The sequence below is a fragment of the Lactuca virosa genome, chromosome 9, assembly GCF_052849685.1.
Source record: "Lactuca virosa cultivar CGN04683 chromosome 9, Lactuca_virosa_CGN04683_v6, whole genome shotgun sequence".
Taxonomy (NCBI): domain Eukaryota; kingdom Viridiplantae; phylum Streptophyta; class Magnoliopsida; order Asterales; family Asteraceae; genus Lactuca; species Lactuca virosa.
In genome coordinates, this window is record NC_136434.1 from 107648648 (window position 1) to 107720736 (window position 72089).

The window sequence follows — 72089 nt, forward strand, 5'->3', positions numbered from 1 at the left end:
TTACACCAACATGGTTGTTATAACCGTTTAAAGAAAGGTAATAAGGTTTAACTGTTTCCACATTAGGTCCCTATTTTTAATATGTTTATTATTTCGTCTAATTCTTTTACAATTTATATTAGTATCTAGTTAGATGACTTCATCATTTCATCATTTCATCTTTTCATTTATATTAATATCCCTGACAAGTAATGAGGTATCCCCGATAAGTAATTGCCTATCGGGGATACCCAATTGGCGGAACCATTACTTATCGGGGATATCCCATTACTTTTCGGGGATACTCTTTTACTTTGACCTGGCTCCGCCATTGGCTTATAAGCTACCTGAAATTTATATAATGACATAAAAGGGCATTTAAAAAATATGTTTTCTTAATTAATTAAGAGATATATTTGGAAATTTAAAAAAACTTTTAAAAAACTAGTCTAAGTAACTTTTAAAATGGTAGCTTATAACCTATTTTTTGGCTTTCCAAACATGATAACTTAAAAAAGATTGAAAAATAGACTAGCTTAACAGCTAGCTGTGGCACGCCAAACATAATCATAATCATTAAGACTTTGATTATTATTAGTTTTTTTTTTTGTAAAAATGACAAAAATTGTTACGTAACATTTTGATTGAAACTGTGGTTGTGGTGAATAGGCGACTAAAATGAGAAGATGAAATGATGAAGCCATCTAACTAGATACTAATATAAATTGTAAAATAGTTAGATGAAATGATAAACATATTAAAAATAGGGACCTAATGTGGACACAGTTAAACCTTATTACCATTCTTTAAACGGTTATAACAACCATGTTGGTGTAATATGTTCAAAAAAAGACGTTAGAGAACTATTGTGGACAGAATTAAAAATTATTATCTTTTTTAAACGGTTATAACTGGTGTAATATGTACAAAAAAAAACCTTAAGGACCTAATGTGAACAAAGTTAAAACCTTATTACACTCCTAAGTCATTAACCCACCGAAATTAATAGGCTAACTAGCGAAACTAGTGATAGGGACCAATCCTACGAAAAATTAAATCCATAAACAATTCATGGTGTCAAAGTTTTGAAACTTGGACCTAAAATGCATTTTTAAATATACTATAGGAACCATATCTGTAGTATAATGTTAATATAGTTGGGCATAAAGATTCCACAACGACAAATCTACATTGTTATCCATATAATCACATCTGATACCGTATCCAATGAAGTGAGTACTGGCAGCACCGAAAAAGAGATATTTAGACATGTGAGTATTTACTTTTTCATATTAATAAACTTGTTTAATTTAGAAATTCCCATTTAAAAGATATCCTGCCAAAAAAATAAAATTATATTAATCTTATATTTCCATCGACATAAAAGATTTTTTGACCAGCCTTCAGCTAAAATCAGTAATTCAGGGAAATGTGAACGTACCATCGTCTTTCATATTTGTTTTCGTTTTGAATAATTTTATTTCCAAGATATTCAAAAATTAAAACTATTTATTATTTGACAATTGATTTCGGGGACCCTTGATTTAACAAATATCTACGAAATTAACCAGCTTTATCTCTTTATGCTTAATCCCCACCTTCTTCGACTTTGTCGTTGACTAAATATACTATTATTACTATGGTAAAGAAAACCACCTTTATCACTTTATGCTTAATCCCCACCTTCTTCTTCGATTTCTTCTATCCTGTCGCAAAATGATTATCTCTTCCGGCAAGACCTCCGGTAGAATCCTCTCCGCAACGTCCTATGCCCTGAAACCTCAGGCTCCAATAAACTGGCCAACCATGAACTTCATTCCCTATCATCTCTCTTTCCGGTATATATCCTCCTCCTTGGACTTTCTGTAACGACTATCAATCTCTATCATCCGGCAACTCCCCTCTGTCTTTTTAATGTAAATTTTCATTATCAGCGGTAGTTGGAAGCGGAAACCGGCATGAAGAGTAGGGGATGTTCAGACAACCGGACCTCCGTCGAAGATGAAGGCGCTCCGGCGTGCTTGGCTGTCATCTCCGCCGTGGGATGATGCTCTGGACTTGGTGCTCTCTCTCTCTCTCTCTCTCTCTCTCTCTCTCTCTCTCTCTCTCTCTCTCTCTCTCTCTCTCTCTCTCTCTCTCTCTCTCTCTCTCTCTCTCTCTCTCTCTCATACACACACAAACATACTCACGCCCGTACATGTCTTGTGTCTGCCGGAAAATTTATCGGATGAGATTTATGAATCAAAACTCAAAAAGTAAAGTATTCATTCTTTTTCACAAAAAATTTAGGATTAAATTAATTCGAAAACAAATTAGTATGGGTTGTGCTATAAGTATCCCTTAACTGATTTTACCCCTAACATCAATCTACTAAACCTTTTACATTTGATTTGACATCATTTTTTTTCTACTTTTTTTTTTGTTTTTTTTCCTTTTTGTTTTTTTGTTGTTTTTTCTTTTAATAATAATAATAATAATACTATTATTATTATTTCTATTATTATTATTATTATTATAAATTTTGATAACCATATAAAATTCGGACAACATTATAAATTCGGACAACATTATAAAATTTCAACGACTATATAAAACGGAACAAAAGTAAAGTTTGTTTCCAATCCGCATAACGCACCACACAAATGTAATAACGAACCAATTTATGTCGTCCAAATTTATAATGTCGTCCGATATATAAAATGTTGTTCGAAATTTATAATAATAATAATAATAATAATAATAATAATAATAATAATATTAATAGTAATATATAATAAAAAATAATTAAAAACCGATTTTATATAGCCGTTCGAATTTTATAACGTCGTCCGAATTATAAAATTTTGTTCGAAATTTATAATAATAATAATAATAATTAAAAACAACAAAAAAACAAAATAGGAAAAAAAACAAAACAAAAAACAACAAAAGACAAAAAATTAAATGAAGGGTGAAATTAGGGTGGAATTGGAAAAGAAATGAATACTTATAGAAAATCCCATTAGTACAATCAAACAAAATCATAACCACGCCTTGCTTTCAACGTAGTGGTCAGTGTCATGCAATTATTCGAAAAAAGAACCAAAGATCCGTTTTTTCTACTTATAGCAATTAAAGTAATTTACTAATTTTGTAGTTGTGTTAGAATATGTATGGTGTAGCGCAGCAGGTAATTATGGTCGAATAAAATAACAATAAAGAATAATAATAACTATTTAAATAATCTAGAATTGTCTAGAAGTAGAAAGCTTTGCACGTTATAGTGTGCTTTTCGAACCAGCGATGCAGCAGTATGCGGTGAGAAATTGTCCACGTGGGTTGCTACTGCCGAGGAAACATGTACACCATCATAAGCCCTTTATTGTTTATAGGGAAAATAATTTAACAGGTCAACAAATATTTTATTTTCTTTGAGAATAATAATATATGGTAGGAAGAATGTTCAAGTGACGTAATAATTGGTTTGGAGTAAATTACTTTTTTTTTTCATTTGTTCTTGTTGTCTACTTTTAATATTTTTGGTTTTTTAATTGTCATTTGTGTAACAACCAAGTCCATGCACTTAAAAATCCTAACAGAAAAGTTGTTAAATTAAAAAAAAAATGATTATACTCTTCTAACATATTAATGAAAAAAGTGTTATACATGCCAAGTTGGATTAATGAACTACCAAACACATTCCTCCTTTAAAAGCTTTTACATGACCTCCATGACCCCAAACCCCCTATCCTCTCTGCATAGGTCTCCAGTCTATCTCAAAATAAATAAATAAATAATTAAATAAAGACGTCTTCAAGTAAATCCTACTTCAATGGAGGATCATGATGGAAGGACAAGAGCAGTATTAGATATGGATGTGGTGATGTATGTCCCATTTATGTTTCATAAACACTAGACAACCATGAAAAAGATTTTGAAGTTTTCCTAATTACCATGCAAAAAATAAAGTAGCTTATCTTAAAATCTTTAGTAGAGATATAATGTACCTTATTTTGTAGGATCCTCAAACTTATTTTGGTTTTTTCAAATAGGTTGATGATGGAGAAGATGGGAAGACTTCAAATGGTTTTGCACTGTATTACGTAGAATATGGGAAAACTTCAAAGCAGCTCATGGTACACCTAGAGCAGACTCAAATGATGATAATGTTGTAGATAGTTGTAGTGTTGCTACTAGTTATATTAGTGATGGTCATTATAGCAGTTATAAAGTTATAAGTTAGTTAATAAGTTGTAATTTGCACTGTATTTTGGATGGTGAAAAAGGGCGTGGGGAAAAAATTCATGGATATTACACAAGAAACAAGTGTAAGGCGATAGTTTGAAGATTTGATTACAGAAGGTCTGGCACGGGCCGTACGACACATGTCAAGGGTCATATCCTATTGATGTGCACTGTTTTTGGCAATTTACTTTGGGTAGAATATCAAAGAAGGTGTACTACTTTACACACGACACATGTTATATCTTTCAAGGTATACTTCACACGAGATATGTCGCATATGTAATTTCCTTTTAACAGTTTTTCTTGATTCATTATTATGGAACACTAAGGCAAATTTCAGAGAAAACATGACATCAGATGACTTTGGGACAATTTTTCTTAATGGGTTTGATGGGTTTTGATACATAAAATTAGAGATTTTTTTCATATAAATCGGCAACAGAAGCTTTAAAATTTCACTAGTAATTTTCGAGTATTTTACAAAAGAAAACCACCAACGATCCTTTTAAAGTGGTTATAATGATATTAAAACCAAAACATATGGTGTTTTAGAATGACAACATTTGGAGACTTTGAACCGACTTGGTTTTGGGGTGTTGATGAAGATGACAAGAACAAAGAGCTTGAACTTCTCTACAAGTAATCCACTACCAAGAGTAAGGTACAAAGAAATGTTAGTTTCCTTTTTGTATTCTTTCTTCTTTAAGCCTGTAAGTACTTAACAAAATAAGTACTAAAGGAAGACACAAAAGAAGCTCCAAGGACCAACAAGTAGCTTCAAAAGAAAGTGTGGTGAGACTATGAAAAAAGCTACGACTTTTGTGTCCAAAAAGAACAGAAAAGTAAGTAGTTCTCGCATGCATAAGGCTCTTATTTATACTCCCATACAAACTGAGGCCAAACCAATATAATACTCTAAAGTTTTATAAAGCAAAAAGGCACAGGGGGACAAGACAACGTAAACTAGACAAGTAATCTCCCATACCATGGGATTTTCGACCATGAGCCCTAAAGAAGACAAAAAAATGTCCTCTAGTTCCTTTAACCAAAAGCATCACCTAAGTAGTTAAGCCATGGTTAGCGAAATTGTCCAAAAAAAATTGTACATGACTTATTAATCATACCATATGATATAATAACTAGTTTGTTCTTTCTTTTAGCATTAGTTTCACTAAATAATATTTTTTCTTTAATTAAATACAAGAGTTGAATTTATTTATTAATAATTAAATACTTAATAAATATTTTATAAGTATCAACTCGATTAGGGTGTGACCCTATAGGATCATATGTTATTAGCAATATCACTCAATAATAAATCTTGAGCATATAGATCGAACAATATCCCACTTGCACATGATTCATTACGGGCTGAGTTAGACAGTAGCTATCGTCTAGCAACGAGCTACTACCCCTAACAACACACGAAGGGGGTGCCATTAATCAACTTCCAATTCCAGGAGCTCTAAAGCTACAGTTAAAGTATAAGGTCAATGTATGAATATTCTCTTTGTTTCAGACATCATGTTGGATATGAGACATGGAACATAATCATTCTCATTTGACATCCAACTTTAAGTAAGGAGTCTTAGATGTTTAGCTCTCAACACATAAGAAGAGAAAACTGATGGGTTTTGAGCATTCTAACACTCCTAAGTGTACATGCAACCCTAAATACCTTGGATCTATGTTTTCTCTATTATACATGCAAATATGATTATCCAAGGTATTATCCTAACTAGCATACCAAAACATTGATACTAGGATACTAAAATAGATAGAATACATACCTTGTTGTTGTTGCTTGACTCCATGAAGCTTGAGAGCCTAGTGCCCCAAGTGTGACACCTCAAATGGTTCACACAACATCATGAACTCTTGGAATAACCATGAGAAGAAGACATACATGTTCAAATCGGCTAGCCCTCAAAATATGTATCACTAGTGCCAATTTCTTGAACTAAAGGGATTCTTATATAGTGTGGCTATTAGGGTTACACCATGTAACTCATGACTCTACCCATTCCTTATGCTCCATGGGTTTTAACCTCCATGGAGTATCCATGGATCACCACATGGGTTAAACCCAACATAAAGGAATCTTGGATCATAAGCCCACATATATAAGAATGAATGATTTACACAATCAATCCCCATATATTTAATTAGTCTCTTTTTTATCACTAAATTAAGTCCAAATTAATTCTTGATCAATACTAATTAAATAACATGATTTCATATTAATATATTAGAACTTATAATATATTAATATGTCACAAAATGTCTTCCTCATAAACGGTCTATCCAAATGTTCCGATGCCATGCAACCCAAATGGACCATGCCAAGTCGGGTCAAGTACATACCAATTATAGTTATGGACTTAGACACTAATCCAACAGTCTCCCACTTGGATAAGTCTAAAACTATTATTGCGTATGACTTCAGGAACCAACTGGCAATCGTAGCTCTCAAAAGCCGCTGTCGAACTCTGACCTTGTAGATGAACTCTGACCTTTGTCAATGACTTGTCCATTAGATAAGGGGTCATATATTCCTCCATTCTAGATATCATATGGACTGAGACATGGATTATAATCATTCTCTCTGTCCATTTGTTGTTTCCCGATTTCCGATTTATGACGACTGACTAATTGAACAAATCAAATCAGTCCTGGCTCGGCCGAGCACTTCCATTTGTCATCATCAAATCATCGAGGGGCCCACAGATATCGCTTTTATCCCGAAGGTAAAAGGAATGGATAAACTTCGACTCATATGGCTTGTTCTACTACTTGTTGAATCATACACAAAGGGACGTTTTATAACACCGAGTTACCGAATGCGTTTTCGTGCAATCAATGTACAACCAACTCATAGTAACAACTCATATCTCTAGGTTTGAAGAATATAAGATATTATCGTCTCATGATCACTCGTGATAAAATCCATGAAGTGATTCCAATGAGCACGGGTTGAATCCAATACTCAGAACTTATGAGCACTCATGAGTGTTGTAGCCCTTGTCCAACATCTTAGACCTCTACAAGCCAACCCATGACAGTCTTGATTCATATCTACTTCCAACATATGACCGACTGTGGATAGTTTGAATAACTTAGTCAATCAGGAAGAACGACCTAGTTATTCTGGAAGTCAAAACATGCAAAATGAAACACAATAATAATAGAATCTAATATGGTATCAAAACCTATGAACATAAATAAAACACCTTTTATTTATCACCATATGATTACACATTATTCATTGTATACTGTTTCAGCTATCAACTTTATTCTTGAATTTAAAACAATAGTTGTCCCATGCTCCAAGCATGTACACTATGTTTTCTAAACACTAGTCATGCCATACACCAAGTATGCATACTATGTTTGTCTATGATCTTCACTTTGTGAATTAGATCAATTGAACATAACTCCAATGATCCTCTTTCACAGTCCCAAATCCTTACTGCAAATGCAAGAATTCCAAATTCATGCCATTTACTGAAATCTGTTAGATTCTAAACTTATATGCATTGATCCTCCTGTAATGATTATGCACAGAGTCAGAAAGACTTGACAACAACCATTACAAAGCATTCCAAGGAGATCTACTCCTTGGAAACATCCTTCTTGCATTAAGTTTCCTAATCTTACACAGATTGAATAATTTCCAACTTTGAAACATTTCCATATTCCATTTTGACTATCACTTCTGAACAAGAGTTGCCTCCTTACAGATTATGTCAATATGGTCCTTCCAGAATTAACACCATACTTCCAACTGTCCTTGAGCAACCAATCTTTGGTAAACCTTAGATTGTCCTCGACAATTGCTTAATCCTTTTAGTCATATCCAGTTCTAGACCTTTTCCCTTCTTAATGCCCCAGGCATTTGGAAAATTTTAGAAAGGATAAATATAGCACATGTAATCGATCCTATATCCGAAGTATATGGGACACGAGTCATGATGTCTCACATAAAGACTAAACTAGTCTTTTGCTATAACATTTCCATTTCTATTTGCCAAGTTCTCATAATTCAGATTATGAAAAGGGATGCCGTAATCATAATCGAATTTTAGAACGCAAATAATGGACCCATATATATAATTTCCTTATGTTGAGTCATTCCAACATGAAATTCATATATATATCCTTGACTAAATACGACTTAAAACCTCAATCTAAGCTTTTAGAATTGAAATGAAGTATAATTTCCTCTCCCTTAATTATAGCAAAACAACTTTTTCAACCCCTGCAGCCTCACGAATTGAAACTTTTGTTTTCTATAATTAACATTGCTAACTTGCAATCTTTATCATAATTATCATGCTCCCACTAACATGATGATTATTAGCATAACACTCATGCTCCCACTAGCTTTGACATGTAATCAGAAATCAGCTGGACTTCTAGAAATCAATACTTTATTGAATTTCTTACTAAAGTTCAGATTTCTGATACTAGATTGCTTTGATAAAACTTTATCAATATCATACACCTTATCTTAGATAGCTCACAGGTGTGTCTAAACAATTTTAAGAACTATGAAAAGGGATGCCGTAATCATAGTCTCGATTGTTTAGACCTTTACCACTTCTCACAAGTCCATGTTAGTGTGCTGGTTAACCACACACGCTCCACTAACGACTTTGAGAATGCAAATATCACAATTGCTATCTAGCTAAAATCTAATTAGTAAAAGTGTTTCCTCACCATCATTTTCATGAATCAGAGAGAAACCTTATGACACTTAGATTTTATGGTGTATGAGTTCCTATCCATATGAATTTTGTCAAAACCATAATCACAAGACAAGGTTACTGACAAATCCACACTCATATGGACTGAACTTATGCAATCTTAACTTCTTGCCACCTGGCAGTACAGGGCCTGCCATTGCTTCCAAGTTGTTATGCAACCAATTGAGAACTTTCAGAACTCCTATGCAAAGCCAACTTTAACTGGAATGGGCACAGAATATGTCAACACGATAGGTTATAAACCTCAAGTCGTGTGCTAGTGAAGAACCTCAGGTTTTATTCTTGATTAGTTCTTGAGACTTTCAAGACCTTTAAGACTCCCACTGTCCTCTTGACATATAAGACTTTCTTGTCAGATATTCAAGAGATAGTGTGGATTCTAATCAAGACAAACACTTCACACAATTGGCCTTAGTTGGTCTTTATTTTATCCAAAACATCACAACTTACCAATTTCAAATGTACAAGAGTAGAAAACTTTTACTCTTACATTTGACAAGTTTTTTAAACCTTCTTTAAGACATGTCACTCAAGTTACAATCTTAGAGTATAACTCTAAGAATTGTTTTTGGAACGAAGTATAAATCATCTTCTTGATTTAACCACTTCAACAATTCATAGCTCCTCTTCTTAGCTACCAGAATGCACTTAGAGGATGAATTGTGATAAGGTCTCTTAATCATTAAGATGATTATATAACATGATACTAAAGTACTCTCCCATCTTTTCAGATTTGAGAAACTTTTATCTTTCTGCCTAAGTTGATTCTTCTTATTCGCTCTGCCATACATTGAAACCTTTTCCAATGTCTCAGAATTACACTTAAGCTTGTAAGTATAACCATATTTACTGAATTTTAGTAAATAATGACGAATAGTCTTAACGATTATTTGTGGCGGGCTTGATCAGTGCACAAGAAGGTGTACTCGATCCTTTACTTGACTCACACATCCATGTGAACAAGTAGGTAGTCTTAATTTTTCCAATGCTTGAAAGTTCTTATTCATCATGCTATACAACTTGCATGATTCCAAGTTTCTATCCAACTGAAACTTAGGTGATGAGAATCTTTCCTTATTTGGTAAATTTAGACACTACCACAAATGAAAGAATCAAATTCATATTTCCACTCTTGCTCTTAATGGAATCTTATAAGCAACAAAAGTTTTCACAAATGCCATTGTAAGGATATTTTAAAATAAATAAAATCAAAAAAAAAAAAAATTCTTTTATTTTAAAACTTTGCGGAAAAACTATCCTTACAATGCAAAAGCACATGAAAACTTTGTTGTTATTTATTCCTAAGCAATATATCATAACTCTTAAGAAGTAGCTCAAGAATCCGATCTTCAAACTATGCGATAGAAATCCATCTATGCCATCAGATTCAACATATTCTTTCTTTAAGTTTCTTCACTTTTTCTTTGATTCTTAAAACATCAACATGTGACCCAGTCACATCATGTATCAAGAATCTCAGAATAGAAACTTAGCAGAGTTAGATAGTGGACTTTACCCGAAGTAGAGTCAAACTTATTGACTTTAATATCCTTAGGTAAATTTGGCAGCTTCGCAACCAATGCCCCTTTCTTTGGCAATAGACCCTTGATAATGGGACTATCTCAGACTTAGCCGTTCTCTTTACCATTTGGTCAACCGAGTTGACTATGGCCGATCCCTTTCCATTGGGAAGAGAGAGCTTTACTGGATATCCAATGTCATCATTGTCAATGTCCATAAAGTTTTAGGAAGTTGATCTTAGCAAATAGATAAGATCATTAAGGGTCTTGTCATAGTCTGTTTCATAGGTGTTCCAAAAGAACTCACTATGTGACTTAGAAAGTAGTTGAGCCACCAACTTTCTCAAGACTTTGACACCCAACTCTCCCGGCTTGTCAATATGTGACTACATCTCCAAGATGTGATCACACATAAACCTTTGCTTGCCAATAGGGCTTGAGTGACCTTAAACTTTTTAGGAACTTGTGGGTTAGGGAGAATAATTGGAGGAGGTGAAAGAAGTATGATTTCCATGGGACATCATCTTCATTTAGGAAAGCTTGTTTCAAGAGATTTGGGAAGATCATCTTTTGGGAGATATTCAAGAGAGTTGATTTAAAGTCCTTAATATAACACCCAATATGAAATATTAAGGCTAGGACCCAACAACCTATTTATAACTGGAAGAGGGATGCCGTAATCCAAGTTATAAAATAGTTGAAGGTAGGTAAATGACGATTTACCAATTTCCACCATGAAAAACGAAATATAATTAAGTTTTAATTGGATTTGAAACTCCTAGATCTTTTGAGATACATTGAACTTTCAATGGCATGTTTGAATCTCGATTGTGCCCTCTCAAGTTTGTGACTGGGATGCCGAGGATCACAAACAAGGTGTGAATAACCATGCAAATAGACTTGGTACCCTTAACTTTATCACCTAATCGATGTGCCGGTTAACCACACACGCTCCACCGATCTATAATAGAGTCAAGTTACCCTTTGCCACTCTTACTAGTTATTAGTGTGCCGGTTAACCACACACGCTCCACTAATGACTTGGTAAGGTACAAAGTGTAATTTCATGGGTTAGCACCTTTTCACATTTTCCTAAGTAACTAAGATTGGGAATGTACAAGTGTTTAGTTACTTAGTATTTATCATTAATACTTTTAATGAAGGGAGAATTATAGTCCTTTCCTACCCGTTCGGCTAACGACCCTCCACCAGTCAAGGAAGCGGTGGGTGAGAGTGGACACCCATTAAACTGCCATTTTATAGGCAGTAACCTTATACCCCCCTTATAGACCGGCTTCGTGAATGAGGCCTACTAACGGTAAGATTGACTTTATATTATACATATCTATATAATTAAAATTATAATAATAGTATAAGGGTTTGAATTTTAACTTTTAAAATTCTAAGGGCTAACTTGGAATTAAAGTATTCATAAGAGAAAACTTTTCAAATTCCAAAACTTGAGGGCAAGTTTTGAAACTATTCAAAACTAATTAATTCCATAACTTATGTGTTTAAAGTAGTTTTAATTAAAAAAAACTCTTCAAGTTCCATAACTTGAGGACAAGTTATGGAAGACTTTAAACTAATAAAAGAATGTAACTTTTCTTTATTTTGTAATTTATGGAATTAATTAAGGTTACACATTTTATTACTTAATGAAGTGACTCTTGAACCTCCATAACTTGAGGACAAGACTCTTCATTTTTGTAACCATTACCAACTTTTATGAGTTTTATGAAACTTAAATGTGACTTTTCATATAACTTGAGGACAAGTTACAAAAACACATTTTAGAATCAACTCTTAGATTAAAATGGATTGAAAACACATAATCAATTAACTTTTCTATTAATCTAAGCAACTCATAAGAACAAGATAATTTAATCAAACTTTTTCATGTAATTAGCCTAATCACTAAACTAATACAAAACATGAATCTATTGACAATTATCTTTGAAATTGGATTAGTATGAACATTACCACATCAAAAACAGGATTATAGGTTCAAAAACAGCTTATGGTAATGTTCCTAGTCCATTTCTAGCCAAAAAACTCGAAGATATGCTGTCAGGGGCTCCTACTCGTCGAGTGTATCAACCTACTCGCCGAGTAGGATGATTTTCTTCATGGACTCGGCGAGTTCATCAGTGGACTCGGCGAGTCCAGTGCCCAGAATGCCCGAAATTCGACTTTTTCAGCATTTTTCAGCAATTTGCATCAAGTATAATTGAAAACAAGCCTAGGCTCTGACACCACTGATGGGTTTTGAGCATTCTAACACTCCTAAGTGTACATGCAACCCTAAATACCTTGGATCTATGTTTTCTCTATTATACATGCAAATATGATTATCCAAGGTATTATCCTAACTAGCATACCAAAACATTGATACTAGGATACTAAAATAGTTAGAATACATACCTTGTTGTTGTTGCTTGACTCCACGAAGCTTGAGAGCCTAGTGCCCCAAGTGTGACACCTCAAATGGTTCACACAACATCATGAACTCTTGGAATAACCATGAGAAGAAGACATACATGTTCAAATCGGCTAGCCCTCAAAATATGTATCACTAGTGCCAATTTCTTGAACTAAAGGGGTTCTTATATAGTGTGGCTATTAGGGTTACACCATGTAACTCATGACTCTACCCATTCCTTATGCTCCATGGGTTTTAACCTCCATGGAGTATCCATGGATCACCACATGGGTTAAACCCAACATAAAGCAATCTTGGATCATAAGCCCACATATATAAGAATGAATGATTTACACAATCAATCCCCATATATTTAATTATTCTCTTTTTGATCACTAAATTAAGTCCAAATTAATTCTTGATCAATACTAATTAAATAACATGATTTCATATTAATATATTAGAACTTATAATATATTAATATGTCACAAAATGTCTTTTCCTCATAAACGGTCTATCCAAATGTTCCGATGCCATGCAACCCAAATGGACCATGCCGAGTCGGGTCAAGTACATACCAATTATAGTTATGGACTTAGACACTAATCCAACAAAAACCCCATCTTGACTACATACACACTCTCATATAGTTCATGTTATACCCAACGAAGGCTTCTATGACTGCATGGTTATGAACAACGTTGAACCATGTCAAAGTACAATAATTCCCGCACTTGAGTTCTCCAATATGTATCTCAGGTCGAAATACATAAAGATATTTACCAGTGTTCAAGACTCACTTATGACAACAATCCATGAAGTGATTCTTGACGCATGTCATATCTAATAGTTGTTCTCCAACAAGTAAATATAAATTTGGATGTAACACTTTGCTATATCACCACTTAAAATTAAACAATCTGATTCATAATAGTCTTAATTTATAGCTGCTCCCACAATAGTGACTGATTATGGACAATTTTGAATAATGACATTATTTATGGATTAAATAACATGCTAACATAGAACACAATGTTATTTAACTCATAAGAGATATCTTATATAGTTCAGAATATCCAAATATTAGTAAAGTACATATTTAAATCCAATCACTAGCTAGTTGAAGATCGATTCCGTTTGCATGGCCATCAAACTTGTTTTGAGAAAGAGGCGTCGTGAATGGATTTGCTAGATTATTATCCGTATGAACCTTTTCAATGCGTATATTTCCTAATTTCAATTCTTGACGATTGAAATTGAATTTCCTTTGAATGTATCTAGTCTTATTGGCAACCATCGGGTCTCTTGCGAAAACGATAGCACCAATGTTGTCATAAATCATCTCATTGGAATTTTTGATACTTGGAACAACATTCACATTGCAGATGAATTTCATCATTCAATCAACTTCTTGAGCTACCTCAAACGCATCTATATACTCAGATTATGTTGTAGAAAGTGCGACCATTTCTTGCTTTGAACTTTTATAGGCAATGGCTCCTCTATTAAGTGTGAACACGTATCCCGACTGTGATCATGAGCTATCCTGATTAGTGTTGAAGCTAGCATCAGTGTAACGTCTTACATCAAGCTCTTCCTCAACTCCTCCAAAAACTAAAAACATATATTTAGTCTTTCTTAAGTATTTAAGTATGTTCTTTACAACTATCTAATGTTTTTTTGCCAGGATTAGCTTGATATCAACTAGTTAAACTAATAAAATAAGCTACATCCGACCTTGTACATGTCATATCATACATAATTGAACCCACTGCTGAAGCATATGGTATACAATTCATTCTTTTGATTTCATCGTCACTACTAGTGTGTTCTGCCTTAGAAAGAATGGTGCTAGGAAGTATTGGTACAAATTCATCATTATGAGTTATCCGTTGAAAAGTGTTTTAAGACTTTATCAATGTATGTACTCTGACTTAAACCAATGAGTCTTTGGGATCTATCTATATAGACCCTAATACTGAGTATGTATGTAGAATCCCGTAGATCTTTCATTCGAAAGGACTTACTAAGGTAAGCCTTAGTCTCTTTTAATGTTGGGATATCTTTCTCAATCAGTAATATGTCATCTACATATAGAATTAGAAAAAAAAATTTTTGGCTCCACTTGCATTGATATATACACATGGTTATTCTGGACGTTTTGAGAAACCAAACTTTTTGATATTCTCATCCAAATGATAATACCAAAAACTAGATGATTGTTTCAATCCATAAATGGACTTCTTCAGTTTGCACACCATCTTTAGGTTATCTGGGTTGACAAAACCTTTAGGTTGTTTCATATAGACATCTTCCTCAAGATATACATTAAGGAAAGCGGTTTTGACATCCATTTGCTATATCTCATAGTCATAATTTGCAACTTTGGTCATGATAATCCTAATAGATTCAATCTTAGCAACTAGTGAGAAAGTATCTTCCTAGTTAACACCTTGAATTTGAGTATACCCTTTCGCGACATGTCGTGTCTTGAATTTTTGTAGATTTTCGTCCTTGTTGATGTTCTTCTTGAAGATCCATTTGCTTCCAACAACCCTTCTATTAGGAGGTAAGTCAACCGAGTTCCATACCCGATTCTCATTCATGGACTGAATTTTAGCTCTCATGGCTTCAAGCCATTTTTCAGATTCTAGATCTGCAGCTGTTCCCTTGAAATTGATGGGTTCACATTTATCTATTAAGAATACCCCTCTTCAGAAATGACAAATCCAAATCTTTCAGGTTCTTGACGAGGTCTACTTGAGCGTGGTACAGTTGGTGTGTTTTTGTCATCTAAATGATAATTTCAGGTTAAAAAATGTTTTGTTGATTATTACTGTCAACTAAAGGTTTTGCTTCTTGAATTTCATCGAGATCAATGGGGCTCCCACTTGCTTTATACAAGATAAAGTCATTTTGAAGAAACACTACTTTTCAGGCTATGAGCACTCGGTTCTCTTCTTTCTGAAAGAATTAATATCATATGGATTCTGTTGGGTATCCCAAAAATATATAATTTTGAGATCTACGGTTAAGATTGTTAGAATTTTCTCTTTTAACATATGCTTTACGACCCCAAATATTTAAGTAAGGTATTGATGGGACGTTTCCATGCCATAACTCGTAGGGAGTCTTACTAACTGTTTTAGTTGGGATCATGTTTACAATTCGAGCTACGGTATCGAGGGCATAACCCAAAAACGAAGTAGGAAGGGAAGTATGACTCATCATCGATCGTACCATATCAAGTAGAGTACGATTTTTCCTTTCCAAGACGTCATAATGTTGTGGTGTTCCTGATGAGTTGTGATACTATGCCATAATTATTAATATGTTCATCAAACTCATAGCTTAGATATTCACCACCGTGATCTGATCGTATGGTTTTAATATTTTTCCCTAGCTGATTTTTTTCTTCATTTTGCAATACCTTGAAGACGTATAATGCTTCATGTTTGTGTTTCATGAGATACACATATCCAAATTTACTGAATTCATCAGTAAATGTAATAGTATCTTTCATTGATTCCAGTCATTGTTCTAAAATGTCCACATACATCAATATTTATGATTCATAATAGATCATAAGTTCTTTCACCAACACTGGTAAAAGGAGATTTGGTCATCTTTCCACATAAACATGATGCGCATACAACAAAAGACTTTGTTCCTCTTGATTCTAAGATTCCATCCTTTTGAAGCTTAGCAATTCGAGTTTTGTTTACATTCCCAAGGTGACAATGCAATATATAAGTTTTATTTAAGCCCGACTTTGTTTTCTTATTTGTTAAGTTGTACATTGACTTTTCATTTTGGTATGAACCATTTAAATCGATTTAATATATTCATTATTGGGAAAAGTATCAAAATAGAACACATTATCTTTAAATGCATATATGTTTCCAGAATAAAAGTCACACTTATAACGAAAACCTTGTTCATACAAACAGAAAGTAGAGATAATGTTCCTAGTTATACTAGGTACATCACAAAAATTGTTCAAAATAAGATGAAGAACATTTGGAAGTAAAAGATGATATTATCTGTGACAACCCGAATCTTTTTTTCGTTAATGTTAACCCGATTCCATTAATAAAAATTGAATTTTATTTAATTCCGTCAAATTCTTATGATTTGGAAAATCATTTAAGTTATATAATTGAATTTTCTTTTATGAGTCCGAACCATAATCACGTGAAAACCCGAGTTTCCTTCGAAAATCAGCGAAAATCCGGTCTGACTGGTGTTCACGGCCGTGAACCCGATCACGGCCGTAAACCGATCACGGCCGTAAACCTGTTCACGGCTGGACCCTACCACCGACCATACCCCCCCAAGCCTATATATACGAGACTCCCACCCTCATTTGAACTTTTCTGACCGTAAACACACTCCCCCTCTCTAAAAACCCCCACGGGAAAATACAAGAAAACTCAAGATTTCTCGTCATCTATCACTCTACCCGCCTTAGAACTCGTTGGGGATCATCAAAACATCAGTTTTTCGTCAAAAAAAGTGTTGCTGTTCTTGAGTTTACGGCCGTACACCCTTCAAATCTTCAAGCCTTCAAGGCCGCAAACCGTTTACGGCCGTACACCCTTCAAAAGTTCATATTTCCTTCAAGAACACCGTTCACGACCGTAAACCCTTCAAGGGGCTGTTCACGGCCGAGAACAGTTTATGGCCGTAATCCCCTTCACGGCCGCAAACCCTTCCTAAGTGGTGAACTTGGTTGAAAACCCGCTTTTCCGATTCAATCGAGTCCCGATAACATTCCTAAACCAAAAGAAAGTGTTTTTCCAACAATATAAATAATGGTTTCGCTAATAAAATACATATATGTATTTAATTGTTATTAGGATCCCGTTAAGTGCCGCGTACATCAACCCGAGGGTGCTCATTTCCAGTTTCGTTGTCCGACATTTCACGCGACCAACGGTGAGTTCATACCCTTATGCTTTTATGCTTTTAATGTTTTCAGGGGGAGAGTACAAGCCAAACACAAATGATTTTGTGAACTTATACAAAAGGATTTCAAAACATTTAAAACTGATGCAATGGAGATAGTCATACGGTTTCCATATTTCATAAAATATTTAGATATTTTATCCCTTTTGTATTATGCTGAGCATAAGGGATGTTTCCGACTTACTGCCAATTGCATAGTTTTCAGATCAATCCATGAACCAAATACATAATATTCATGCAAACTATAATAGGTATAGTTTGGGGTTTCAAAATACAACATCACAAATTCAGAATTTATACATTGTTAAACATATAAACTATGACAGACTTAGTTTATGATATTCTCGGGTAACAAGGATACTTTATTGTATAATTATTTAAGTATAATTATTACTCTATAAAGTATACACGAAGGTTTAAATACAATAGATCAATACAGAACTACACGTAAACTAGATTATACAGAATTGTGAGACTCTACTTCAAAATTGTACCCTTTGGTGTACTGAACTAAATCCTATCATAGTATAACCAGAGTCTCCTGGAGGGAGAGCATGAGATTTGTGAATAGATCTATTCAGGAGTGACAATCCCACACCTGAACTGCTAGCTACAGTTAGGCAGGCATGCGTGGGTTGACAAATGTCATATATCCCACACTTGAAGAACGTCGTAAAGGTCACTAGGTCATATCAAGCATGGTTATACGACTCACAATTGTATAAACTAACCTTTTGTTTATGGGATTTCGTTCTTCATTAGTTTTATTTTAACTAATAGAACTACTATACATTATACTGGAGGATTCCAGGGAATAAAATACATGGTTTCATTTTAATTAATGAATATACTATACATACTGGTGGTAACCAGGGTTTTCCAACATAACATACTATACATACTAGTGATAGCCAGGGTTATTCATACAAAAAGGGGTTTTACATTCAAAAACAGTCTTATACAATTCATCTGGTGGTAAACAGGCAATCAAACTAGTACTTTATGGAACATTGTAACAAACTCATATGTTAGAAAATATTGAATTTTCTTGGAAACATGTAAACATTTTTCACTGATTCGTTAACAGGATTTCATTACAAAAACATGCTTATGAACTCACCAGCCTAATGCTGATACTCTTTTCAAAAATCGCTAGTATTCTCAGGAAATCAGTAGACAGGTACTTCCGCAACTTTTGAGAAGACGGAGCGTATAAACAGCCATGTCTTTATATTTTTGTTACTTTTGATGTATATGAATTCGAATCAAACAGATGTAACTACTTTTTATATATTCAATGTAATGTTTGTGTTTTCTATGATTACTATGATGCAGTTGTTGTGATACTACCATAAATGAAAGAACTGCAATTCCTTGTTTATGTTAGTCAACCTTTATTGTAGATCTCTATTATCGTTGTTGGATTTAGATATATCTTGCACGAAAATATCCAATCCATGATCAGTATAGGAGGCTTATCATCATTTTCCCTTGTATCTTTTAGAAAAAGATGCCTCCCAGGAAGAGACCCAACAGAAAGAGCAACAACCCTCCGACAGATCCTCAACCACCACCTCCTCAGTTCGATCCTGCCATATACCATGCAGCAGTTACAGCCGTTGTGGCTGCCGCGATGGCGCAAATAAATCCTGGTGGCTCTAGCAGACCAGGAAGTGGTACCCATCCCCAAAATCTTGAGAGTGGTCAGGGACACCAGAAGGAGTGTTCCTACAAAGATTTCATGAGCGCGAAGCCCAAGTCCTTCGACGGCAATGGAGGAGTCATTGCACTAACCCGTTGGTTCGAAAAGATCGAATCGATTTTCGAGATTTGTGCTTGTTTTGAGGCCAGCAAGGTGAAGTTTGCTGCCTGCACCTTCACCGATAGAGCATTGACTTGGTGGAATAGCCGGGTCAAATTCCTAACTCTGCCCGTAGAAAATGCCATGGGTTGGGAGAGTGTCACGCCCCCCAAACCTGAATGGCGGAAACATTCGGGGGCGGAGGGCGTCATGTACAGTATCATAAAAATTGAATAGTAAAGAAAGTATACACCACCATAGCATATATTTGAAAAGTTTACATGATTGTATCTATTACATGTTCAAAAGTCAAATACAATATGATGTTCCAAACGATGTTACAAACGCCAGAGTATTAGTCCCCAAAAGCAGTTGCTAACCTGGTTTAGCGATTCCCTGAGAATACAAGTTATTTCAAAGAAAAAGTGTCAACATTTAAGTTGGTGAGCTCATAAGTAGTTATTTGAGTAAATGCATGCCATTCGAAAGTTTGCGTTTGTTTTCCAGAAAATTCGATATTTTCTTATAAAATGAGTTATGAATTGATGTTGTATAAAAATGAATATATTGAACCAGGAAAAACCTATATTTTCCTAAAAGTGAGAAGCAGTATCAAATGCCCAAGACTGTAATTTTGTAAGTAAATATGTCATACTTAAAATAATGATGCATAGTTTTATTAGTAAAAAAAACTATAAGAAGTTTGTAATTTCACGTAAAAATAACTGTAATATTACTTTTCCCGCAAAAACATAATACCATAATAATTGTCTATCCTGTGAGTTTTCATAACCGTACTATGATGGATTTGCCTACGACAACGTTCTTTAGGCGTCGAAGCGTTATGATATTTGTCACCCCGCGGACTGTAGCTAACAGTCAGGGCGCGGGATCATCAGTCCCGTATAGATCTATACACACTTATCACGTTCTCACAATAGAGACTTTGGTTATAAAACAGGGCTTTCTAGTGGTACCTTGACAGGTATAGTCAAGACGAATGACTCACATATTCTAAATTAAGTCACGTATTTTGAAATATATATGAATGATTTCTGAAATGATTACCCTTTCTACAGTGTTGACAAAGGCATAATAATGAGTTGTATTTTCTTGTATAAACATGATGTTATAGGTGAAATGGTTACCCTTGGTATGATGAAGTATGCAAATATATAAATACAACATATTTCTATTTATAAAATATATTGTATCCCATGAGGGTAAAGTTGTGATGTGTGATGTTTTGCATGTTAACGACTTCATATGATACTTATAACAATAGTATGAAAAGTATAGAAAAAGATTGATGTTTTCACACGAGTTTAACCGTGTGTTTACTTGTATTCTCCCCCTAAAAGTGTTTAAAAAGCATTTACAAAACATTTAAAAGTGTTGTGATAGGGGCATGAACTCACTTGGTAGAAGTGACGGCTTGATGAAAATGATGCTTTACACGGACAGCACTTCGACGGGAAAGAAGTCAATTTCTTAGAAATCTCGGGGCTTCGAACTTCCTTCAGAGCTTGGATATGAAACCGGGGCGTCGGGGTAGCTTCGAGAGGTTAAACATAGAGCAATTGTAGGAGAGAGGATAGAAATGAGCAGCCAAACTCGGAACCCTCGACTTTTATTTATAGGCTGTAAATTCAGGGTTCACGTCGTGAACCTCATGTTCACGTCGTGGCCTTGGTCTTATCCCTTCCGTAGACTCGACGTTTGATAGCCCGACCCTGACACACATCAGTCACCAGCTCACGTCGTGAGCTTCAGTCTCACGCCGTGAGTTTCTGATAGTGTGGGGTTTCATGCCCCGAACTTCAGAAATTCATATCTCTCGCATACGAGCTTCGATTTCAATGTTCTTTTTTTCCACGCGTAGGTGAGATTATGCTCTACAACTTTCGTTTAGACTCTGTCGGCTAATTTTGAATTTATTTTTATTATTGTATTTTTAACTGGCCGGGACTGGAAAAGTCCGTTAAAAATCCATAACTCCTTCATCTGACGTCTGATTTCGTCTGTCTTTTTACCATTGCATTTCTATTGTTGAGGTCTTCGATTTTCGTTTAGGTTGCGTTGACTAAAAGTCGCTCCATCTCTATTTCGAGTTTTTAGCTGTCTACTGCTATATCCGAAACTTAGAAAAATCATAACTTCCTCCTATGAAGTCAGATTTGGACGTTCTTTTTATGTACGTTTACGGTTTAATGATATCTACGACTTTCATTTAGATACCTAAGGCTGAAAAGTATTTTATTAAAATTTCGTGTTTTACGCTTAACAGTGTTTTACCGGTTTTGTTGCGGATTTTCGATTGGTCATAACTTCTTCGTTATAACTCGGATTTTAGTGTTCTTTATATTTTTGAAAACCTTGATACGATATCTACCACTTAGTACATTCACATTGAGATTTTTGAACATTTCATTTTTGACGTTATTCCTATTATATGAAGATAGGTTACCATACTTGACTTTGGATCATTACATTGATTCGAAATATCGGGTTGTTACATCATCCCCCCGTTAGAGGGAATTTCGTCTCGAAATTATTTGCAAGGTAAGTGTCTATGGACTAGGGAAGAGATGCGGGTACTTTTGTTGCATCTGATCTTCTCGCTCCCAAGTGAATTCAGGTCGTAGCGTGGGTGTTCCAGCGGACCTCCATTGTTATGTCTGTTGTTTTGATCGGTATAGGTCATGTGGATTTGGGTTTATTTGCATATGTTCATCTAAATGTTAGCATGTTCACTCGTGTTATAGGGCAACTTTGTCTTGAAGTTCATGGTTGAATTCATACCTGGTTCATCTATCACCGCCTCGTGTATACAAGTTGTATATATACTTTGTAGTGATAGGTCAACCGTATTCATCCCTAGCGTCTGTGCTTGAACTTGACTCGTTGAACGCGTGCTATTCCTAAATGGTCTGTCAGTAATACTTCGGGAAGGTTTCAAAAGATATTGCACTCTTCACATAAATACTTCGCGATTTTGAAACTAGAGACGATTTGGGAGTTGTGTCGGGTTTGTCGTTATAGATCGATAGAATTTCGTTAGTCGACAGTTAAAGCAAAGGTTCTTTCCGTAGCACATGAAGCTGGTATACTGAGGACCAAGCCAATCCATTTCTAATAGCTACTTGGGAACTGCTTATCGTAATGGGCGTTAAATCGATTGTTTAGAGTGATGGCATCTTCTATGTATGTGTCTTTAGTGCCTTCTGTTTTATTCTTGTTATTACTGTTGCAAATATTTATACCACCTTTATAGCTAGTATAGGTAGTAGGACTACTTTGGTAATTACTGGTGGAATCCCGCAATATGATCCCAACAAAGTCCCTCTATCCTCGTTTAGTGTAAACACATCGTATATAGTTAAGATTGAGAAAATAGTCGACTGAGCAACTCTGCCCTAAATCCAAAATCAAACAATAAACATGAAATAAGGCAGAATTACTCACTCTAAGTCTGCAAAATCTTAACGATGTATGACCCTAATGTTATACTAAGCCATCCTAACTCACCCGTATGGATCCTAAGTTTTTATATGACTGATGTGTTAATTTATGATTTTGATTTAATTGTCTAAAAATTTTATGAAAATTTGATGCTTAATTATTGTTATTTGGGAAACGTACCAAAATTCAACTAGGTTCCCTGTTGTTTCTTTATGACTTGTCGTTAAACTCCTCTCGTTCCTCCATAATTGCTCTATGTCAGGCAATCCCTCTTAAAGTGCCCTTTTTCACCGCATAAATAGCATACTGGATCTACTCCAACATTGGGGATCGGAGTCCTACAGTGATCGTTGGTGTGCCCTTTCTTCTTGCACCTATCACAATACATCTCCCGACAGGCTCCGTAATGATGGTAGTTGCACCTTTTGCATTGTGGGAGGTTTCCTAAATATGGTGTTGTCGATGTTAAGGGAGTAGGGCCAGTGGGGGTAGGGATTGCTACCTCTTGTTTCCTTTTGATAGGCCTTTGAGTCGAACTGCTCCCCTTTTCGTTCCAGAACTTTCGTTTCATGTTTTTAGGTTTGTGGCTTGGAGTATTCTTGTAGGTAGACACTCGTTGGTTTCCTTGGTTGTTTCTAAGATTTGAATTGTTGGCACCATTTCCATTTTTACTAGAGCTACTTGCATTGTGATGTGCCATGATGACTGTCATGGCGGCTGTGACCGCAACTTGAAAAGTAGCTGAGTCTATATGCAGGAGTGGTGTTTCGTTGGTTGGTCGGTTATTTCCATGTGAAGACATGATTCTGTTACATGATGTGAAACGAGTCGGTTAGCTAACTACGGTAGTTGTTAGTTGAATTCTATAAGTACAAATTTCTCATCCTGCTATTCGGTTTCTAATGCTTCGACCTACATTCTTATGATGTATTTATGAATGAGGGTTGAAATAGGTATTGTTTTTAAGTTAAGTTTTAGCAAATTAGGGTATGGATGTTGAAATCTTTAGTCGATCTAGTTTCATAGGTTTTGGAATAGGGTATCCCTCTTACTATTTTTAGTTATGAAGAAGGATGTCATATACCTATCTCATAGCGTGAGTAATATAATTACCAACTCACTAGGTAATATTAATTATTAATTATTCGTTTGACGCATTAGGTCCTCTACCACTTCGCATGCTTCACAAGTGGTTTCCTCTGTTCTCTGTCCTATTTTTGGTGGAAATGGTTTGTTATCTCCTGGTATCTATATAGGGTGTCCTTGATTTTTTTTCTCAGGCGTGTTGAATCTCTGTCATTGTTTTGATTGCCCTAGTTGAAGTTGTAGAGATTTGATATCCTATGGTAACTGTCTCTTTCTCTAAAGGGTCTATGTGATAGGAAAGTTGGGCTTATCGAAGGATTTGGTCTGTTTGGTTAGCAAGACGGCATTTTCCCACTATAGGGTTAAAGATGAAACGGTGGCAAGACTTCAACAAAGTTTCCAAGTTCAATACCATTGAACTTCCATAGTTTAGGTCAACAAGGATAGTGTAGTGAGTTGCAAAAACAATTTATGACATGAACTATTTACATAGCCAAAGCATGGATTGATAGTGATGATCTTTAAAGGAAACAAGAAGTCTGTCATAATAGTTGGTATAGAAGTTACATAGAATTCAGAAAACTTGACCTTGGAGTAGGTCTACAATACACCACACAGGGAAAACTTGACAACATAGAGATCTAGTGAAACAGTAATTGCTAGACGGGGAAATTTACATGTAAAGAGTACTAGTTGGAGTACATACGAAGGTTATTCCATAAACCAAAAGAAGGAGCGAGTAGAGTATCCTCTACTTGCAACGGGAACTATTATGTTGAGCCTTTGGTTCTGCCAACTGACGCTCCATCTCGAGCATATGCATTTCGTACCTTGCCTGGCATGCTCTAAGTTTGCTGACTTCCGTTTGAGTTGCAGTTAGCTCTCTCTGCCAAGCCTCATTTTGATTAACGATTCTTCTATGGGCTAATCCTAACTGTCGGATGCAAACTGTATTGACCCCGGTGTTCGCATCATTCTTCTTGGACGTTGGATAGTTGCCCTTCCTTGCTCATCATTGCGAGCAAATCGGCGAACCATTATAGGAAGGACTCTGTCTACTGAGCTTCCCTCGCTCAGATTGTAGAAGCTTCGGTCTCCATTGAACGGAGTGGGTTGACCCTGTTCACGACTCCACCTATTCAGGTTCATTGCCCACAGAGGTGTCGAGCCTTGAAATCCCGGTCGAGGATTAGGATTTTGGATTGGAGTCACTAAGGGTAGGTTATTGTCTTCGGGATCTGAGTCGGAGTCCTCTTGCATTTCTTCCTTGAATTCTTCTTCTTACTCGATTGGTTCCTCTTCTTCTTCGTCCATAATTTCTTCTGGATCCTTTTCTGGATCATCTTCCACCCAGCCTCCGTTACCTTGGTTCGGGTAGTAGGGGTCCCCTGGTAAGTGAAATCCGGCCATTGAGTCTGTACGAGAACAGGGATATGAGAATTGTCTAAATACTAAAGAATATAAATTTGATCATCAAGGTTAAACTATTGCATTTACAAAATATTCCTATAGTATTCTAAATGTTATGTTTGATTCAAAAGATTAATGTTTGGTAAGTTTTAGACTTGTCGTCTACTGCAACTATTCCCTGACGTATGTTAGTCGGCTCTCGGATAAATATAGTTGATCACGCCATATTTATCCTTGTCCCGATTACATATTCCAAGGCATACTTGTAGTGTACAACTCATCTATAATACTTCTATATTGTTTTCCTTATGATACTGTTATTATTATGAAATGTATGCATGTATAATTTTTAATAAAATTTATATTTTTAAAAGTATGTCTGTTAATCAGAGTGTTTTTGCCCAGTTGTGTTTATAGTTGTATATCGAAAATAAACGGTTTTGATATACATAGTTCACTATAAACAATGCTCTGATACCAATCTTTCACACCCCCAAACCTGAATGGCGGAAACATTTGGGGCGGAGGACGTCATGTACAGTATCATAACAATTGAATAGTAAAGAAAGTACACACCACCATAGCATATATTTGAAAAGTTTACATGATTGTATCTATTACATGTTTCAAAAGTTAAATACAATATGATGTTCCAAACGATGTTACTAACGCCAGAGCATTAGTCCCCAAAAGCAGTTGCTAACCTGGTTTAGCGATTCCCTGAGAATACAAGTTATTTAAAGAAAAAGTGTCAACATTTAAGTTGGTGAGCTCATAAGTAGTTATTTGAGTAAATGCATGCCATTCGAAAGTTTGCGTTTGTTTTCCAGAAAATCCGATATTTTCTTATAAAATGTGTTATGAATTGATGTTGTATAAAAATGAATGTATTGAACCAGGAAAAACCTATATTTTCCTAAAAGTGAGAAGCAGTATCAAATGCCCAAGACTGTAATTTTGTAATTAAATATGTCATACTTCAAATAATGATGCATAGTTTTATTAGTAAAAAAACTATAAGAAGTTTGTAATTTCACGTAAAAATAACTGTAATATTACTTTTCCCGCAAAAACATAATACCATAATAATTGTCTATCCTGTGAGTTTTCATAACCGTACTATGATGGATTTGCCTGCGGCGACGTTCTTCAGGCGTCGAAGCGTTATAATATTTGTCACCCCACGGACTGTAGCTAACAGTCAGGGCGCGGGATCATCAGTCCCGTATAGATCTATACACACTTATCACGTTCTCACAACAGAGACTCTGGTTATAAAACAGGGCTTTCTAGTGGTACCTTGACATGTATAGTGAAGACGAATGACTCACATATTCTAAATTAAGTCACGTATTTTGAAATATATATGAATGATTTCTGAAATGATTACCCTTTCTACAGTGTTGACAAAGTCATAATAATGAGTTGTATTTTCTTGTATAAACATGATGTTATAGTTGAAATGGTTACCGTTGGTATGATGTAGTATGCAGATATATAAATAAAACATATTTCTATTTATAAAATATATTGTATCCCATGAGGGTAAAGTTGTGATGTGTGATGTTTTGCATGTTAACGACTTCATATGATAGTTATAACAATAGTATGAAAAGTATAGAAAAAGATTGATGCTTTCACATGAGTTTAACCGTGTGTTTACTTGTATTCTCCCCCTAAAAGTGTTTAAAAAGAATTTACAAAACATTTAAAAGTGTTGTGATAGGGGCATGAACTCACTTGGTAGAAGTGACGGGTTGATGAAAATGATGCTTTACACGGAGATCACTTCGACGGGAAAGAAGTCGATTTCTTGGAAATATCGGGGCTTCAAACTTCCTTCAGAGCTTGGATATGAAACCGAGGCGTCGGGGTAGCTTCGAGAGGTTAAACACATAGCAATTGTAAGAGAGAGGATAGAAATGAGCAGCCAAACTCGGAACCCTCGACTTCTATTTATAGGCTGTAAATTCAGGGTTCACGTCATGAACCTCATGTTCACGTCGTGGCCTTGGTCTTATCCCTTCCGTAGACTCGACGTTTGATAGCCCGACCCTGACACACATCAGTCACCAGCTCACGTCGTGATTTTCTGACAGTGTGGGGTTTCGTGCCCCGAACTTCAGAAATTCATATCTCTCGCATACGAGCTTCGATTTCAATGTTCTTTTTATCCACGCGTAGGTGAGATTATGCTCTACAACTTTCGTTTAGACTCTGTTGGCTAATTTTGAATTTATTTTTATTATTGTATTTTTAACTGGCCGGGACTGGAAAAGTCCGTTAAAAATCCATAACTCCTTCATCTGACGTCTGATTTCGTCTGTCTTTTTACCATTGCATTTCTATTGTTGAGGTCTTCGATTTTCGTTTAGGTTGCGTTGACTAAAAGTCGCTCCATCTCTATTTCGAGTTTTTAGCTGTCTACTGCTATATCCGAAACTTAGAAAAATCATAACTTCCTCCTATGAAGTCAGATTTGGACGTTCTTTTTATGTACGTTTACGGTTTAATGATATCTACGACTTTCATTTAGATACCTAAGGCTGAAAAGTATTTTATTAAAATTTCGTGTTTTACGCTTAACAGTGTTTTACCGGTTTTTGTTGCGGATTTTCGATTGGTCATAACTTCTTCGTTATAACTCGGATTTTAGTGTTCTTTATATTTTTGAAAACCTTGATACGATATCTACCACTTAGTACATTCACATTGAGATTTTTGAACATTTCATTTTGACGTTATTCCTATTATATTAAGATAGGTTACCATACTTGACTTTGGATCGTTACATTGATTCGAAATATCGGGTTGTTACATCATCCCCCTGTTAGAGGGAATTTCGTCCTGAAATTATTTACAAGGTAAGTGTCTATGGACTAGGGAAGAGATGCAAGCACTTTTGTTGCATCTGATCGTCTCGCTCCCAAGTGAATTCAGGTCCTAGCGTGGGTGTTCCAGTGGACCTCCATTGTCCTGTCTGTTGTTTTGATCGGTATAGGTCGTGTGGATTTGGGTTTATTTGCCTATCTTCATCTAAATGTTAGCATGTTCACTCGTGGATCGGGGATGGTCACCTCGGAAAGCAAGAAAATAGAGAGGTACATTTGGGGATTGACGCCCCCAACTCAAGGAAATGTTTTGGCTGCTAAACCTCTCACATTCGACTGTGCCAAGTGTTTGGCACAAAATCTTATAGATCATGGGGTTTATCTTGATTAAGTGGCAGCCGTTCCCGAACCACCAAAGGCAAGTGGTGGGAAGAAAAAGTTTTGGAACAAGCGAAAGGGCCAGTCTTCGCATAAGCATTCCAAGAAACAACAAGTAGTAGCGGTTCATGCTGCTACCACTCCTTCCGCTATTCCTGCAGCTCAAGCACCTGCCAGTAGGTATGCTGGTACTCTTCCAAGGTGCGACAAGTGCAACTTTCATCATCATGGACCCTGCCGTGATTTGCAATGCAACAACTGCGGCAAGAAGGGGCATACAACTCGATTTTGCAAGACACTAGCCCAACCAACCGATCAGGCTCCTGGAGCGGGCGTTGGTCAAGCTTGTTATGGATGTGGGGAGATTGGGCACTTCAAGAGGAATTTCCCCAAGGCAACAACAGCTAGCAACACAGGGAGAGTGCTAGCGATGGGCCAGGAGGAGGCAGTTGCTGATCCCACCGTTGTTACGGGTACGTTCCTCCTCGACAACTCTAATGCATACATTCTTTTCGATTCTGGTGCGGAGAGAAGTTTTGTTAGTCATGCATTCAAGCATCTTCTCAAGCATAAATCGCAATCTTTAATTGAAACATTTACCGTCGAGATGGGTAACGGAAAGAAAGAGAGCACTAACGACGTATTCATAGGCTGTACCCTTACCTTAAACGATCATTCCTTTCCAATCGACCTTATCCCAGTTTCCATAAAAAGCTTCGATGTCATCATCGGCATGGATTGGTTGACCCCTATCGTGTTGATATCCTTTGCTATGAAAAAACCATTCATCTCAATCTGGCCTCGGGCGAAGCTCTCATAATCTACGGTGATAAACTCAGCTCAAACCTTCGTATCATTTCATGCATCAAAGCCCATAAATATCTGCGAAAGGAGTGCCATGCATTCCTAGCCCATGTAGTTTATGAGAAGTAGGAAGTTAAAGACCTCGAGAGCATCCCCGAAGTCTGCAACTTTCCTGATGTCTTCCCCGAAGATCTTCCCGGAATCCCTCCTGAGCGCCAAGTCGAGTTTCGTATCGACTTAATTCCCAGAGTTACTCCTATAGCTAAATCCCCGTACCGTCTACCGCCGACAGAAATGCAAGAGTTATCCAGCCAGCTCAATGAGCTACTCAGCAAGGGATTCATCAGGGTACGACCAGTTGCGAGTCGATGAGATTGATGTTCCCAAAACAGCATTCCGAACTCGCTATGGTCACTACGAGTTTGTAGTAATGCCCTTTGGTCTAACTAACGCACCCGCGGTGTTTATGGATCTGATGAATCGGGTGTGCCGCCCTTTCCTAGACAAGTTCGTGATAGTATTCATTGATGATATACTTGTCTACTCTCGGAGTGAGGAAGATCACAGACAGCACTTGAGGCTGGTTCTAGAAACTTTAAGGGCGGAGAAACTATATGCAAAATTCTGTAAGTGTGAATTCTAGATCAGAAAGGTAACTTTCCTCGGTCACGTGGTTAGCGAGGAAGGCATACGCGTGGACCCTTCTAAAATCAAGGCGATTGAGAATTGGCCAGCACCGAGGACGCCCACAGAAATTCATCAATTCTTGGGTCTCGTTGGCTACTATCGCAGATATATCCAGAATTTCTCCAGGATAGCTAAGCCTCTAACCACCCTGACTCAGAAAGGTGTAACCTTCAGTTGGGGAGAAAGTCAAGACACTGTGTTCCAAACATTGAAGAATGTCTTATGCAACGCACCTATCTTGTCTCTGCCTGAAGGGATGGAGGACTTCGTTGTCTACTGTGATGCATCCAATCAGGGCCTAGATTGTGTGCTCATGCAGCGAGGAAAGGTTATTGCCTATGCCTCGAGACAGCTTAAAGCACATGAAGTCAACTATACAACTCACGATTTAGAGTTGGGAGCAGTGGTCTTTGCGTTAAAGATTTGGAGACACTATCTCTACGGAAGCAAGTGTACCGTCTTCACCGACCATAAGAGCCTACAACACATTTTCGATCAGAAGGAGTTGAACATGAGGCAACGGCGATGGGTAGAGATACTCAGTGATTATGAGTGCGAGATTAGCTATCATCCCGGCAAGGCCAATGTGGTAGCGGATGCCCTCAGTCGGAAAGAGTATTCAGGTCGTAGAGTGAAGGCACTGACAATGACCATCCATTCCCATCTGTCCGCTCAAATCAGAGAGGCTCGGCTGGAAGCCTTAAAACCAGAAAACATGTCGGATGAAGCTTTGAGGGGAATGGAAAAGAACCTAGAGATCAAGGGAGACGGAGTTTACTACTTCATGAACCGGATCTGGACCCCAAAGTTCGGCGGTTACAGAGAGGTTGTTATGAGTGAAGCTCACATTACCAGATACTCCGTTCACCCAGGTTCGGATAAGATGTATTTGGATCTTAAAAAGCTATATTGGTGGCCGAACATGAAAGCATAGATCGCTACCTTCGTGGGCAAGTGCCTGACTTGCGCCAAGGTGAATGTAGAATATCAAAAGCCCTCAGGTCTACTTCAGCAACCAGAAATACCTGAGTGGAAGTGGGAAAGGATTACGATGGATTTCATCACTAAATTGCCCAAGTCTCCGAGTGGGCACAATACCATTTGGGTAATTATCGACCGATTGACCAAATCCTGCCACTTCCTGCCAATCAAAGAAACATTCAAGATGGAGAGACTAACACGAATCTACATCCAAGAGATAGTTCGTCTGCATGGTGTGCCTGTGTCCATTATATCTGATCGGGATAGCAGATTCACCTCGAGATTTTGGTAGTCACTACAGAAGGCTCTTGGAACTAAGTTGGATATGAGCACAACTTACCATCCACAGACAGATGGGCAGAGTGAGAGGACCATTCAGACATTGGAAGACATGTTTGTCCGGTTTTAGTATACTACAACATCCTATGGTGCACATACAACCCTAAATACCTTGGATCTATGTTTTCTCTATTATACATGCAAATGGTTTCCAAGGCATTAAACCTATAACTAGCATGCATTTGACATAAACCATATAATATACTAGTTAGGGAAACATACCTTTTATGTGGCTTGAAGTCTTGATGTATTTGGCCTTAAGAGCTTAGCACCAATAGTATGAAATGCCTCAAATGGAATCACAACACACCTAGGACAAAGGTGGCTCTTGAGAGAGAATTCCATGCACCAAAACACCTCCATATTTCTCTAAGAAAAGAAGTGGTGATTTTGGCTATGGAGTAACCTATTTATATGTAGGATTCCAAGGGTCATGGGTATAACCCATAATCCATACCCATGGGTTTTATGATCCATGGTTCATGTGGCCCAACTCTTTATGTATCCATACATAAACTTGGTCCAACATGGATCATAAGCCCAACACATATAAATATAACTAATTATCATAATTAGTCCCCATAGATTTAATTAGTCTCTTTTGATCACTAAATTAATTCCAAATTAATTCTTGATCGATACTAATTAAAACATATGATTTCATATTAATATATTATAACTTATAATATATTAATAAACCATAAATAACCTTCTCTCAAAAGTCCATCCTAACAAATTGTCCTCATGATATGCAACCCAAATGGACCATGCTACTCTCGGGTCAAGTACATACCAATAATAGTTATGGGCCTAGACATCTAATCCAACAATGTTGAGAGCATGTGTTATAGACGTTGGCAAGTCGTGGGACACCCATTTGGCCTTGGTTGAGTTCTCCTACAACAACAGCTATCATACCAGTATCAAGGCTGCGCCGTTTGAAGCCCTTTGTGGCCGTAAGTGTAGATCTCCTCTGTGCTGGGCTGAGGTGGGTGACACGCAGCTAGCTAAGGGTCAAGTCCCCGACAAACCCTCTCACAGGCCTAGAAATCATCCGTGGGACCACAAAAAAGATCGTACAAATCCGGGAACGACTGAAGGCTTCAAGAGATAGACAAGAGAGCTATGCCGATAAGAGATGAAAACCTTTGGAGTTCCAGGTTGGTGACCGTGTCCTTTTAAAGGTTTCACTCTGGAAAGGCATGATACGCTTTGGAAAGCGTGGAAAGCTGAATCCGAGATACATAGGACCATTCGAGATCCTCGCTAGGATCGGTCCCGTAGCGTACAAACTTTGTTTACCCAAAGAGCTTAGCAATATCCATCCAGTCTTCCACGTCTCGAATCTTAAAAAGTGTTTATCCGATGAAACGTTAGTAATCCCTCTTGATGAGATCGAGATCAATGAGAACCTTAATTTCGCGGAAGAACCAGTCGAAATCATGGATCGGGAAGTCAAAAGAACGAAACAAAGTCGCATACCGATAATGAAGGTCCGCTGGAATGCCAAGCGGGGAACTGAATTCACTTGGGAGCACGAAGATTAAATGAAACAGAAATATCCGCATCTTTTTCCGAGTCCATGATTTGTATTCTATGTTTGAATTTCGGGACGAAATTCCCTCTATCGGGGGGATGATGTGACAACCCAAATCTTTTTCCGTTAATGTTAGCCCGATTCCGTTAATAAAAATTGAATTTTATTTAATTCCGTCAAATTCTTATGATTTGGAAAATCATTTAAGTTATATAATTGAATTTTCTTTTATGAGTCCGAACCATAATCACGCAAAAACCCGAGTTTCCTTCGAAAATCATCGAAAATCTGGCCTGACTGGTGTTCACGGCCGTGAACCCGATCACGGCCGTGAACCCGATCACGGCCGTAAACCGATCACGGCCGTAAACCCGTTCACAGCTGGACCCTACTACCGACCATACCCCCCCAAGCATATATATATGAGACTCCCACCCTCATTTGAACTTTTATAACCGCAAACACACTCCCCCTCTCTAAAAACCCCCACGGGAAAATACAAGAAAACTCAAGATTTCTCTTCATCTATCACTCTACCTGCCTTAGAACTCGTTGGGGAGCATCAAAACATCAGTTTTTCGTCAAAACAAGTGTTGCTGTTATAGAGTTTACGGCCGTACACCCTTCAAATCTTCAAGCCTTCAAGGCCGCAAACCGTTTATCGCCGTACACCCTTCAAAAGTTCATATTTCCTTCAAGAACACCATTCACGGCCGTAAACCCTTCAAGGGGCTGTTCACGGCCGAGAACAGTTCACGGCCGTAATCCCCTTCACGGCCGCAAACCCTTCCTAAGTGGTGAACTTGGCTGAAAACCCACTTTTCCGATTCAATCGAGTCCCGGTAACATTCCTAAACCAAAAGAAAGTGTTTTCCCAACACTATAAATAATGGTTTCGCTAATAAAATACATATATGTATTTAATTGTTATTAGGATCCCGTTAAGTGCCGCGTACATCAACCCGAGGGTCCTCATTTCTAGTTTCGTTGTCCGACATTTCACGCGACCAACGGTAAGTTCATACCCCTATGCTTTTATGGTTTTAATGTTTTCAGGGGGAGAGTACAAGCCAAACACAAATGACTTTGTGAACTTATACAAAAGGATTTAAAAACACTTAAAACTGATGCAATGGAGATAGTCATACGGTTTCCATATTTCATAAAATATTTAGATATTTTATTCCTTTTGTATTATGCTGAGCATAAGGGATGTTTTCGACTTACTGCCAATTGCATAGTTTTCAGATCAATCCATGAACCAAATACATAATATTCATGCAAACTATAATAGGTATAGTTTGGGGTTTCAAAATACAACATCACAAATTCAGAGTTTATACATTGTTAAACATATAAACTATGACAGACTTAGTTTATGATATTCTCGGGTAACAAGGATACTTTATTGTATAATTATTTAAGTATAATTATTACTCTATAAAGTATACACGCAGGTTTAAATACAATAGATCAATACAGAACTGCACATAAACTAGATTATACATAATTGTGAGACTCTACTTCAAAATTGTACCCTTTGGTGTACTGAACTAAATCTTATCATAGTATAACCAGAGTCTCTTGGAGGGAGAGAATGAGATTTGTGAATAGATCTATTCAGGACTGACAATCCCACACCTGAACTGCTAGCTACAGTTAGATAGGCATGCATGGGGTGACAAATGTCATAGATCCGACACTTGAAGAACGCCGTAAAGGTCACTAGTTTATATCAAGCATGGTTATACGAATCACAATTGTATAAACTAACCTTTTGTTTATGGGATTTCGTTCTTCATTAGTTTTATTTTAACTAATAGAACTACTATACATTATACTGGAGGATTCCAGGGAATAAAATACATGGTTTCATTTGAATTAATGAATCTACTATACATACTGGTGGTAACCAGGGTTTTCCAAAAGAGCATACTATACATACTGGTGATAGCCAGGGTTATTCATACAAAAAGGGGTTTTACATTCAAAAATAGTCTTATACAATTCATCTGGTGGTAAATAGGCAATCAAACTAGTACTTTATGGAACATTATAACAAACTCATATGTTAGAAAATATTGGATTTTCTTGGAAACATGTAAACATTTTTCACTGATTCATTAACAAGATTTCATTACAAAAACATGCTTATAAACTCACCAGCTTAATGCTGATACTCTTTTCAAAAACCGCTTGTATTCTTAGGAAATCAGTACACAGGTACTTCCACAACTTTTGAGAAGACGGGGCGTATAGAGAGCCATGTCTTTATATTTTTGTTACTTTTGATGTATATGAATTTGAATCAAACAGATGTAACTACTTTTTATATATTCAATGTAATGGTTGTGTTTACTATGATTACTATGATGCAATTGTTGTGATACTACACATGACGTCATCCACCCCCGAATGTTTCCACCGTTTCGGTTTGGGGGTGTGACATTATCCTATGGCTTTAACAACTACTCGAGTGTTATTGCCCACATGGAGTTCCAAATCGCCATCTCTGAGTTCTCTAACATACTTTAGTCCCTGAAAATCATTGCAGATGTTAGTACCACTTCCAATATCGAATACTCAAGAATTAGTATGGAATGCATATAATTCAATTACATATATACTTGAGGTGGCAACCTGGTTGGCCTTGTTTTTCTGAATTCTCTCTAAGTATTTGGGACAGTTGCATTTCTAGTGTCCCTTTTCATTGCAGTGAAAGCAATCAGAGTCAACAACAAGTTTGGGCTTAGGAGTTGGGTTGATGGTAGGAGGCTTACCTTGACCCTTTCCCTAGCCCTTGCCTTTTTTTAGAAGCGTTTCCTTTCCCTTACTGATAGCATTACCAGTTTTCTTCTTGGAGATTTTACCCTCATGGATCATCAACACTTGATTTCTAGATTTCTTGATGCTTGCCTTGACATTATTAAGCATTGAATGAAGCTTATTAATGTTCATATCCTAGTAATTCATAGTGAAGTTCAACACAAATTGGTTGAATGACTTTGGTAATGAGGCTAGGATCACATCGGTCGCTTGCTCATCCTCAAAAGGGAATCCGAGGCGGGCAAGCTTCTTAGTATAAGCTTTCATTTTGAGTACATGTGCACTCATAGAAGATCCCTTAGTCATTTTGCAACTAATGAAAGCATTCAAGATCTCAAACCTCCCTTTCTTTGCCTGAACTTGAAACATGATTCTCAGTTGTTCACTCATGTCAAATGCTTCATGGAACTCAAGTTTTTTGAAGCTCAAGAGTCATTGTTGCAAGCATGATGCAAGCTACTGTGGTCGAATGATTTACATGTTTCGTTGGAGCATTTTCAATGAATTGGGGGGATTTTGAGGAAGCTCTTCTGGAATAGGTTCATCAAGGACATAGTCCTTTTTCTCAAGTTTGAGTACAATCCTAAGTTGTCTAAATCAATTAAGAAAGTTGGGTCCGCTTAGTTTTTCTTTTTCGAGGATGGATCGGATGGTGAGTGATGAGATGGTTACAGTTTGGGTAGTCATCTACAAATTAAAAAGATTCATTTTAATATCATTGATATTGTTTCTTTTAAAATTAATTCTCCTTTAAATTAATATTGAAAAGTTAAGATCCAGATCACCCAAAATAATTTGAGGCGGTGACCCATAACACAAATGATTTTATTGATTGGTAGGTTGCGATAACCAATTACAACTCTTATGTAAATCTTAGTGTTAATGGGATCCAAAAAAACATTTCTTTGTTTTTAATGGCATGTTCATCGCATTGATGCCTCGAGACTCTTATGCTTAGGTGACATTTATCACATAAGAAGTTGATCAAATCATCCATTTAAAAAACTTGTGAATTATATTTCATAAATGGTTTGGTGACCTTTATCTCATAAATAAATATAAAACACATTGGCCATTTTGACAATCCAAATAGATAAAGTGACCCAAAATCCACAAGAATTTCGCAAAAATGCTCAAGTGATTTATAAGTGGATTGCATAGATTTGAAGTTTTGAAATAAGGGCTTTTATAAATGTTTTATTATTCAAGCATTTTAGAAACATTTTGTATCATGAATATTTTTTGCATAAAATATTCCATGGTACATATTATAGTGTTCCAAAATTATAAAGTTGAATTTATTTCATATTCAATTTTAGCAGTTAAAATTAATATTTAATTTTAATTCGACGTTTTAATGATAGGAACCGGTTTATAACTTTTTAATAAAATTTTCTTTTATTGAAGAGTTTTGGAGTTTATATTAAGTTTAAAAAACATTTTAAACCTTTTTAAATATCAAAACGTTTGGCTACTTAAAAGTTTTAAAAATTAAAACACTTTTAACAAAAAACTCAATTTTTGACATCTTATGTTGGAAACGTTTATTTAAAATTCTAAACCCCATGTTGATGTTATTTTTGTAAAAATGTTTATTAGAATTAAAAACATATTATCATCCATTCAACACTTTATAGCAACCAAAAATAAACATATCAAACATGCATTATAAGTGTATAAACAAAGCCATTTTCTAGTAATAATTATTATGAGCAATCACAACAATTATTAAGTCATTTCCTAAAGGACTTAATAGGACACTTCAAGGTCTTCAAAAGTTTCATGTCTTGATAAGGTCTTCATGCTCCATCCTGTTACATTTTTTTTAAAAATATACAAACTAGTCTAAAACTAATTTATTACATATGAAAATGAACAAATGAAATAATACCTATTTATCTATTACATTATCGTATGAATAAATAAATAACAACTACAAATGTCCTAATGGCTTGTTTATAGACAAAAACAAAATCAAACATATTAAGAAGAAACTCTTTGTTTTTTCTAAGGAAACTTTTATATAACAAAAATATATGAAAAAATGAGTAAATAAACACTTTTAAACTACAAGTTACCAAAGAAAAAACATATGAACATTTCTTTAGCCAAAAATAAATTCATGTTTGTTTTCCAAACACGAAACATTATAAAACATAAAAAAAATCATTCTCACATATAAAATATAGCTTTGATACGGCTGGTGGGTTTTGATACATAAAATTAGAGAGTTTTTCATAAAAACTGGCAATAGAAGCTTTAAATACTCACTAGTAATTTTCGAGTATTTTAAAAAACAAAACCACCAATGATCCTTTTAAAGAGGTTAGAATGATATTAAAACCAACCATATGGTGTTTTAGAATGACGACCTTTGGTGCCTTTGAACCTACTTGGTTTTTGGGTGTTGATGAAGATGGAAAGAACAAAGAGCTTAAACTTCTCTACAAGTAATCCACCATCAAGAGCAAGGTACAAAAAAATTCTAGTTTCCAAATTGTATAATTTGTTCTTTAATCCTATAAGCACTTAACAAAATAAGTACTAAAGGGAGACATAAAGGAAGCTCAAAGCACTAACAACTAGCTTTAAAAGAGAGGGTGTTAAGACTAGGAAAAATGTTATAACTTTTGTGTCCAAGAAGAAGAGAAAAAGAAGTAGTTCTTGCATGCATAAGGCTCTCATTTATACTCTCATGCAAGGTGAGGTCAAACAACCATAATACTCTAAAGTATTATAAAGCAAAAAGGCATGTGGAGATAAGAAAAAGGAAGCTAGACAAGCAATCTCCCATATCTATGGGATTTTCGCCATGAGGCCTAAAGAAGACTAAAAAATGTCTTCTAGTTCATTGAACTAAAAGCATCACCTAACTAGTTAAGACATGGTTAGTCAATGTATCCAAAAAATTGTACATGACTTAGTAATCATACGATATGATATAATAAATAGTTTGTTCTTTATTTTATTATTATTTTCACAAAATGATAATTTTTCTCTAATTAAATTCAAGAGTTGAATTTATCTATTAATAATCAAATACTTAATAAATATTCAATAAGTATCAACTTGATTACTTATATAAAGCCTAGCTGATCATCACTCAAACACACATTCTCACTGCCACTTTCACTTTGATTCTCTCAACACTTTAGCACTTTTACATTGACTCTAAGATAAGCTATCACTTGTAATTTTGTTCTGATTTAATATAAGTTCTAAGGCATGTGATTTCATCACCTCCCGAGATTTTATGATAGAGATCCAAAAGGACTAAGTGTTGGGTTTTATTTCAGAATTAGTTTCATAAACTAGTAAAATGGAAAACGGAAGACTTCAACTTTTCGAAAATAACATAACAAATTACACCCACCAAGGATCATATTGAAAGTAATGGAAAGATAAAAGCACAACCAAAGAAGGAAATGAATAAATAACAACCTTTGTAGTTCTTTGGGTCCTATTAGGAGGCTTGGAAGTTGATGGAGAATGTGAAAACCTTTGGGACATCAACAAGAACTCAACTTGATTTAAGATGCTAGTCTTGTAAAACTCTTAAAACTATTAAGATTTAAGTTCATAACCAAAATATGAACTTAAGGAGAGAAAACTGCAAGTGTTCTTTCAAGTGTAAAAGCTAAAAAAAAAAAAGAATGAGTATGCCAAGCGTACTTATGGTTTTGGCATGTAAAAAGGTCAAAATTGAAAGCCTTTCATGCATGCTCTTAAAGCTAAAACAATACACATGATTCCTTAACCAATTAAGCATTCATGTTATAAAAGGAACTTGTCCCCCATGCCTTTAAGAACTAGCCATGCTTTTGATTAAACAAATCAAAAGGCCATGCTTCTTTAATTCTTTCTTATAAAGATATAAAAGAAGATAAGTTTATAAATTTTGTAAACTTCTTTTCTAAAATATAAACTTTGGCTTTTGGCTAAAAGACAAAAGTCTTTCCAGTCCAAAATAATGTACATGACTTAATAAATCATATCATATGATATATTATGTTACTTGCTAATGAAACATTAATATTTCCAAGAAATAAATAATTTTCAATTAATTATAAGAGTTTATTGAATATTTATTAAAATCAATTTCTAATAAATAATCAGTTCTATCAAGTTGTTGTTAGTGTGACCCATTAGTATTGTAACACCCCGACTCCTAAGTATAAGTTTTAAAACCTTATATATATGATTTAGGACCTACTCGACGAGTTGGTTGCCCCAACTCGTCGTGTAGAGGCGGATTAGCCCGCGTGGATTATAGGACCTACTCGGCGAGTCGGAGGACCCTGACTCGACGAGTAGGAGCTGGAAAATGAAACCCTATTTTCCGGGGTTTTGCACCCTATTAAAAGGATAATTAGTCTCCCTTACCGTCCCCCTTGAGTACTATTAATTCTAATCTCAAACACCCTCCATTTGCATGTGTGAAGAAGCTTGGAAAGTGGTTTTCGTGAAGAAGGCTTGAAGTCTACGACACTTTGAGCAAAGAAAAGCTTGTGGATCTGACTCTACTTCATCTTGGCATTATTTTGAACGCAACAAGTCGTTACCTTGAATTCCCTCTAGCTAGATCTCTCCATGCTTAAGTTTAGGGCCATTTTGGCATATATGTGAACCATTTCGGGTATTGGTCATAATCTGAAGTTGTAACTTCAGATATGGACTTCTCTAAGTCCCTATAGCCATAAAGTTATCTGATTTAGCAAGCTTGGGCCTTTCTCTTTGGGTTAAACCTTTCCCTTAGCTTGGTTTTGGCATTTAGGACCACACATGTACGTAAAGTTTGCAACTTTACGTGGAAACCATGTCCAAGGAGGTTAGATCTGCAATATAAAGCTTTGGGGTGGCTTAAAAATGCCTGGATAAGAAATGGACTGCATGAACTCGACGAGTCGTATAGCCGACTCGGCGATTCGGATGAAGATTGTCCGTATTTGATTCTGCATGACCTCGGCGAGTCAGTAAGAGGACTCGACGAGTCAATTAGGGTTTTCCCCGACATCTGGACACACATGGATCGACGAGTTGGTTGGAAACTCGGCGAATCAATTACGGTTTTGGTGATTTATAAGTTCTTAAGGAACTCAACGAGTTGCTAGCTGCACTCGACGAGTCGGGTCAACATGGACTGTTGACTTTCACCGTTGACTTTAACTTTGACCAAGGGTTGACCAGTTGGACTTTTGAGGGTATTTTGGTAAATTGGGATTCTGATGGACTTGGTCCTATGGTGGTTATAGGTGGTTGAGTTCGTGACAGTGAATCGGGAGTTTGATCTTATCACTATAGTTCGACATTAGTGAGTTCTTCTCACTATATCAACAGGGTCTAAGGCACCAATGCCGGCCCTTTTCGGATGTGTATCTGGGTTATTGCATGATATTCTTATTGACTTACATACTGGTTGTTAGGATGGTGATATGCTTAGTGACCTGGTTAGGTCGGTTTCCTGGTATATAGGATGATGCTATGTTAGTGACCGGCGAGGCGGTCCAGTCAGGCCGAAGGCCCGGCGAGCGGTCCAGATAGGCTGTAGGCCCTGCAAGGCGGTCCGGACGTGCCACAGGCTCGGGAGCGATCCAGATAGGCTGAAGGCCCTGCGAGGCGGTTCAATCAGGCCGAAGGCTCATTATGCATGCTGTTTGTTTATATGATATGATTATGATTGTATGACATTGGTATTTTGGGGGAACTCACTAAGCTTCGGGCTTACAGTTGTTGATTTTGTGTCAGGTACTTATGATGATCGCGTGAAGGCGAAGGTGTGATCGTACACCTCCTTATGTTTTCATGATTTGATTCTGGGATACTATGACATTATACTATTTTGAAAACAAGTTTTGTAATAATCATTGGTTTCGAAATATTTTAAAAAGTTTAAATTTGGCACGTTTTTTATGGATGTTACAAGTTGGTATTAGAGCCTTGGTTTGAGTGAATTGGAGGAAACAATCATGTGTATCCAATCTCAAACTGAGCACAAGAATTTTAAAATGATTTTCAAACAGTTTTCAAAATAATAAAGGAGGATGCAAGTGTTCGATCAAACGGAGCCAGTAAGTAGACCCCAAAATACCTTACGGATTATTTGATTTATGAGATATGTTAGAAGAACATGCTAGTACTAGGCTCGGGATCTTCAGGAATTGCATGATAGAATAGCCTGATTATATGATGCCTGATAGCCTAGGGTTTTTCCTTATATGAAATTGACATCATTATTGTAGTTGCTTAGTATATGGATTACAGCTGTACATAATTAAGATCTTATAGCATGAGAATGTTTGGTTGGGCCTTATTTCCTGTTCTTTTTTGATGAAGGCCTTAGTGTAGGATCAGGTATTCGAAAGTATATAGGGTCCAACATTATGTATGGCTAGCATACACTAGTGCTGCAGGGTTGGTGGAAGTTTCATGGACGGGTTGTTTGGGACTAGTCCGCTAGTTATGAGATACTTAGCCTTCCTCTAGGGGTGAGGATTGAGCGCATGCCATGCTTACGTATAGTGTTAAGGCGTTGTGATGATACTTTAGACAAATATGGGTAGGTGTCGATGGTAGTATGGGCCCGGGTCAGGATCAGGAGGCGGCGGACAGGAGGCACCAGCAGTGCCCGAGACTATCGGCCATATGGGGCTAGACGAGATGGACACCAGGATCCAGGAGATCCTGCATGATGAGGTTGCTATGATGTTCCGGGTTTAGTTACCGGAGATGTTTGGGTCTATCAAGACCGCCATGGTGGAGTATTTTGATGAGCGTTATGCAGCCCTCACTAAGGCGGCTGCCGCAGCAGCTACATCAGTTGTAATGGCGGCAGAGGAGGAGCCATTCGGGCTTTTCAGTATTGGGACTTTGACAACACGAAGCCCCCTACTTTTGATGGGACTCAGGACCCCATCAATCCATGAGGTGGCTATCTGACGTGGAGGGGTGTTTCTTCACGTGTTCATGTCCTACTGACCAGAAGGTCAGATGTGCCCTGAACCTGCTGAGGTCTAGGGCAAAGGACTGGTGGAGATTGATGACTGGATCGTATTCTGATGATCAGAGAGCTGCAGTTACTTGGGAGCAATTCAGGGATATGTTCAGCGCTCACTACATTCCATGGGTTAAGCGGGAACAGTTAGCTCAGGAGTTCTTGGAGTTGAGACAGGATGGGGAGACGGTGATAGAGATCACTCGTATGTTCATGGAGAGGGCGATGTTCTGCCCGGAGTTTGCTTCTGAGCAGACTCAGATGACACGTTATCTGAGCATGCTCAAGACTGACATCCGACAGTTTGTGGTGACCCAACATTGTGATACGCTTCTGGATTTGCAGGAGGCCGCTAGGCGGAGTGAGCTAGAGATTGAGCTGCAGTTGAAGGAGCAGCGGCAGGCCCCGACACAGTCACAGACGGTGCCAAAGCGGTCTAAGACCGCTGATTCCAGGTCAGGGGGATAGCAGGGCAACACTTGTGGCAAGTGCGGGAAGGGTCACTCGGGGGTTTGCAGATTTAGCAGCGCGTGCCGCAATTGCCGCAGGGAGGGGCATTATGCGAATGATTGTCGCCAGACAGCCCCGATTCAGGATATGAGGATCTGCTGCCACTGCCATCAGGTTGGTCACGTGAAGACCAACTGTCCACAGCTCGCTGCCAGGCCGGCGCAGGCTCCAGCGCCGACTACACTGCAGATTACTGATGGGAGTCGGGGTCGAGCAGCGCCCCCGAGGGCTCAGGGACGCGTCTTCCAGCTTACAGTAGAGGAGGCCAGGGCAGCACCAGACATGGTTGCTCGTATGTTTCTATCCCTTATCTTACTAATTATATCTTTTTTATTCTTATATGTTTGTACCTGTGATTAGGTACGTTTTTAGTGAACTCCTTACCTGCTTTGGTAATATTTGACTCGGGGGGGGGGGGGGAGTCGGTCATTTGTCTCTCAGACATTTAGTAGGGAGTTCAATGTGACAGTAGGAGAGCTAGAGTGTCCGTTTCGAGTCTCTATCGCCAACAAACATGGGGTTTTCGCTTCTTCAGTCTATCGGGGTTGCGTGTTAGAGATCTTCGGGCTATCTTTCTTGATAGATTTGATTCTGATTCCCATGGGGGATGTGTGTGTGATTGTGGGTATGGACTGACTTAGTCTCTTCGGTGACATGATCGACTGAGAGGGTCAGCGAGTGGTAGTTCGAACCCCAAGTGTGGGAGAACTGATTGTCTACGGCGAGGGCGCCAGATTGGGATCAGGGTTTTGTTCAGCAGCCAGGGCTCGGTAGTACGTTCAGCACAAGTGTGCAGGTTATCTAGCGTATGTGGTGGATACGCGGGTCAGGGATCAGATTTCAGTTTCAGAGGTTCCAGTAGTTAGGGAGTTTGCTGATGTGTTTCCGGAGGAGTTACCCGGAGTGCCTCCAGAGAGGCAGGTCGAGTTTAGGATCGACGTAGTGCCAGGTGCGGCCCCTATCGTGAAAGCGTTGTACCGGTTGGCACAACCAGATATGCAGGAGCTGTCATCACAGCTGCAGGAACTGCTGGGCAAGCAGTTCATTCATCTGAGCAGTTCTCCGTGGGGAGCGCCGATTCTCTTCGTCAGGAAGAAGGATGGTTCACACCGAATGTGCGTTGACTACCGGGAGTTGAACATGTTGACGGTGAAAAACCATTATCCACTCCCGAGGATAGATGATCTTTTTGATCAGTTGAAGGGAGCATCTTGGTTCTCCAAGATAGACTTGAGGTCCGGGTACCATAAGGTCAGGGTTAGAGAGGAGGACGTGGAGAAGACCGCATTCCGAACTCGTTATGGACATTACAAGTTCGTGGTGATGCCGTTTGGGATCACCAACATGCTGGCAGTATTTATCGATATGATGAATCGGATCTGCAGACCGATGCTCGATTGCTCGGTCATCGTGTTCATAGACGATATCTTGGTGTACTCCAAGACCCGAGAGCAGCATGAGGAGCATCTACGGGAGCTATTGGTAGCTTTGAGACGAAAACGACTTTATGCCAAGTTCTCGAAGTGCGAGTTTTGGTTACGAGAGGTTTAGTTCCTTGGACACCTCGTTAACCAGGAGGGGATTTTGGTCGATCCGGCCAAAATCAAGGCAGTTATGCAGTGGGAGGTTCTGAAATCCCCTCGGATATCTGGAGATTCTTGGGATTGGCAGGGTACTACCGGAGATTCATACATGATTTCTACAAGATTGCAGTACCCCTCAATCATCTGACGAGGAAGGGGTGGATTTCCGGTGGGGCCCCGAGTAGCAGAGGGCGTTTGAGACCCTCAGACAGCGAGGATGCGAGGCCCCAGTGTTGACTCTCCCGGAGGGAGTTGAGGATTTTGTGGTGTTTGGTGATGCATCTAGCATGGGACTGGGAGCGGTCCTCATGCAGAGAGGACGGGTGATAGCCGACGCATCGCGACAGCTGAAGCCGCACGAGACGAGATACCCTACTCATGATCTGGAGTTGGGAACGGTGGTATTCGCTCTTAAGATTTTGAGACATTACCTTTATGGGGTCCGTTGTACCATTTACACGGACCACAAGAGTCTGAGGCACATCATGGATCATCCGAACCTGAACATGAGATAGCGCAGGTGGCTGGATGTAGTCAAGGACTACGACTGTGAGATCCTTTACCATCCTGGAAAAGCGAACGTGGTTGCGGACGCTCTGAGCCGCAAGTCAGCTGGATCTTCTACCCCAGTGACATGTATGAGGATATCCATGGATTCTCCACTTGTGAGCTTGATCAGGGAAGCTCAGGTAGAGGGTATGCGTCAGGAGAACTAGATGCTTGAGAGTATTAGGGATGAGAATACCATGTTTGTGCAGGATAGCCGGGGACTATTGACCAATTGCGGTCGGTATGGGTTCCGATGTCTGGTGGGGTCAAACAGATTATACTGGAGTAGTCTTATAAGTCTCGCTTATCTATTTACCCGGGGGCCACCAAGATGTACCGGGATTTGCGATTGAGTTACTGGTGGCCGTGCATGAAGCGAGAGATCGCTTGGTACGTTGAGAGGTGCTTGACCTGCAGGATGGTCAAAGACAAACACCAGAGGCCGCGTGGAAAGCTGCAGCCTCTAGAGATTCCCATGTGGAAATGGGAGCAGATCACGATGGACTTCATCACCAAATTACCGAGAACGACAAAGGGGTTCGACGCTATATGGGTCATCGTGGATCGATTGACCAAGAGTGCTCATTTTCTGCCCATTCAGGAGAGCTCATCGGCCGAGAAGCTGGCCGATGTGTATATACGCGAGATTTTTGCTTGCCATGGGGTTTCGATCTCTATCGTTTCAGACCGTGATGTTCGGTTTACCTCCCGTTTCTAGCAGAAGTTCCACGAGGAGCTGGGCACGCGACTGCACTTTAGTACAGCCTATCATCCGCAGATAGACGACAAGAGTGGGCGGACCATACAGACTCTCGAGGATATGTTGAGAGCCTGTGTTATTGACTTTGGTGGGAGATGGGGCTCCTACCTACCCCTTGCAGAGTTCTCCTATAACAACAGCTTTCACTCCAGCAGTGGTGCTCCACCTTATGAGTTGTTGTATGGACGGAGATGTCGTACCCCAGTCTGTTGGGGCGAGGTTGGTCACAGGGTCATGGGTCGGACCGAGGTAGTCCTACAGACTACCAAGATGATTCAGCAGATCAGACAGCGGTTGCTGACCACACAGAGTTGGCAGAAGAGTTACGCCGACCGGCGCCGATCTGAGTTGGAGTTTCAGGTCAGTGACATGGTACTCCTGAAGGTCTCACCCTGGAATGGTGTGATTCGCTTCAGGAAGAGGGGGAAGTTGGGTCCCCGATACATCGGGCCATTGAGGATCACTGTCAGGGTTGGAAAGGTGGCGTATAGACTAGATCTCCTAGAGGAGCTCAATCAGATTCACAACACTTTTCACATTTCGCAGTTGCAAAAGTGTATTCTGGATGAGGAGGCGGTAGTTTCGTTAAATGATATTTAGGTTGATGAGCGCTGGAATTACGTGGAGAGGCCGGTGGCCGTTCTTGAGAGGAAGGTAAAGGTTCTAGGGAACAAGGAAGTACCTCTGGTAAAGGTAGAGAATTGTAACACCCCGACCCCCATGTATAAGTTTTAAAACCTTATATACATGATTATGGACCTACTCAACGAGTTGGTTGCCCCAACTAATCGAGTAGAGGCGGGTTAGCCTGCGTGGATTATAGGACCTACTCGGCGAGTTGGAGGACCCTGACTCGACGAGTAGGAGCTGGAAAATGAAACCCTAATTTCTGGGGTTTTGCACACTATTTAAAGGATCATTAGCATCCCTCAGCCTCCCTTACCGTCCCCCTTGGGTCCAGAAAACCCTAATCTCAAATACCCTCCATTTGTGTGTGTGAATAAGCTTGGAAAGTGGTTTTGGTGAAGAAGGCTTGAAGTCTAAGGCACTTGGAGCAAAGAAAAGCTTGTGGATCTGACTCTACTTCATCTTGGCATCATTTTGAAGGTAGCAAGTCGTTACCTTGACTTCCCTCTAGCTAGATCTCTCCATGATTAAGTTTAGGGCCATTTTGGCATATATGTGAACCATTTCGGGTATTGGTCATGATCTAAAGTTGTAAGTTTAGATCTGGACTTCTCTAAGTCCCTATAGCCATAAAGTTATCTGATTTAGCAAGCTTGGGCCTTTCTCTTTGGGTTAAACATTTCCCTTAGCTTGGTTTTGGCATTTAGGACCATGCATGTATGTAAAGTTTGCAACTTTACGTGGAAACCATGCCCTAGGAGGTTAGATATGCAATATGGAGGTTTGGGTGGCTTAAAAAAGTATGGATAAGAAATGGACTGCATAAACTCGACAAGTCGCATAGCCGACTCGACGAGTCGAATGAAGATTGCCTGTATTTGATAATTGATTCTGCATGAACTCGGCGAGTCAATAAGAGGACTCGACGAGTCAGTTAGGGTTTTCCCCGACAGCTGGACACGCATGGACTCGACGAGTTGGTTGGAAACTCGGCTAGTCAATTAGGGTTTTGGTGATTTCTGAGTTCTTAAGGAACTCGACGAGTTGCTATCTGCACTCGACGAGTCGGGTCAACATGGACTGTTGATTTTGACCGTTGACTTTGACTTTGACCAAGGGTTGGCCAGTTAGACTTTTGAGGGTATTTTGGTAATTTAGGATTCTGATGGACTTAGTCCTATGGTGGTTATAGGTGGTTGAGTTCGTGAGAGTGATTCGGGAGTTTGATCTTATCACTACAGTTCGGCATTGTGAGGTGAGTTCTTCTCACTATATCAACAGGGTCTAAGGCACCAATGCCGACCCTTTTTTGGATGTGTATCCGAGTTATTTCATGATATGCTTATTGATTTACATCCGGGTAGTTAGGATGGTGATATGCTTAGTGACCTGGTTAGGTCTGTATCCTGGTATATAGGATGATGCTATGTTAGTGACCGGTTAGGACTGTATCCTGGTTATAGGATGTTGCTATGATTAGTGACCTGTTAGATCGGTTTGACTATTATATATGCTAGCGTATGATATTTATATGCACATGATTGTTTGATTAGGGGTTGGGTTGAGGAGGTCCTGCTTTGTGCTGAAGGCCAACATACCCAGGGCGGTTCGGATAGACTGAAGGCCCTGCGAGGCGGTCCAGTCAGGCCGAAGGCCTGGCGAGCGGTCTGGATAGGCTGTAGGCCCTGCGAGGCGGTCCAGACGTGCCGAAGGCGCGGGAACGGTACAGATAGGCTGAAGGGCCTGCGAGGCGGTCCAATGAGGCTGAAGGCTCATTATGCATGCTGTTTGTTTATATGATATGACTATGATTGTATGGCGTTGGTAATTTGGGGGAAGTCACTAAGCTTCGGGCTTATAGTTGTTGATTTTGTTTCAGGTACTTCTGATGACCGCGGGAAGGCGAAGGCGTGATCGTACACCTCCTTATGTTTTCATGATTTGATTCTGGGATACTCTGACATTATACTATTTTGAAAACAAGTTTTGTAATAATCATTGGTTTTGAAATATTTAAAAAGTTTAAATTTGGCACGATTTTTATGGATGTTATAAGTATTATATGTTAATTAGAAATATCATTTTAATATGATTCTTGAGCATACAAGATATTTCATTAAGGATTTTACTCTTACTTTGTTGTGTTCTTTAATTTACTTATATTTGTTTGATAAATAAGAACTTGTTCACTTATTCACTGGATTGTGAATCTATTTTCATTCTCGAAATTGGAAAGATATTTTTGATGGGTTTTGAGCATTCTAGCACTCCTTAAGTGTACATGCAACCCTAGAAACCTTGGATCTATGTTTTACTAAGATACATGCAAATTTGATTTTTCCAAGGTTCTTAACCTAACTAGCATGGCATGGGGATCTTGAAACATAAAAGCTAGTAGAAGAACTTACCTTTCTTGTTGCTTGGATTCCTTAAGAACTTCGTGAGCCTAGCACCCCAAATGTGATGCCTCAAGTGTTTCACACAACACCACAACTCTTGGAATAACTTTGAGAGAAGTACACAAACACTCAAAATCTGCTAGCCCTCTTGTTCTTCACTTAGTGCCGATTATGGTAGCTCATGGAGTCTTTATATAGTGTGTCATAAGTAGGGTTACACCATGTAAACCCTAGTTGACATTGCTTTTCATTTACTCCATGATCCATGGGTTTTAGCCTCCATGGAGCACCCTATGGATTTAGCCCAATCCAATAAACCATGGATCATTACCCCACTATATAAGAATGGATGATTTACACAATCAACCTCATATATTTAATTAGTCTCAATTTTGATCACAAAATTAATTCCAAATTAATTCTTGATCAATACTAATTAAATAATATGATTTTATATTAATATATAATAACTTATAATATATTAACAAATCATAAGTGTCCTTCTTCTCATTTTGTCTATCCAATTGTCATGATGCCATGCAACCCAAATGGACCATGCCAATAGAGTCAAGTACATACCAGAAATAGTTATGAACTTAGACACCTAATCCAACAGTCTCCCACTTGGATAAGTCTAGTAACTATAACTGCAAGTATGACTTCAGGGACCGATCAGCAATTGTAGCTCTTTCAAAGTCTCGCGGAACTAAGATGACCTGCCATTTAAGATGATTGTTCATATAATCCTCTGCTCTCAAGATATCTGCCGAACAAATACATGGAACAATGTCGTACTTATTGTCCAACAGTTTGTTTCCCGATTTCCGATTTGTTTGTCATAGAACTTAATCGAACACATCAATTTAGTTCTGACCGGGCCCGATACATAGGTCAAAACAAAATCATCGAGGGGCCCAGATATCGCTTCTAATCCTGCAAGGACTAAAAGGAACAGATAAACTTCGACTCATATGCTTGTTCTACTACTTGTTGAATCATACACAAAGGCACGTTTTATAACATCGAGTTACCAACGCGTTTTCGTACAATCAATGTATGACCAACTCATAGTCAACAACTCGCATCTCTAGGTTTGAAGACTTATATGATATTACCGTCTCACGATCACTCGAGATAAATTCCATGAAGTGATACAAGTGAGCGTGGGTTGAATCCAATACTTGAATCGCTATTCCAGGAGTACTCATGAACATTGCATCCCCTTTGTCCCAGACAAACTGCAGACCCTTCATGACAGTCTTGCCTCATTACCTACTTCCAAAGTATGATTGACTATGAATGATTTGAATAATATGATATACCATAACATAATTATTCTGGAAGTCAAAACATGAAAAAATTGAAATGATAATAAACAATTGACAGAAGATAGTAACACTTTACATATAAATAAACAATAACTTTTATTTATCATCAAATGTCAATTACACTTTACAAATTTCAAAAGCTATCTAATTTCTAAAACTAATATCATCCTTTAGCCCGATGCGCCTCGCATTCTGAAGATGCTTAACCCTACTCAGTCCCTTCGTGAGGGGATCTGCTGGGTTCTCATCCGATGATACCCTCTTTGCCACGAGGAGTCCTTCTTCTATTCGATGTCTAATGAAATGGTATTTTCTGTCGATGTGTCTGGATCTCCCGTGATCCCTTGGTTTCTTGGCTAAGGCAACTGCACTTTCACTATCACAGAAAATCTCCATAGGCTCATTTATAGCTGCTACTACTCCAAGGTCTTCAATGAAGTTCTTCAACCATATTGCCTCCTTTTCTGCCTCGCTTGCTACTATGTACTCTGATTCGTAAGTTGAATCAGCCACTGTCTCCTGCTTGGAACTTTTCCAAGTAATTTCTCCTCTGTTTAAGGTAAAGACCCAGCCTGACTGAGAGTGGAAATTATCCCTATCAGTCTGGAAGCTTGCATCACTATACCTACTACTCTCAAGTCATCACTCCCACCGAGGGTAAGGACCCAGTCCTTAGTCCTCCGCATGTACTTAAGAATGTTCTTTACCGTAGTCCAGTGAGCCTTGCCAGGGTTCCCCTGATATCTGCTGACCATGCTCAAAGCAAAGGCCACATCAGGACGAGTACAAGTCATAACATACATGATCGAGCCTACCGCAGAAGCATACGGTACTCGACTCATCCCAGCTATCTCAGCTTCTGTACTCGGGCTCTGACTCTTACTCAGTCTGGCGTTACTCTGGATTAGTAACTCTCCTTTCTTGGAATCCTGCATGCTGAACCTATTCATCACCTTATCCAAGTAGGTACTCTGACTAAGTCTAATTAGTCTCTTACTCCTGTCTCTCAAAATCCTTATCCCTAGGATATAGGCAGCTTCTCCAAGGTCCTTCATAGCGAAACACTTCCCAAGCCAGGAATTTACTTCCTGCAGAGTTGGGATGTCATTTCCTATGAGTAGTATGTCATCCACATACAGTACCAAAAAGCTAACTATACTCCCACTAGCCTTGACATATACACAGGACTCATCTTCGCTCCTCGAAAAGCCAAACTCTTTGACTTTCTCATCGAAACAAAGATTCCATATGCGAGGTGCTTGTTTCAATCCATAGATGGATTTCTCAAGCTTACACACTCTATTAGGGTACTTTGTACTGACAAAACCCTATGGTTGACTCTTGTAAACATCCTCAGCCAACTTTCCATTAAGGAAAGAGGTTTTGACATCCATTTGCCATATTTCATAGTCATGAAATGCAGCAATGACTAGCATAACCCTAATAGACTTGATCTTTGCTACTGGTGAAAAGGTCTCATCATAATCAACTCCCAGAGTTTGAGAAAAGCCCTTTGCAACCAATCGCGCCTTATAAGTGTGTACATTACCATCCATGTCGGTCTTCTTCTTGAAGATCCATTTGCACCCGACTGTCTTACGACCTGGTACATTGTCAACCAAGTTCCAAACTTTATTGCCATACATGGACTGTATCTCGCTGTCCATAGCCTCTTTCCATTTAGCAGACTCGGGGCCTGCCATGGCTTCCGTGTAGCTGTTAGGTTCATCCAGACTTACCAATGTACTATCACTGATAAGTGTATCACCTTCCATAGTAATATGGAAACCATAGTAATGCTCAGGTGCATTCCTAACTCTCGTGGAACGCCTCAGAGCTACATACTCGTCAGTTGGATCAATAGGAGTTTTGTCCTTAGGTTGATTGCTAGGGTTTGAGGTTCCTTTACCACTTGACTCTTGAATTTCTTCAAGGTCAACTTGCCTCCCACTGTCTCCTTGGCTTATGAACTCTCTCTCGCGAAAGACTCCTCTCCTTGCCACAAAGACCACATTATCATTGGGTGTGTAGAAGAGGTAACCAAAGGATTTATGTGGGTAGCCGATGAAAATACACCGCTCACTCCGAGGTTCGAGCATATCGTGAGTCCCACGCCTCACGAAAGCCTCGCAACCCCAAATCTTGATGTGGTCCAAATTCAGAACTTTCCTAGTCCACATCTCGTGAGGTGTTTTGGCAACCTTTTTGGTAGGGACTAGATTAAGGATATGGGTGGCAGTCTCTAAGGCATACCCCCAGAATGAGATTGGTAGCGAATCTCGACTCATCATGGAACGAACGATGTCCAACAAGGTTCGATTACGCCTCTCAGCCACACCATTAAGTTGTGGTGTTCTGGGAGGTGTCAATTGTTAGACAATCCCACATTCCTTAAGATAGTCAAGGAACTCTGTACTAAGATACTTACCACCTCGATCGGATCAAAGCATCTTAATGTTCCTGCCCATCTGATTCTCCACTTCCTTTTTAAACTCTTTGAACTTTTCAAAGGTTTCTGACTTATGCTTGATTAAGTATACATAACCATATCTATTGTAATCATCAGTAAAATTCACATAGAAGCGGTTAGCATCCCTTGTGGTGGTTCTGAAGGGTCCACACACATCTGTGTATACAAGATCCAACAAACCTTCACCCCTAGCACAAGTACCAGTGAAGGGTGACTTTGTCATTTTTCCAAGTAAACAAGATTCACAACTATCATCTGACTTTAGGTCAAATGACTCCAAGACTCTATCCTTTTGGAGTTGGCCTATGTATTTCTTTCTAACATGTCCAAGACGACAATGCCATAATGATGCTTTATCTAAGCTAGTGGAAGAATAAATACACAACACATTATTTCCTAGGTTATCTAGAACCGACACAATTTCATATACACCATCACAAGGTAATGCTTTAAAATAAAGAACATTACTATAAAAAGCATTAATACCACCAAATTCATTATCAAATGAAACAGTAAATCCTTGTTTGTACAAACCGTGAAAGGAAATAATATTTCTCGCCATTTCAGACGAGTAACAACATTTATTCAAATATAACAATAACACACTACTTAGCAACAAAGACTAAACTTCAATCTTGGTGACAGGTGTAACTTTCCTATTCCCCATGATCAAGTTTATCTTCCCATGCTCCACATTCTCACTTCTTCTTAGTCCCTGCAAATAAGAACATATGAATACCACAACCTGTATCAAGGACCCAAGAATTAGAATATGGTGAGTTATTAGACAATATAGTGTAAATACCTGCATGGTTGGGTTTCACTTTCCCATCCTTAACATCTTGCAAGTGCTTTGGGGAGTTTTGCTTCCAGTGTGCCTTTTCATGGCAATAGAAGCATTCAGCCTCTTTAGGGTTGGCAGAAGGAGTGACAGAACCACTTTTGGTTCTACTTGAAGAGGAGCCATCAAGAGACTTTCCCTTGGTACCCTTCGAAGGGCTCTTCCTCTTCTTCCCTTTACCTTGCCTGATAGCCAGAACAAGGGCGGTAGTAGGAGTAGAAGTAGTAACAACTGATTTACCTCTAAGACCACTTTCAGCGGTCTTCAGAAGTCCTTGAAGTTTGCTGAGTGTGACCTCTTCCTTGTTCATATGATAGGTCATTCGAAATTGATCATAACAAGAAGGTAAGGAGTGCAATATGATATCAATTGCCAACTCCTTGGGGAAGTTCACATTCAACTTCATCAGTCGGTCCAGAAACCTTTGCATTTTCTGCATGTGGCCCATGATGGGTTCACCATCTTTCATCCGGGTTGTTATCATGGAGGAGATTATTTCATATCTCTCTTGACGAGCACTCTGATGATATCTTTCCATCAGATCCTGGTGCATCTCAAATGGATAAAAGTCCTCATAGGACTTTTGGAGCTCGGCTGTCATCGTGGCCAGCATGATACATGCCACTTTAGTGGAATCTCTCTCATGAGTCCTGAAGTCAGCGATCTCCTATGGAGTAGCAGAAGACTCATCAAGTTCCTTCAGCTCCTTGTCGAGGACATATTCCTTGTCCTCATAGCGAGTGACCATCCTTATGTTCCTAATCCAATCATTGAAATTAGTCCCATCAAAGATGACTCTCCCACAAAGGTTCATGAGAGAAAAGGAGTCGGAAGGGTTTGAGCCAGAAGTAGCATTGTTGGAAGACATCTGAAAAAAAAAAGACAAGTTTAGATTAGATATAAAGATAGTCCTTAATAAGACACTCAAATGTAATATTAAGGCTAGGACCCAACATAATATTTTATAACTTAGAAGAGGGATGTCGTATTCCAAGCTATAAAATATTTGAAGGTGGGTGAATGACTATTCACCAATTTCCACCATGAAAACGAAACGTATTATTAGGTTTTAATTGGTTTTTGAAACTCCTAGATTCTTTTGAGATTCATTGAACTTTTCAATGGCATGTTTCAATCTCGATTGTGCCCTTCAAGTTTTGTGACTGGGATGCCGAGGATCACAAAACAAGGTGTGAATAACCATGCAAATATACTTGGTACTCTTAATGTTTATCACCTAATCTATGTGTCGGTTAACCACACACGCTCCACCTATTTTTGATAAACCTTAAGCCACCCTTTTCCAACCTTGTTAAATCCAAGTTAGTGTGCCGGTTAACCACACATGCTCCACTAACGACTTAAGCAAGGTGCAAAGTGTAATTTGATGGGTTAGCACCAAATTCATATTTTCCTAAAGTAACTAAGATTGGGAATTTATAAAACATTTAGTTACTTTATAATAATCATTATACTTTTAATGAGAGTTTAAAGTCATTGTTCTACCCGTTCGGCTAATGACCCTCCACCAGTCAAGGAAGTGGTGGGTGAGAGTGGACACCCATTAAGCTGCCATTTTATAGGCAACAACCTTATACCCCACTTATAGACCGGCCTCGTGAATGAGGCCTACTAACGGTAAACCGACTTGATCTTATACATACATACATATATATATATATATATATATATATATATATATATATATATATATATATATATTATTAACTTATAACACTATAAAGTATAAGGGTTGAATTTTAAGTTTTAAAATTCTAGGGGTTGGAACTAAAGTTTTCTAAAGTGACTTTACATGTTCCAAAACTTGAGGGCAAGTTTTGTAACTATTCAAAACTTTTCAACTTCATAACTTACGAGTTAATGGTTTATTAAAATGAAGACTCTTCATTTTATGTAACCTATGTGTTTTTTAATGGACTTTAAAAGAAAAGACTTTTTGGTAATCCATAACTTGAGGACAAATTATGGATTCCATTAAAAACACTTAGATCAAGAATTAAACTAACAAATAATTTTGCAAATAATTCCTATGATCTACCAAACTCATAAGTGTATGAACATTCATATCAAAAATTTCAAGAATCATATAAACACATATAAAACTTGAAATTTTGATAATAACCATTGTAAATGGATTAGCATAATCATTACCACATCAAAAACAGGTTTTATAAGTCCAAAACATTTTAGGGTAATGATTCTAGTCCATTTCCAGCAGCAAAAGTCGAAAAACTACACTCTGGGCCTCCTACTCGTCGAGTGCATGAACCTACTCGACGAGTAGGATGAATATATGCATGGAATCGTCGAGTCCCCCCATGGACTCGGCGAGTTCACTCAGCAGAATGCAGAAATTTCGACTTTCTTTAACAATTTGCATCAAGTATAAAAAAAACAAGCCTAGGCTCTGATACCACTGATGAGTTTTGAGCATTCTAACACTCATTAAGTGTACATGCAACCCTAGAAACCTTGGATCTATTTTTTACTAAGATACATGCAAATTTGATTTTTACAAGGTTCTTAACCTAACTAGCATGGCATGGGGAACTTGAAACATAAAAGCTAGTAGAAGAACTTACCTTTCTTGTTGCTTGGATTCCTTAAGAACTTCGTGAGCCTAGCACCCCAAATGTGATGCCTCAAGTGTTTCACAAGACACCACAACTCTTGGAATAACTTTGAGAGAAGTACACAAACACTCAAAATCTGCTAGCCCTCTTGTTCTTCACTTAGTGCCAATTTTGGTAGCTCATGGATTCTTTATATAGTGTGTTAGGGTTACACCATGTAAACCCTAATTGACATGGCTTTTCATTTCCTCCATGATCCATGGGTTTTAGCCTTCATGGAGCATCCATGGATCACCCTATGGATTTAGCCCAATCCAATAAACCATGGATCATTAGCCCACTATATAAGAATGGATGATTTACACAATCAACCCCATATATTTAATTAGTCTCAATTTTGATCACAAAATTAATTCCAAATTAATTCTTGATCAATACTAATTAAATAATATGATTTCATATTAATATATTATAACTTATAATATATTAACAAATCATAAGTGTCCTTCTTCCCATTTTGTCTATCCAATTGTCATGATGCCATGCAACCCAAATGGACCATGCCAATAGTTATGGACTTAGACCCCTAATCCAACAATTTTTTGGTATCTTGGTATCTTTTTGAGTATCATGAGAATATTATCTAAATTCACTTACTTCACAACTTTAACACTATTTTTGTCCCAAAAGACTTAAAATACACATATTTACATTTTGAATTATTTAAATTTGACCAGTCAGTTTTCTGAGTATTATTGTTTTCTTCCCAAGATCTTTGATATGACCAAGATCTTCGTCATATTTCAAGCTCTTAAGCATTCTATTTTTAACATCTCATTTCAAAGGTTATAACACACTTACTAATTTGGTTACAAAATTAGTTTGTTAATGCTTGAACAAAACAATTTGGCGCCATATGTGGGACTGTAACGTCCCAATGTTATCAGATATTTTTTTTTTCATTTTTATGATTGAATAAACACCCATTTTTAATAAATTTACATTTAGGTCAAACAACTTGTTCATAAACCATTATTCAGAAATCAGTGTTATAAAGAAGACAATGCGGAACCTCGAATCATAAAACTATTGATGTGTGTGTATGGTCCCGCCTTCGTAATCCGGTAAGTACCTTAAAAATACATAATCCATAACTGTAAGCATGAAGTTTAGTGAGGTACCCCAAATATCACAAACAACACAACATAAATAAACAATTATGGGTTATCAGCAACCTTGGGGACTATCAGCAGTCTTAATGGGCTAACAGCACGCCCTGTGGGCTAACAACATGTCATATGGGTTATCAGAAACCCTGGGGACTATCAGCAATCCCAATAGTCTAACAGCACGCCCTGGAGCTATCAGCAACTCAGTAACACATAACAATAATCAATAAAATAAGACCGAGCTGGTCTGCATGCACACATACTATGTCATAAGTAATACAATAAGAAGACTCACCTTGCAGATAGCAGATAAACACAACAACTCTCACACAGTGTAGACCAATACTACGAGACACCTAATAGTAATAAGGAACTACCCTCTCACTCTACACCCTAAAACCCTTAAATTGACCAAAAGTCCACCATCGTAAATGTCAACTGTCGTGGTTAACAGTCATAGTCAACATCAACTGATTGTCACGTCGTCGTCACCCATTGGTCACGTCGTGACAATGTTAAGACAAAAAAATTGCAATGTTGTTCGTCGACACGTCGTGACACTCAACCTGCCACATCATGGGAACCATTTTGGACAGGTTGTAACACTAGTCAAAATTCGGTCAATAACAATCACATGTGATTATACCAATCATGTAATGTGATTTTGTCAAAACAAGTAATGTAGTAAAATCACTATGTATTTCATGATAATTCTAATATAAATATGAACTTTCATACATACTTTATAGTATAAATCAAAGTATACGTCCATACGATTCCAAAAATATAGAGAACGTCTGAATCTGACTTCGCGTGAAGAAGTTATGATAAACCGAACACTATAAATCTCTATAATAAGAGGAATTAAAAATAGACTTATAATTACCTATTGGAGTCTAAAAGAGAGTGGTAGTAATCGTGAATACCTACGCGTGGATATAAAGAACGTCAAAAGCGGAGTTCATATGTGAAAATTACGACCTTCCGAAGATTCAGCTGTTAAAAACCCTAATTTAACTGAACTCACGACGTGAGCACAGAAACTCACGACGTGAGGAGTCATTTTGCCACATTTCAGATCTAGAAGGTGTGTGACGAGGCTACGAAGTGATAAGATCCAAACTCACGACGTGAACAATGATATTTCACGACATGAGGAGTCATATGGCCACCTTCGGAAGCTAGAAGACGGATGGCAAGTCTACGAAGAGATAAGCTCGAAACTCACGATGTGAACAATGAGTTTCTCACGTCTTGAGGGTCCAAAATCCTTCCTATAAATAGCAGGTTCGACCTTGAAACTTCCTTACACCATTTCCCTTTCTCCTCGCTCCTTTGCTGAAGCCCTCTTGAATCCCGAGCCCCGACGACCTCGTACGCTGACCGTTTCTGATTAGATTACATAAAATCACGCTACTAAGGTGAGTTTCACGGCCCCACTTTCTAATATTTCGGGGGAAAACGCATGCTAAATATTATATATACGTTAATTTTATGTCTATATGATAGTATATTAGTATCAACGTAGATGGTTATAATAACCGGGATATAGTTATTTCGTATATGAAAGTATACAACTATTGTAAAGTTGTTAGCATGTTATTGTTATAGTAGTATACTAATGTAGATCTTGAGTTATACTTAGGATTCTATATATATTTTGTGTGCGATATAGTTCCAGAGTTATACTCGGAAGTTCTATATGTAATTGATAAGTATGTTGTTATTGTTGGTTTTATGTCAAGATAAAAGCAGGTATGTTATATGTTGTTGTTATTGGTTTATGTTAAAATAAAACCTGGTTTTACCTCAAGTTATAGCTGTTATACTGCCTAAATGTTATGAAGTTAGGTGTAATGTTTAAAAGCATAGTCTAGTAACTTAGGGTTTTAGACATGAAAATGCTTTTGTTGTTAGAGCTATAGGAAGCCGTCAAAGTCTACATGAGCTACCTCATTCATCAACTAAGATTGGGGATCTTAGTGAAATTCCTCTGACCTGTAACCGTTAATCCCGTGTGAGTGAGGAAGTCGTGTATGAATAAGATACAGGTTGACGACCCCACTCGTGGTTGTTAATTACAACCCAAGACAAGCGAGTGACGATCCGTTCCTTTTATTTGTTATTGTTCCGGCGTCGATGAAGCGCGCAGTATTGTTTCTCATGGTAAATCATGAGTGTATTGTTTCTCATGATAAATCACTAGTGTATTGTTTCTCATGGTAAATCATGAGTGTGTTTTGTCAGAGGTTTTGTTGTCAAGCAGCGGTTACAGACTCATGGTAGCAACTTGTTAGAAACATTATACTTCGTCGCTATACAAGTATTAATGTTAAGTATAAGTTTCCCCATACTTATACCCTAGGTACTACTTGTATATTAAGTAGATAATTATACCTAATACACATACTAATATAGAATTGAAATAGATTTATACGTAGTGGGTTTTACTCGTATAGAATTGAAATAGATGTATACCTAGCGGTTTTTACTCGTATGGAATTGAAATAGATTTATACGTAGCGGTTTTTACTTGTATAGAATTGAAATAAGATTTATACATAGCAACTTTCGTTTGTATGGAATTACAAACATTTATATTTATAGTATATGAGACTTATAGGTAAACTACTTATTTGGTAAGTAAACCATTATACCTAGGATATATATACTAAACGTTGGAGAGTCAAAATGATACTTTCAAAACTATACTTTTGAACTTAGAAAATGTATTATTTTTATATGGAGTCAAAACCTGTGGACTCACCAACTTTATGTTGATGTATTTTTAAATTGCATGTGTTTTCAGGAAGTTGATAACTATGATACGAGAAATGACGTTACATCGCCCGGTGTTTCCGCCGACGGCCGGGGTGTGACCGATTGGTATCAGAGCTATTGACTATAGTGAACTAGTACTTTCTTAGGAAAGCACGACTATAGTTTAGGGCTTACTCTGTTAGGTTTAGGTATATCCATTAGCCTACATTAAAAAGTATTATTAATTATTCTACTGAAGGACTACTTACGGGAGCGGTGACAAGGATAGGCATGTCGATTTGGGTTGCTAGATTCCAGAACGGCTATATGCTAAAATGATCCTGCCCTTCGACTGTCCTGACTGGCCGGTGCCTTATCAGCTAGACCTGAAGTAACAAACAATAATTAAAAGTGCCTGAATACAACAAATAACAAATATAGAGTCATATATGATGACTCAGACCCGCGATGATAATACACCTAAATACCCGGGATGTTTTTGATCTCAACGATTTAGATCAGATTTTCCAACTAAAGTTCATATGTGCATAAATCTTATCACAACTAGGTGTAGGTGTACAACTATTTTTTATTATGATCAGATCATATGAACTATTTAAATTGGGAGTAATATTTGATAGACTAAACACTTGGTGATCTAAAATGTATAGGATCTAAACAAAATGCCTAGAAGAAGTAGCGCTCGTCTAAACCTTAACCAACGACCAGAACCACAACAACAACAACCGCAACCACCACCACCAGAAATAAACCCCTCAATAAGTTCAGCAGAACTTGAATAAATCATTGCTCAGAGAATCACTACAGCTCTTGCTAATGTCACAAGAGGAGGAGTTAGAAATGAAGGCAATGTAGGGACCGCCAGAATGTGTACCTACAAGGATTTTATGAATTGCAAACCTAAGAGCTTCCATGGAATGGAAGGGGTTGTTAGCTTGACCCGGTGGATTGAAAAGACAGAATCAGTATTTTAAATAAGCTTCTGTCCGGACGAATGTAAGGTACGATTTTCTGCGTGTACCTTCGCTGATGCAGCGTTAACATGGTGGAACAATCATGTTAATACAATAAGAATTGATGCTGCAAACTCCATGCAATGGGAAGAGCTGAAGAGGATGCTAATAGAGGAGTATTGTCCAAGAGAGGAAATACAAAATCTGGAACAGGAGCTGTGGAACCTAACAATGAAGGGTTCCGAGATAAATGCTTATACTGCTAGATTTAATGATCTTGCGGTGATGTGTCCAGCTCTTGTAACCCCCAAATATAAGAAGATTTAGCGATATATCTGCGGTCTAGCTTCACAAATCAAAGGAATGGTGATCGCATCGAAGCCTACAACATATGACAGTGCAAAATGTATAGCTCATCAACTAACCAGCACAGAAATCCAAGTGGGATTTATGGCTGAGTCTCCCGAATCTGGAACGAACAAGCACAAATTTAATGGGAAGAATCCCAGACAATCATCTGAGGAGAAACAAGATATGGCAACTAATTATGCAGCCACAATAACAATACACATGCATCCAAGGAAGTATGCTGGAAAACTCCCAAGGTGCACTCAGTGCAACCGTCATCACCTAGGTAACTGTTCATGGTGCAGTCAATGTAACCGTCAGCACGCAGGTGACTATTATATTTGCATGAAGTGCAAAAAGAAGGGACACACTACGAATTACTGCAGGAGCACAACACCTACAACAGAAAATCAAGGAACAAACATTGGAACAGGTTATCACGGAGGAAGAGCGTCTTTTGAGTGTGGTGAAATTGGACATATCAAGAAGGAATGTCCAAAGTTAAGGAGTCAAGGAGATTAGGCCGTGGCAGGGCATTCGCAATAGGAAGAAGGGAAGCTATCCAGGACCCTCCGGTGGTACCTGGTACAAAATAAACTTCGGGACGAAATTTACTTCAACGGGGGAGAATGTAACACTAGTCAAAATTAGGTCAATAACAATCACATGTGATTATACCAATCATGTAATGTGATTTTGTCAAAACAAGTAATGTAGTAAACTCACTATGTATTTCATGATAATTCTAATATTAATATGAACTTTCATACATACTTTATAGTATAAATCAAAGTATACGTCCATACGATTCCAAAAATATAGAGAACGTCTGAATCTGACTTCGCGTGAAGAAGTTATGATAAACCGAACACTATAAATCTCTATAATAAGAGGAATTAAAAATAGGCTTATAATTAGCTATTGGAGTCTAAAAGAGAGTTGTATTACTCGTGAATACCTACGCGTGGATATAAAGAACGTCAAAAACGGAGTTCGTATGCGAAAGTTACGACCTTCCGAAGATTCAGCTGTCAGAAACCCTAATTTGACTGAACTCACGACGTGAGCACAGAAACTCACGACGTGAGGAGTCATTTTGCCACATTTCGGATCTAGAAGGTGCGTGACGAGGCTACGAAGTGATAAGATCCAAACTCACGACGTCAACATTGATATTTCACGACGTGAGGAGTCATATGGCCACCTTCGGAAGCTAGAAGACGGATGGCAAGTCTACGAAGAGATAAGCTCGAAACTCACGACGTGAACAATGAGTTTCTCACGTCGTGAGGGTCCAAAATCCTTCCTATAAATAGCAGGTCCGACCTTGACACTTCCTTACACCATTTCCCTTTCTCCTCGCTCCTTTGCTGAAGCCCTCTTGCATCTCGAGCCCCGACGACCTCGTACGCTGATCGTTTCTGCTTAGATTACATAAAATCACGCTACTAAGGTGAGTTTCACGGCCCCACTTTCTAATATTTTGGGGGAAAACGCATGCTAATTATTATATATACGTTATTATTATGTTTATATGATAGTATATTAGTATCAATGTAGATGGTTATAATAACCGGGATATAGTTATTTCGTATCTAAAAGTATACAACTATCGTAAAGTTGTTAGCATGTTATTGTTATAGTAGTATACTAATGTAGATCTTGAGTTATACTTAGGATTCTATATATATTTTGTGTGCGATATAGTTCCAGAGTTATACTCGGAAGTTCTATATGTAATTGATAAGTATGTTGTTATTGTTGGTTTTATGTCAAGATAAAACCAGGTATGTTATATGTTGTTGTTATTGGTTTTATGTCAAGATAAAACCAGTTGTGTTATATGTTGTTGTTATTGGTTTATGTTAAGATAAAACCTGGTTTTACCTCAAGTTATAGTTGTTATACTGCCTAAATGTTATGAAGTTAGGTGTAATGTTTAAAAGCATAGTCTAGTAACTTAAGGTTTTAGACATGAAAATGTTCTTGTTGTTAGAGCCATAGGAAGCCGTCAAAGTCTACATGAGCTACCTTATTCATCAACTAAGATTGGGGATCTTAGTGGAAGTCCTCTGACCTGTAACCGTTAATTCCGTTTGAGCAAGGAAGTCGTGTATGAATAAGATACGGGTTGACGACCCCACTCGTGGTTGTTAATTACAACCCAAGACAAGCGAGTGACGATCCGTTCCTTTTATTTGTTAGTGTTCCGGTGTCGATGAAGCGCGCAGTATTGTTTCTCATGGTAAATCATGAGTGTATTGTTTCTCATGGTAAATCATTAGTGTATTTTTTCTCATGGTAAATCGTGAGTGTGTTTTGTCAGAGGTTTTGTTGTCAAGCAGCGGTTACAGACTCATGGTAGCAACTTGTTAGAAACATTATACTTCGTCGCTATACAAGTATTAATGTTAAGTATAAGTTTCCCCATACTTATACCCTAGGTACTACTTGTATATTAAGTAGATAATTATACCTAACACACATACTCATATAGAATTGAAATAGATTTATACGTAGTGGGTTTTACTCGTATAGAATTGAAATAGATTTATACGTAGCGGTTTTTACTAGTATAGAATTGAAATAGATTTATACGTAGCGGTTTTTACTTGTATAGAATTGAAATAAGATTTATACATAGCAACTTTCGTTTGTATGGAATTACAAACACTTATATTTATAGTATATGAGACTTATAGGTAAACTACTTATTTGGTAAGTAAACCATTATACCTAGGATATATATACTAAACGTTGGAGAGTCAAAATGATACTTTCAGAACTATACTTTTGAACTTGGAAAATGTATTATTTTTATATGGAGTCAAAACCTGTGGACTCACCAACTTTATGTTGACGTATTTTTAAATTGCATGTGTTTTCAGGAAGTTGATAACTATGATACGAGAAATGACGTTACATCGCCCGGTGTTTCCGCCGACGGCCGGGGTGTGACACAAGTACATACTTTAAGCTCTTAATCCTTTAGGCTAAACACTCAAACTTTCCCAAAGGATTTCTACATCCCAAAGCAACCTAAAAATCATTGCTTTTTAGACATACAAGTCCAATGCATTTCTTGAACACAAGCTAGGTCAAAATGACCAAAATAAGATCTTAACTTCAAGCATGGTGCCCAAAAGACCATGAAAGATCATATCTACAGACCAAAATACTCTTGTGGCAAGGTGGAATGATAAAGTTGCAAAATTTATCACATATAACAATAAAATCTACATTTAATGGACCAAAAAAAGCTTTGAATTTTGATCTAGAAACTTATATATAAGCATAAATATGGAAACTTGAATCATACCCAAGGTCGAAAAGATAGATGGAAGCTGATATCTTCATATGCAAGGCTCCAAAACTCCATCTCGAAAGAAGCTTCCTACAAAAATCCACCAAAGTACTTCAAAAATCGATGAGAGAGGAGGGTGGAGGATCAAAGTGATGAAAGGGAGACTAGGGTTTCTCTCTTGGAGGCCTTATATGTGATGGAGGATGGAAAAATACCCCAAAAACAAGGAACCGCCGTTTAAATATGTAGAAAACCATAAAAATTTGTGGGATTGGGGCTGCCTAGAGCTCGCCTCATGACAACCTGATTGTCACCTCCTGATGACTCGTCACGTTGTAAGGTTCTGCTCCTCACCTCGTTATGATGGGTTTTCACCTAATTATTCTCCAACTTCAATCAGTCATAACTTCTTCATTTCAACTCCGATTTTGAGGATCTTTATATGCACGAAAAGGAATTAACAAACCCCACAACCCTATTTAAATAATTTTGGCTTCGTACATGTCGAACTAAAACCATAATCCATGCAAGAAGCCCAATATATAATTTTTCCCATTTTACCCTTTTTCTTTGAAGCATAGTTTGTGGGCTTTAATCACTTAACCCAACAATATCAACATCCGATAGGGTCTAAAACCTATTCCCTTGAAGCCCAAGACCTTTACTCGATCCATTTACAACTTACTATCCTGATAACAAAAACATCCCAAAACTAGGTGTACAATTCTCCCCCACTTAAACTAGATTTCGTCCTCGAAATCTAACTCGGTTAGAATTTTAACTGCACCAAAATAATCCATATGCTCTCGCCAACTACTTCATATAATAAAAGCATCCATATCGAACTTAGAGATCATCATGAATCCAATTGATGCCAACAAACAACCCAGTCGCTTGAAACACTCAACTGCATCAACTACCTCTCTCCCCAAACTCTAAGACCCAACTCATAGGGAAAACCACTTAAACGAGAATTCCTAAAACCACTATCCATCCCAATCAATGTACTACACAAAACCGAAAGCCTAAAAATCTAAGCTCTAGAGACATACATAATGGCTTAAGATCATATATTCGTCATACGTACCCCAAGTCCCTGACCAAGAACACCACTAATCTATAAATAACAACACTCCAAACATTCAGATCAAGAATCCAACCCATCTCAAAATCAGAAATCACCTAATAATTCTCAAATACACTCTTCACTTCCTGACAAGTTATGACAAATCAACTGCTCCCACGAGAGTAACCATGGTCAATACAAAATCTCGTATGACCCTCAAGCTCCCAAAACAGCTCAAGTGCACAACCATCTGCTAAAACACCGAAGAGACTTATAACCACCCGCATCACCGGTAATTTAATAGACACGAAACTTTATCATAAAACAAAAACGAATCCACTAAGAAGAATCCCAATAATGAGCTGTTAATGTACCACAGCAAGTCAATGCCCTACAACTGCCCGACTCAACCTGCTGGTCACTCAGCCACCAATGACAACACTATACTACTCGAACACCTGTTTATGCCACACGATAAGCAAAATAACACATCGGTCTCCGTTACACAACTATCAATCCCACTCACGTAAGTGAAATCCACAATGGCTCATGACACACCGTGATGCCATCCACCCATTGGGATGAGAAGCTCACATTTTCTCACTATTCTTTCCATCACCCAACCACAAATACGCTGACTCCTGACCAGCATCCAATGGGCCTAAAGGTACACTGTCATCATCCCACTAACTGGTAGGAACCCAATCAACATCTCACTCAATACTTTTAGCAAACAAAGGAGCCATACCATTCTGTAACATTCAAATCTTCATAATCCACTATGACTAATGCATCATCAAACGAAACTTAACCGCACACAACTAGAAACAAGATAGACAATTGAACGCTCGCTCTAACTTAAAGGCACAACATTTCACACACTCCAGGAGGAAACACAATGCTCCCCAACTATATATGTTCCTTCCTAATCGCGACCTTACGCAAAAGGTGACGTGCCAGCGAGTCGAACGAAACGATGAACCTCAACCACTATTAGACACATTTTTCTAAAAAAACCACTATAAGATCCCACAATGCGTAAAAAGACCAATAAAACTATCGATTTCGGAAGGGATTCCAAAATGAACCAAAAATTTTGCCAAAAAACTGATCGAATCAATCCCAATCCGAACACTGTATCTCCGACATACATGCCTGAAAAACAGAAGTTGGCATAGGCCACATACATGCCTGAAAACCGAACACTGTATCTCCGACATCCGAACTCCCAATAGCCAAGGACGGCTACCAACTCAAACCCACTAGGAAAAAAAATTCCACAACCAAGCAATCGAGAGAACATCTACATAAAGACCAAAATATATACATCACAGAACTTGACGAAGGATTGATGAAAAAATTGCACCTTCAGCTGAACCAACTTGAAGGCTTCGAATATCATCAATTGATAATGAAGAAAAATTAGCCAACGATCAGAACTGGATCAAACTCTAAACTGTTCGATCTCATACATATTGAATAAAGCCCATGCGAAAATACCCTTACCAAACTCTAAGGTCGATCAACAATTTCCCCATCTCAACCAAAGATTACTAACTCATATTGTGGGCAAACCATGTTTCCTATAACTGATGCACAATTTTAGCGGCTCAACGCTCCTCTATCAAAACCCCTGGTGCTTCCAAAAGGAAATATTGATCACAAAAAGTTCCTTACCTATCAGCTTTCTGCTTCGAGGACAACACATGCGCCCTTGAAGACATAAACCTAATGGCAACTTGCTCTGCATCCACAATCTGACCAAGCCTTAAATTCTCCACAACCATGGAGGACTCTGACAGACCCTTGAGAAATGCAACCCGAAACTTCATAACCATGAGCAATTCGATGGTAACCCACTTTCTTTCTCTTATGCAACAATAAACCCAAACCAAAATCTAGCATACCTGAACAGCATATTCCTATGGCCCATTATGTTGAAAACATAACATCAGACCAGTCGGTGATTCTCCAACAAGAATACCTAGTTCTTCCCCACTTAGGGTTCGAACCATCATCGACTGACGTCTACAACATCAAAGCCTCAGACTGGCAATACCAGATACATACCAACCTTAAATCTCGGAATGCAACAGAGTATAAGACGATTCCTTTAGATAATAACCTAACAATCATAAAGAAATCTTGAACCTCAGATGGAGACCTCGGAAACTCTACCCATCATCTCCGCCTCAAGCTTAGCAAATTCGAGCACAATACCATTGGATTGACAAGGCACCTTACGATTTGAACTTACGTACGTAAAACCTTGAATTTGGAGAATTGATCAATAACCTCATCCTCCCCTTGAAGCTTCAAAAATACCTTATAGATACTCAAAACATAGTTTTGAAAAACTCACATATCTACAGAACTTACCTTTCCAAAACAGGAACAAGTCAATGTCTACTCGGATACACCCGATCTTCTAGAATCTTCGTTACTTATTCCACTTGAGACATGTCCTATACCTTGGCCATCGAACCATAAGAACAATCAAGTCTTGAATATTCCCTCACTGCAAAAGATAGACGATTTACTACAAACCAAACTTTACCTTTTTACAGCAGAAATTGATGAGGAGAACACCTTCTCTTTCGACTCACACACATCTACTCTCTTCTCCCTTGATCACAAGAGACTGGAAAAAACAACCTTGAAGTAGAAAATGACATCCCTAGCCATCGGCTGACCACTCAGCCTCAGGCTGCAATCCTCAAGTTGATCATCATAGTGGCTTGCTTTTTGATTCCCGCGAATCAACTGGCACTACTTCGAGCAAAGCCCTTGAGAGATTTGAATATGCTAACTTACACAGGTTTGTACCATTCAAACCCAAACTATCATAGACACTAAGGCCCAATCAATTGCCAATATCATCCTGAACATTCATAGCCGACAAGTCGACAACGAGTCAGACAACTACAATTAATGTTAGTGCTATAACACACTATCTGCCCTCCACTGGCTCCTTAGAAACAATTTTTACCCTTCCTGATCCCCATACGGATCCCATGCTTTCAGTAGTATGGGCCCATACTACATTCCACATCTATCCGTACATGTCCCAAGAATTTTCTCAAAGTTCCCGAGTCACTACACATAACTGTTATCAACCGCAAATACCCGTGCCACTATAGGAACACACTATTGCTTTTCCTAGACTCTCCCTCTAGGATTCTTCTCACACATATGCACACATTAGAATACTTTAACACTTTTCTAGGAACTCCCTCAATGTTAGGTGTACCAGCACACCTATATACTTAGAAAAGCCACCACAAGGTGCCTAGATTCCTACGTTAGATTTCCTCATACACAAGTGCTCACACTAGAACACTCTAGAACTCTTCCAAGGTCGCTAGGAATACTCACCTTACCCTGTTATCAGTTGCAAAAGAAAATTCAAGAAATTTCAACTAACTATCATAAGAATATAATTACATGCAACAAGGATTAATCAGTCCTTCTACTGAAAGATCACGCACCAAAAATTTCGGACTAAGACAAGAGATGCACAATAGGGCAAAATCAAGCATTCTAAAACTACTGAATTTCTGTGGCATGCAGCTTAACATATTCACTTAATAGTTAACTAACATCAATATCGGTTTCACATAGCACAAAGCAAGCGACATGCAAGCAAAAACCAACAAGAAATAAAGGATCATAAGGATCATGCAATTATAATACGTAATTCCTGAGGATCCTTAGCCTACAAAATATTATGCATCTCTAACAACTCATATACCACACAAAAAAAGGCATCTATCCTAAGCAGGAAATCCAGCATGCAGCCCAAAGTAGATCCTTAGCCTAACTTATAGCATGCACATCATACTATAACACATACAACAACAACTCAAATACAACATATAAAGAAAGTATGGATAATTTGGGAGATCAATTTTTCGAGCTCCAACTGACTATCCAGATCACATATTCTCTTTTCTTCTTTGGAAATTAATCTTTTTCCAAAACAGCTTATTAAAACTCTCAGATCCATTGTTTGATTTTGGAATCCCACAAGTGTTCATCCAAATACCTCAAACCAGGGCTCAGATACCAACTCGTAACGTCCCAGTTTTATCGGATACTTTTTTTCATTTTTAAAATAGAATAAACACCCATTTTTATTAAAGTTACATTCAGGTAAAACCACTTGTTCATAAACCATTGTTCAGAAATCAGAGTTATAAAGAAGACAATCCAGAACCTTGAATCATAAAATTGTTGATATGTATATAGTCCCGCTTTCGCAATCCGATAAGTATCTGAAAAATAATGAATCCACAACTGTAAGAACGAAGCGTAGTGAGTTCCCCAAAATATCACATACAACACAACATAAATAAACAACTATGGGTTATCACTAACCATGGGGACAATCAATAGTCCCAATGAGCTAAAATCACTCCCTGGAGCTATCAATAACTTAGTAACACATAACATCAATCAGCAAATAAGACCCAACTGGTCAGCATGCACACATATTATGGCATAAGTAATATAGTGAGAAGATTCACCTTCCAGATAGCAGCTAAACATACTAGTTCTCACACAGTGCAGACCGGTACTATGAGATACCTAACAGTAATAAGGAAGTACCCTTGCAGTCTACACCCTAAAACCCTTAAATTAACCAAAAGTCCACCATGGTAAAAGTCAAGAGTTAAGGTTAATAGCCATAGTCAACATCAACTGATCTTCACATAGTAGTTACCCATTGGTCATGTCGTGACAACGTTAAGATAAAAAAATCACAAATCTGTTTGTTACCATGTCGTGACACTCAACCCCTCATGTCATGGGAATCACTCTAGACAACTTAATGCCTTTAAGCTATTAATCCTTCAGGCTAACACTCAAACATTCTAAAAGGATTTCTACATCCTAAAGCACCATAAAAATCATTGTTTTTTAGTCATACATGTCCAATGCATGTTTTGAACACAAGCTAGGTCAAAATGATCAAAATAAGATCTTAAATTCAAGCATGTCCAAAAGATCATGAAAGATCAGATTCACACACCAAAATACTGTTGTGACAAGGTGGAATGATAAAGTTGCAAACTTTATCACATCCAACAACAAAATATTCATTTAATAAACCAAATCAAGCTTAGAATCTAGTTCTAGCAACTTATAAGCATAAAGATGGAAACTTGAATCATACCTAAAGTCCAAAAGATAGATGGAAGCTGAGATCTTCATATGCAAGGCTCAAAAATTCCATTTTGAAAGAAGCTTCCCACAAAAATCCACCAATGTACCTCAAAAATGGATGAGAGATGAGAGGGGAGGCTTAAAGTGGTGAAAGGGAGGCTAGCGTTTCTCTAAATAGGACATAGATGTGATGGAGGATTGAAAGTGACCCAAAAACACGGAGCCACCTTTTAAATACATAGAAAACCCTAAAAATTTGTGGGCTTGGGTTGCCCAACGCTCACCTCATGACCAACTGATTGTTACCTCGTGATGACTCCTCACGTCGTGAGGATGCACTTCACACCTTGCGACGACGAGTTTTCACCTAATTCTTATCCAACTTCAAACAATCATAAATTCTTCGTTTCAATTCCATTTTTGATGATCTTTATAGGCACGGAAAGGTGTTGACGAGCCCCACAACCTTATATAATTACTTTTGGCTTAATACATGTTGAACTAAAACCATAATCCATGCAAGAATCCTAATATATAAATTTTTCTCAATTTACCCCTTTTTTTAAAACACAGTTTGAGGGCTTTAATCACTTAACTGAACATTATCAACATCGGATTGGGTCTAAACT

General features: G+C 37.9%; 1 long non-coding RNA gene across 1 annotated transcript; it reads left to right on the plus strand.

Moving 5' to 3' along the window:
- Positions 1–1603: 1603 nt before the first annotated feature.
- On the plus strand, positions 1604–4556 carry LOC145136247 (uncharacterized). The gene is made up of 3 exons (XR_013720335.1): positions 1604–1817; positions 1914–2040; positions 4011–4556. It is a non-coding gene; the product is annotated as an uncharacterized LOC145136247 (long non-coding RNA).
- The last annotated feature ends 67533 nt before the right edge of the window (positions 4557–72089 follow it).